Here is a 72,089-nt window from a genome sequence, read left to right as displayed (position 1 = left end):
TATTTTAATCTATAATCGCCAAAACACAGTGAGCTTGCGTGGCAATCAATACTCAAGCTTTCCCTATACGGGAGGTCTGTAACTTGTAGTGAAACGTGTCGTAGGACCTAGTAGTAGCTAAAATCTAATTATCACCAATGTTAGGCGTTCGTCCAGGAACCGTTATTCAGACATATTTTGGGCATTAGCATCCAGATCTTGACCTAGGTATAAAGCATCAAACATCAATTTAGAGTTATCCTACAAAAACAAATGACGTTCACAACACAATTCTTCTCATCCAACAGTTTTGTTAACGAGTTCGTTCGTATTGTTACCATAAAACTGTTGCCGCTGGTCAGCAGTTCGTGATATATGTTTTGCGAACACATTATGTGTGTCTAATTACCCAATAGACCGATATTGATACCATTAATCTCTTCCCAAATGTTCCTATGTGGGACGTGTCTAACTTCCTAATAACGAAATGAACTTCCATCACGAAACGGTTTTTTATAGGTTATGGGTTGTTTTTGAGGTTGTGATGTGGAAATTCAGGATACCGAATGATAAAAATATATATTAAACTATGCTAAAATGTAAATTATACTAGTATTATACTTGTAAAATTTTCATCATCTTTTTTGGCGTCGATAGTTCCGGCTAAGCGCAGAGTTTTTCCCACGTTTTTATAAACTCACTTTCATGTTTGTTTGTTTGTCGTTCCGGTTGGATTTTGGAAATTAAATTTTGAGGCACTTTCCGATAAGCTAGCAGGCTGAAATTTTCAGGGTACTTTCAAACCCGATGACAATGCAATTTACAATAAATGTGTAAAAATTGACTAAATTTGATATTTAAAAATGCTTATATTTCGATTTTTTTAAATCTATTAATTTTACCATACTAAGCTCCTCTACACTTATAAAAGGCTTGAAAATTTATAATTTATTATCCATATCAATTGTTCCAGAGCTTGGAAGAGCGAGAGAAGAGGCACGTGAGTCACAAGGAACAGCTGGCGAGAGAGCAGCGCTACCTGCGGCGGCGGCTGAACCAGCTGTGCGACGCGCCGCGGGACTCGCGCCTCTCCGACAGCGCCATGACACACACGCACGCCACGCGGGCAGACTCCATGTCCTCGCTCGAGTCCTCATCGTCTGGCGTGTCCACGGCGGAGAGGTCGCCCTCCTCAGTCTCTGAGAGTGGTAAGTGTCCTCTCTCCTTTAATATGGTTTGCAATTGGCTAAGGATTATAAGTCGTGACTTTTTGTATTTCGTCAATCGTCTTTGTTGAATCTTCAGCAATTTGAGCTTTCAAATGGATGATTTCAACACCCTGGACAAATTAGCTATTATATCAAGTGGTTTCCGTCAAATTGAGAGTCTGTAAATCTGAATCGATTCTCTTTAACCCAGATTGGGTGACTAGATTTTTCTCGATGGAGAAAATCGTGCGGAAGCTTTACAGTAAAAGCTTAACAGATGCAGCAAACGATGATAACACTCGATCGTAACTCGATCTTTAAATTACCCTTTTACCCGAATCGTAAACCAAATCGAATTCAAATCATAATCAGAAGTGTAACAGTTTTGATAACCGTTCGATTTCTCAAAAAACATTTATTCACATTTTAGCATACATGATATTTAAATCAGCATAAATCGGATTCACATAAAAGGGGTATAAAAATTTAATGAAGTGTTTTAATAAAGTCATTTCAATAAAAGATCGCGAGCTTTTATGAACTTTGTTAGCTCATCCAAGGTTAACTTGACATTCGACTTACGGAAACAATAAAAATCTAATAAACTTATTCGATATTAGCCATAATCTTTCAAGAAACTTGTACGTCATTTCACAGTCAGTTTTGGGGTTACAAAGATTTTCGAGTATATCTTTTCTTCTTATTATTTGTGTGATCATTAATTTGGTCTTAAATAGTTTGCTGACCCTTTTTTTGTGCATTGTAAAGATTAAAAAAATCTTTCAATGGCTTATGGCTTACATTTAAAAAAAAATGCCTTAGTGCCTTCCTTGGTCCTAAATTTATGTCTCTTTTCAAAAGCAGTGCATGTAAAAAAGACTTTTTTATTCAGATGAGTAGCATCCTGATCTCCTAACATCCACACTTACTAACCCTACCTCTTCCTCAAAAATCTCTCGTTATATTTCCTTTATGTCATGAACAGAACATCCACAGACTCAGTGTCTCCTTCCCCGTCGGCTCGCAGGCCTATATTGTTACCTTTTATTTATGCATTAACTTTACCAATTTAACTGTCGCCACCACACTTATTCTCGGGGCGGCAAACCCAGCATAAATTCGTAATCCATTGTCGCTATCACAAAAACTTCCCCTGTGCTCCTTTATTACATATTTATTCGTATCGAATTGGTATGTTAAAGAGCCGAGTTTTATGTGCCGTATAAATAGATAGTTCGCCTTTTAATCGTTTCATTAGGCCGGTATATTCTGGTTTATACTGGTTATATCTCGTTCAGACCAGTTTATGCCGGATCGTACTGGTTTATACCAGTTTATCTCGCATTACGGTTTATAATTCAGTATAAGGATGTATTTGCGATGATCTATGAGAAGTTTCGCGGTGTAACTTGCAGTTTGTATGTTGATAAGGCAGTAAGATAAATATTTATTCACTCGAGTATTGAATTTTTAGGATAAGTAGGCCCGTGTTGTGTTATTGTATGCTCGGTTATGATTTTATCTTAGAATGTAAATGGTTTGATGAATGGAGGAGATAAGATTTATTAATAATTGAGGATTGGATTAACTTACCTAAGTGACATCCAATCGTAATTTTATGAAGGTTGATCTGAAATATAATTGATTAACAGAGTAGTATTCCCATTCGCTACTGTGTGGCATCGCGAATTTTTTCAGAGAATAAAAAAAAAAGTTTTTTAGTCTATGGCAACTCACAACTAAACGTCACTGATTTAGAGCTAACCATGATTTTGTGGGTCCCATTATGCCAGGGTTCAGCTATTGATGCTGGGGTTGGGGTGGGTGATTATATTTCAGATCAACCTTCATAAAATTACGATTGGATGTCACTTAGGTAAGTTAATCCAATCCTCAATTTTATTTCATGTTGATCTGAAATATAATTGATTAACAGAGTAGTTGTTCAGAGATTGAGGCATAATGGGTACATCTTATAAGCCTGGATATGATGAATAACGGTTAAGGCTTTATAATTATTAAGATATCTATTTATAGTGGCATATTATCCTAATATTAGTATCTATATTTGTTTTTATCCATATATTCTGTCATACACATTGATTATTGATCAACTATTAATTTTCATTTTTTATAAAATTAGTCTGTAGTAATTAACAAATTTTTCTAAATGCCAAATTTGTAAGCCAAAAGGGCAGAACATGTTGATGCATATATTGTCCTTATATTTTCACCACATCAAAAAATGTTTAATACATATATTCTGTCATACACATTGATTATTGATCAACTATTAATTTTCATTTTTTATAAAATTAGTCTGTAATAATTAACAATTTTTTCTAAATGCCAAATTTGTAAGCCAAAAGGGCAGAACATGTTGATGCATATATTGTCCTTATATTTTCACCACATCAAAAAATGTTTAATACATGTTTTAGGCAAATAAATACTTCTTTATCTTTGTTCTATTACTGAGATTAATGTAATATGAGTTTTTAAGTGGAACAATGAACAAATTTTATGTTATGTTACACATGTTTATGCAAATAAATATATCTTTATCAATTGTTCCACATATTGTGGAGACTGTGTCCACCAATTTCATGATTGACTATTAATTACCAATTTGTGCTCTTTTTGACATCAATGTAACTATGACTTTTTTTAAGTCATACAAATTTCCTGCACCTTTAGCAACCATTAGCTTTTAACAATGTAACTATGGATTTTGAGTAAGACACATTTCCAATACATAGTGATATTGTGTACAGTTTGATAATTAATTATTCATTATTAACAATGTAACAATAAATTTTTAGTAACAAATTTTCTACACATTGTGTTAATTGTGTCAAACAATTTGATAATTATTTTTAATTATTTACAATGTAATTATGATTTTTTTAGTAATACAGATTTTCTTCATATTGTTTTAATTTTGCCATAAAATTAGATAATTAGTTACTAATTTTTGCTCTTTTTTAGCGCAGTAATAATAAGAGTATTTAGAAAACCTCACCTGTTGGCCCCCCTCTTTGAGGTTATGGGTCAGTGTTCCATCGTTTATATTCCGTAATTTGGGGTTCCATCCCACGGCGATGAACCTAGGGCAAGGGCTGCGTACACGCATCCTGCATTAACTCCGCAGCGCCTTTATAGTCTCGAAGATCACTTTTAAACATCTTGGCCAGTATTTTCAAGGCTTTTGTATCACTTGGCAATACTTTTTCGACTTGAAATATGCCAAAAACTATTTAAATAACGTAATTAAAGTGTAATTAACAAAATCACCACGATGCCGTTAAGTCGCGAAAAAAGAAAGTGACGTTTAGTTGTGAGTTGCCATAGACTAAAAAACTTTTTTTTTTATTCTCTGAAAAAATTCGCGATGCCACACAGTAGCGAATGGGAATACTACTCTGTTAATCAATTGTATTTCAGATTTTTATGTGCCGTATAAATAGATAGTTCGATAATCGTTTCATTAGGCCGGTATATTCTGGTTTATACTGGTTATATCTCGTTCAGACCAGTTTATGCCGGATCGTACTGGTTTATACCAGTTTATCTCGCATTACGGTTTATAATTCAGTATAAGGATGTATTTGCGATGATCTATGAGAAGTTTCGCGGTGTAACTTGCAGTTTGTATGTTGATAAGGCAGTAAGATAAATATTTATTCACTCAAGCAAATTTTTGCACCTTGCTTACGCCTCCGAGACTTCAAATGCATTAAACATATTAATGTAAATTATAATGGCACGATAAAAAAATACTTTTGCTAGTAATGAAAATACAACAACGAATACCCACAGTTATAATATACGATGCCATCAAATGTGATTTGGCGATCAAATAATTAACTCTGCCTTCGATGAAACTATTGCTCGAAAACGCCCACGGGAAATTAAACCTTATATTCATATTGTAGAGTTTAAATTGGTTTGTTGATACACACGTGGGCAGCTTCGCTAATTAAGGGCGAGCGCGCACTGCCGACGGCGAAGCGCAATCGCATTACGGTAATCGCGTATGTGAAGTGACGCGAATCGACCGCCCGTAATATGTACTGCGTCAAGTCACGTGTACACTTGCGAACTTTTGGCAAACAATATTATTTATTGGAACTTTCAAAATGATCTTTTCGATTGGATGTTACTTATTTACCTCTTTTTTTTTTAAATGACTCTCAGTAAGGAATTTAATTCTGCACAAAGACACCAAGACTCAGAACAAGCATTAGTGGATCACATATTATTTATAGAATTCATCATAGAATTAAATCAGTCGAATTATTAGCATACATTGTAACGGTCTAATGGCGGTCTTATCGCTAGTAGCAATATCTTCCAGACAAAAGGTTGGATGGACAGGAAAAATGGCAAAATACTTATAGCGGTAGTTACATACTAGTAGCCTATTATATACATAAGGATATTTAGAAGACCAACGAAAACGCTCCATCGAAACGTCAAGAAGAAAAAACATAACCTCTGCCTATTCATGACTTTCAAGTTAACTCCTAGGTTTAACCTTAAAAGCATAACTGATAAATGCAAAATCATTCAGCATATAAATATTTGATGGTAATAATGATCTACTACTTAAAATTAAGTATCTAGTAACGAAAACGTACATTCGCTGCCGCCATCTTTGTCAGGTGATTGTCAGATGTTATTCATCTTAAAGTGAATGGTGTATGTGTGTGTGGTTTGTTTGCGTGTACGTAGGGTAACGCAAATATAGAATTTGTTGGGAAATATTGAGGGAGCCCTCCCCTGCAAGGCTTCTGGCTGTTCGGGTGACCGTCGTGAATTGATTTTTATATATTGAACGGTAAAAATAATATTCGGCGAAAATCTTTTGAAGAAACCTTATATTATTATGATGGAATGATGTTTTAAAATTCCTTCTCGTAATTATTATTTTCGCTTAAAATTTTCTTTGGTGCTTTAAAAACCATTTTTCAAATTGACATAAAGCAAAATGATGTAAGCAAACCCTAAATTAAAACAATGACCAAATTAACAGCTTTTTTTCTATGAAATCTTTGCTTAAAAACCATTGTAATCAAATACAAATCCTACCTACTCATCTCTAATTATTTAAAAGACAGTTTAAAAACCAATTAACTTGAACGTCTACGTTACAATTATACTAAAACGATTTTTAAATACCCTCACACTCCACCCACACATAGAAAATCTTTCATAAATAAAACACTCTTTATGAAAGATTGTGTGTGTGTGTCAAGTGTTGTTTGTTTACGAGTTTCAAGATTCCGTGTTGAGAACAGACACGTGTGTACAGGAAATAGAAGAGACTTACCTCTTAATATGTGTAACTCTATCTACTTAAATATACGCAAATAATGTATGCGTGATTCTAGTTTAGTATATATTACTAGTTTTTACATTATTTTAACTTTCGAAATCAAATGGCCTGACATTATCTTTTTGACTTTAAACGTTTCAATCGTGTAAGCGAAATGCCCACTGCAAGGCTGAGACCACTTCCAGTATAGGGTACGATTGAGCATTGATCACCACGCTAACTCATTGCAGGTTGGTGTTTTCAGATTCCAATATTTGGAATCCAGGTTTCCTCACGATGTTTTCCATCACCCTATATTAGTGGTGTCCTAGAAACATGAAGAAAGTACATAATGATAAAGTCACATTGATAGTTTGCCTGTGTTGGGATCGCACTTTCTCCTCATGCATACAAATCCTTACATAAAATCACAAGGCCACCACGACGATTCTAATATTAGACCTCCAATAATTAGACTTCAACATTTCTGAAGCGCTATAACTATGTCTATTGGAAACCAAATCATTATTTTTACCCCACAATCATTTCTAGTTATACCGAACCCAGCATCCGTGGCGCACGTCATTAGCGCGGGTGATTTACGAATGGCTCTTGGCTTATCGCTCTCTCTCGGCTCTCTCCGCTTATTAATTACACGCAACACACCCTTTTTGGGTAACGTATGAATATTGGTGATATTATAAATGTGTGACGCCTACTTGCTAAATGAATTTGTAAATGAAGACAGCTGTGGCTTGGCAATATTTTGTGATGTGCCTACAAACTAATTAATTATAGTTAAAGATTACGCAGTAGTGAATCTACACTAATTATAAATCAAATGCATAAAAGGCGAGCATTACTGTAGTACACATATTAGGGTTAAAAAGCAAAAAAATAAATAAAACACTCAAATGTCAAAAAACAAGAAAAACTGGTCGAGTATAAGAAATATCGCCGCCTTATCATCATTTAAGGAAAAATTCCCGGATTATCTGTATCTAAGGCGAAATTATCAGATCCTGCCCGTCCATGGCGGACCGGGAAAAAAATTACACCAATATCTCAGACAAAGAGCAACATAGATTATAACTATGAGGATATCGACGAAAGAAAGGGATGCCAACACACCTTATCGCCAAACAAAAAGAGACAAACGATGGCAGTAAACGGGAAATTGGTTTATACCCTGTTTTTATGAACATAATATATCAAATACAATAAAAACTACGAGCCCTTTTGTTTTGAATAAACAAATTCAAAGAATTTATGATCTGTGCACTTTATATTATGTAACATGATTCAATTTTAGCGGCCATTTTGAATTCCGTTTTTTATCGTTTGAATTATTAAATGGCGCTGAAAATAGGTGAGCTTCATAACGTTTTCATCCCATATCAACGTCTGGTCTAATTCATTCTAATTCCTCGGTTGAATAAAGCTATTTTTGTACTGTTGCTGGGCAGAAATGATATTCGTTCACGAAGCGAAATGGAAGCTAAGGAGGAAATAAAACGTCTCATTCAATTCCATGTGGAACTCGGTTCATAAATTTAAAATTAGACATGTCAAATATGCATATGTATTGCGTGCAGAGTTAACTAATTAAGAATATTCATTATATTAAATTCGTTTGAAAATAGAAAATGATGAAATGAGTAGCTACAGATTTCGTTGACAATTATTTAAGAAAGATTCTAAGTTCACCCAATTCTAAGTTTTAGAAAGAGTACTACTTTATAAAACAGGACCATTCATTAACCAACACCAACCGAAATCTAAACCCGAATCTCAATTATTCATCGCCACATCCTCAAGACCCCCAACTTGTATAAAAACGCAATAGAACCAAGATAACTTCAAAAACGGAGGCTAACTTCGCACTTCGCGTGTCTAAATATCATGTAGCCGACGAAGCACCCTTGGTCTGATAAGCCTTCCGTGTTCCGGTATTATCAGGCCCCCAGGGGAGAGAACGAGGAAGGGGTTCAAGGGGCCAAGTGGAGGTAGTCGCTAATTACCCCAACTATCTAACTTTAATTAGGTCGCAACATTCTTGTTTACTCTTGACACTTGTGCACTCAATTTGATGTGTGGATAGAGGGATGAAATTTTAATGTCGCTGTGTAAACATATTTCGTTTGGTTGATATTGTTTCGCATACCCACAAATATTACTGCGGTAAAACGTAAAATAGCGAATTTTTTTGTCTGTTATAATGTATGTATTTTAAAAACTAGCTTCGTATGTCTATAGAATTGTGTTTCCTAACTTTTAATTAAAGTAAATTTGATCCTGCAAAAGGAAGAGAAGGTATAATAATTTACAGGATTATAAAATGTAAATTCAACTCAACAAACCCGAACACAGCGTACAGATAAATCTTTAATAAATTCTATTGGTGCTTAACTAACAATAGGCAAGAATTTGAATTAACGTTTATTAGCTATTCAGGCACGACAATTAATGAACTAAGTTTTCGTTGGGAACTAATTTAAGTGAAAGGGCAATCTCTTATATTGCCGTTCTTAGAAATCAGTATACAATTCAAGAGTCAAATTAACCTAATTGACTGGTACGATTTTCTGTTTTAGTGTCTACCCACTTTTCATGCGAACGCAACCTGAATAAGATCTAATTCGCCCTTCAAATTTGAATGGAATCCAATTTTCTTTCGCGTCAAATGTCTTACGAGATCCTAATTTCGCGAAAATAGCTTGTTGTATATTTTTTTCGCTTATACCTGATTTTCTGATGGAAATTGACGTGAATTTTTATGTATCGAAGGTGTTTTCATGAATAGAATATATTGGCAATAATGTTAACTTATTGGAAACGGTATAAAATAATTTATTGTATACCAAAGACTTCGTTAATACCTAAAATATAGTAAACAGTAATGCAGAACTCGGAACAAGAACTATAAAATGAAAATTAATGGCGCCCAACTTGGGACCACGAGACGATAAATATTTTATTTCAATTTGATCATTTACTCGCCTATCTTTAGATGTTTCCTATAACACTCGTCTGCCATCACTCGGCAGTAAACTAGGAACTCCTTACGCGATCCTCCCGATAAATTCCCGAAACAAAACAAATAAATAACTGGAAGTTGCAAAGGTGCAAACGCCAGTCTCTGACGTCACACTCAGATTTATGTCCCGGGACAAACAATCAGTAAATTATCGGGCCGAGATTTATCCCCTCGTAGAGGACAGGTGTCGCCCTCGTATAATATACCTATAAATAATTCATTCATTAAATCTTGTGTATGCTGTTGACGTGTCTGATCGTGCCCTATTAATTCTGAGACTTGGGCCTTCATTTCCTGTTTTTGATTGTGTTTGTTTATCGGTGTTATGAAGACTCGTGACTTTCTTTTGCGTAAAGATATTTTTTGTCTCAATCTAAAGCAATAATTTTGTACCGCATTGCACAGACTCATCATCTCTCATAACTTTGAACAAAAAGTTGCATGTGTCAATCTAGCAAATTTTGATACAATTGGTCCCGTTGTTGGAGCGTGAAAGAGGAACAAAAAGGCTCCCAAACTTTGACCCTTCCAATATAAATGTTACAACATACAAGAACAGCTACTGCTGCATTATTTTCGTTATACTCTAACGCCCTGGCGACTCAGCTCAGAGCATTAGCCATGATAAGCACTAAGGCAGTTTAACATTTACAAAGACAGCACTTACAGATTAATAGTCTCTAGGGTTTGGCTAAACCTAAGTGCGTATGTAATATCAAAGAGCTTTAGGTAGTAAAGCCATTCCATTAGGCAGGCATCGAACCCCAGACCCCTGGGGTTTGGCAGACGGTCCGTCTAAAGTTTGGGATACTTAGGTCCAGTTTTGTTAGTAATGTATGTGAGATAATAATGTCATGTCTAGATTGATAAGTATTTGACTGGATTTTCTTTTTTGGTAGTAGAATTCTGATATAGTGTCCTCTTTGCGTTTGAATGTGTCTAAATCAATGACTCGCTTTGTTGTAAAGTAAAGGTTAGAAAGTTTTAAAATCAAATTAATAGTTTTAGAATGCCATGTCCCCGTTTTTGTAACATATAATTGCTGCTCTGTTCCTATTAATCATAGAGTGAAGCTATATATACTGCAGCCTTTCTTATTTCTCATATTGAATCAGTCTATTCCCAGATTATCGCGTTCAATGATGTTTGCTCGGTGGTGTTAGTAAAAAAAAAGGTATTTACTTCCATTTAAATCTGATCAGTTGCTTGTATTGAAATGTTGTAAACAAGCTTCGAAGATAATCAATTTAAAATACGACAGTCAACCTTCACCATTGAATATAAAATACCTATCACATAGCGCATATAATTCATATTTTCGTACGAATATAAACGTGAATGTCAAACCCTAATGGGTTAATTACGCATTAACGTGTTAGAACTAATTTTGTTTTGAGTAATGGTGCTGAAACTTGATATAAAATATATTCAGTCCACTGACACTGATTAATTAGGATTAGTCATTTATTACCTCATGGTCCCACGTTGGGCGCCATTACCTTTTTTACTAACACTCATTTGTTATTATAATTTAGTAGGCTAGATAAAGCAACGTTGTTTATGTAATTGAATGTTTTTAATTACACGTGAAAATGTAAACTAAACCTCATAACTCTCTGTAGAGCGGCTTATTACTTTAACGTCGCTAACTACCCTCAAAACTGTATGTTTATAACAAATGGCTTGGTTTAGAGCTCGGAGTTCCGCACCTGAGACTTTGATAGTTCTATCATCAGTAACATAGTTGCATTTTGGAGACTAAACTGAACTTGCTCGTAATCTAATTTGTGACCAAAACTTCAACTTGGCTTACGTTTTTTTATCAACTTACTTAATCAGCACACATTAGTTGCCTATCACAAGTTAATGTACTTTTATTTCTGGCCTTGTTGGGGATAATTTCCAATCCTCAAGGTAAAAGCATAAAGATTTCCAATCTTTTAAATCTCAGGGTTCAGCTAAACATGAACCGACTTCAACATCTTCATCTACCATTTCTCACCAATTCAATACATCCAACATAAAATACCACAACATAACTATGAATCGCTACGAAACTGCTTCATTATTGAGTGTGAACAGACTAGCAGAGCCTCAAACAAACGGCTAGCTCTCCCAGCTTACATCACATTAAACATAGCACTGTTTGGTCGCTCTATTCAATTTCTGGTTGAAATAAATCCTCGTGGCGGTATATTGCAGGCTTGCTTTGTATGCGTGGATTGTGGTGATTCATGCTCTCTGTGTTGGTAATAACTTGCGACGAATTTATTTTGCGCTCTATTGAGGTGGCCCTTGCAGATGGATAGGTGAAGGTTTTTTTGTAAATGCTTTCAAAACGTTTTGAAGTCTAAAGCTTCGTGTATGAGAGCATGATCTTTTTTTTCTTATTTACAACACTGCACAGTAAGATACTTAGCTAGTATTTGTTTTGGTAGATATATGAATCTGAAGTGATTTTGCTAACGTAAATTAAAAATTAAATACATTTTTCTATCATGCATTTTGCAGGCCGGCTTTTTTAAGTCCTTTGTTCGTGTTTGAAGTTTATTCGATGTAAAGGTTTACATTGTTTTAAGTATTTTTTAATAGCACCCGCCAAGCCAGCAAGCTCCTATATGACGTGAGAATAAATATCAGTGCTTGTCGTCGAGCTGCGGACACGTGAGGCTTGCCGGCCCCTATCGTGTGCTCGCTGTGTTACACAATACACCCATCAATATATTCATGCATCGATGCAATTCAATCAGTTAGTTTCCGCTTTGTGCCTTAAAATTGGTGCAATTTTCAATATACCCACAGTTTTACGGTTCCCGATCAAAGCTTGCGGTACACAAGAATCCCTGTCGTATTCGAGCTCCATTCATTGCGCTGTAACTAGCGGGCACGTTCAGAGTTCATATTGATTACGTATTAAGTCTACAATCCTGTATTATGAAGTCAGACTGCGGCCCGCGTTGGGCGCCATTAGCGTTTCCGACCCTTTGTGTTTTGGTGTATAATTAAAACTGTATTATCGGATTTACATTAATAATAGCTTCGGATATTAAACTATGTTTAGCGAAATTGAAAATCTAATTTTAGTTTGTTTATTAAAATGTCATTGTTTGAGGATTAATAAATACTCTTTTCGTGATCATTTATCATTATATATCTGCGTTGTTTTAGTCAGTAATAATAAAAGATGGCGGCGCGTGCCAACATTGATGATAGTAAAAAATGATCGCCTGACACTTGATCAAATTATTTCTTAAGAAAATTCCCTGGAGATCTCTGATATATGAAATACCTGATCTCATAAAGTGAAAACATTAATTAATTCCGCAGGCATAAATAAATTCTCTAAAATCCTATGTAATAAGAATCCGTAAAACTATCTACAAACTAAACATCCAGTGAGGTTGTATATTCAAGTGGCTGTCTCCCGGAAGGGGCGTGCGGCGCGGCCGGCGGGCGGCGCGCGATTGCCCGCTATTTAACATGTATTGCAGGAAATTGGCGCGCGCCGCCATTGCGATCCGCTCGCTTGGTGCCGTTTGTGTTATAATTAGTCTCTACAAACTTGTGCTGGGACCTTGCAGTCATGTTACGTGGAATTCGCAAGTTTGAATTAAATATTTGTGGGATGACAAATTTACGAGTAAACTGTTCCCGTTTGATATTCTGCTTTGAAGCGTATTTGCTGTGATTTTGGTAGTTTCTTACCGCATTTCTTGAGTTATAAAGTGAGATCTAGCAGTAAATGAATATGAAGCTATCATCTGTGTATCTGTGTAGGGAAATTATTGATTTGAATCATTTCTTGTTACTGACCATATAGTTCTTTCTCATATAATAAGAGACTATAAATAACTGCCATGTAAGGTATACATTCCCATAAATTACCTAACACAGAAAGTTGCTTCAAAAATACGTCAAGATATACAAATTGTAGCGTCTCTATCAGACTATCTGAGCTGTCGACAAAAATGTTCGCCCCATGAAACATAAATTATATCCCTTTAGAAAGATCAAAGGTCAGCGAGCAAAGAAAAAGTTAGAGCGTTATACCTGGTTTTTCTTCAGTCTTAGTAACAGCGCTCTCAAGTTTCTCTTTAAATATATCTTTTTATACAACCTTGATAGATAGTTGAAAGTTGGTATAACGGTAAATATGTTCTCTTGCCCTAGGAAACGAAGATAAATAATTACGGGACCTCTTTTTATGGATGCCTCAATACCTTGATCAGACTTAAATATCTTGAAAATAACAAACGAAGTACAAAAAACATTCAAAAAGATTATAGATTTTGCCTCGGCATAATTTTCCCAGATAAAAGGGAAAAATCTTAAACCAAATACTAAAATATAATTTCGTAACTTCATATTACTCTATTAGCAAACTAATTTGTTGTAAGTACTGTACGTCAGCTCAACCCTTTTCACACTGCAATGTCAAGAGGAAATATAAAGCGAAGCCAGCGCTTTGTCACAAAATGTTCAAAGAGAAAATTTGACTGCAATATTGTTTGTAGATTCTTTGAGACTTAACATTGAAAATATCCCGAGATAGAAGAAAACTCTTGAATAAAGTGGAAATACTAGTCTAACATTTCCTTTACAAAATATTTCCTCCTGAAACTAAAATAAATATAGCAGAGGAAATTAAGACTATGATATGGACTGAAAATACTTATATAAATGTATGGACTCAAATTACTATTTCGTAGAAACCTTTTGACCCCACTAAAGCTACGGAATTCGACGAAAATACTGTATCTGTAGCAGAAAGTGGAAAAACGCTTTTGTGAATAGGATATTCTAGAAAGTCTTAATAAATGACTGTAAACGGTAGACTTGTTTGGGATTTGTTAGCCTACAATATTTTATTTATTTATATTTACAATTAATCTATAATTGTAGTTATAAATAATTAAGAGAACTCGAAATCGAACCAATCGCACGTTTTAATTAAAGGCGTAATTCAAAAGTGGTGTAATGCATCGGTTTTTGTATTTTCGGCGAGCGGGGTGGACGCCGTGAGCGGTAACAAGAGCGCCTGAAATGGGACACCTGCCAAGCTGAACCGCTCCGGTCTCCGTACAACTGCGGTTTTATTGTACCCTTAGCCCGATCATTTGGACGTATAGTATCGTAAATACGTCAGGGTTTAAATTGAAAGTACTGCATAACTATAAACGTGGAACACTTTTATTTTATACAGATTTAACAGATGGAGAGACTGATGGATATATCAGAATGTTTAATGATATATTTTCGATATCTGTTTTTTAATTATTGAAAGCGTTGATATTATGTGAATAGTGAATGGTTTTCGTAGTTTTATACTACATTTTACAGAATATTGCATACACATGTATGGCACTTAATGAAAGAGCTTTGCATTGATCGGCAAAAAATCTTCCCGTTTATTTTTCAAACAATATATCAATGAAACACCATATATGTATATACCAAGGTCTTTTTTTCAAAACTAACGTTCACCTATTCTTAATCTTAACCATTTTCTTCTTGTGTTTCCAGATGAGGTAGACGTGATTGGCTACACGTCGAACCAGAGCGATAGCGAGTCTCTGGTGTCGGGTCACAGCGGCGACAGCGGCGTGGGAGTGGGTGCGAGCGCGCGGCGGCGGGCGCGCACGCCGCTGTCGCGCGCCGCCGACACGCCCCGGACGAGGCGCCAGGCGCGCTCCCAGAAACACGTCTAGGTGGGTCATATACCACACAAAAAATATCACTTAATGCAATCAAAGCTGGCACTTAAAGAAAAGAATCTACTCTTCAAGATGGTTCAGTTATTGTGGCGAAAAACTGGGGTTCGGTCACCCGCAGCCGAAATAGATATTATAGCTTAACATCCAGGCACAGTTAATACCTGTGCTTTCATTAAATTCCACAGCATAATTTTTTTAAAGAAAAGAAGTTACTAACCTTCGAGTTGGTTAAACTTTTAGCGAAAATCTGGGAGTCTATCGGTCAAAGTAATTTTATTGTATTTTTCATCACAGATTGAGCATTTAATTATATGCATAGGATTGCCACTTTAAATTGTAATCGCCAATGTGTCTGTTGCAGGTGGAGGGTGCGCGGCGCGGGGCGAGCTGGGCCGACATCGGCTCGCGGCTAACGTTATCACTTCATAACGTAAACAAACGTAGGACATTTTGTTGATACATGTACTAAGGCGACTGTTGTTGATGTGACTGAACTTAACGCCGGCGACATCGCGACCGTTCCCCGCGACTGTGACTCGGCGACGACACCTACGCCCGCGCCGCACACACACCGACACACACACGGACACACATACATACACACAACACACACATACACACACACACATAACACTGTACACGTGAACACACTACACACCTCTGCGAACCATCACTAAGTACAAAATTGCCAAAAATTTATATTCAAAGTTTATTTTTCACATTTCAGACGAATTTGTATTGTTTTTTTTTTCTTATTCTTTCTATTTAATACCGAGCTTGGCTCGTTTGGATGAGTTGCAATATTGTGTAGTCTCGTGGCGCGATGTGTATTCCATACATTAACGATTTTACATCGACGTCACATATTCCACTGTGTTGAAAACACGCAATGTGTGCAAATCTTTATCTACCTACATAATGTCACTATAATTTTAATATATTATATTTTATATCATACATTTATTGTAATATGTATGCCTCGGGGGCCGATCATCGCGTTTTCCAAACACCTCGTACAAATGTATACCTACAGGGCCCCGTTCGCCCACATTTTCAAATTACCATGTTATTTTTGTATTTATTATTAAATTTTTCATAATCGAATATAAATTTTAAAGGTCTTAGAAAAAATCGTTTTTGAAAACATTAGGTACTTATTGTTATTGATTTCCACAAAACTTGCTATTATAGTGTATGTTGTATAGATATATCAATTTTATATTTTGTATATAATTATTTTTCTTGTAAAAATTAATCAAATAGAATTAGATCTGCGTAAGCGCCGATTTGGTAAAAACTTTTTATAATTGGGTCTAACACAAAACAAAAGGAGCCCACCAAAAATTATTTTGTTTTATTTTTAAGTCAAATAACTGTCTAACAAAGATTTCTATACAAATTCAGGTACTGACACGTTCGGCTATGAGAATTAGTTTTATAATCGCGTTGGTCGCCATTTTCTTTCATATTCAATAAAATCGTTTTTTTTATACACTGACAATGATTTCGCGAACCGAAGTATACAATTATTATTAATTTGAGTAAAACATGTCTTGTTGTAGCCTATGTGATTAGACGCGTTGTTTAGATTGCGCCGATGAGGTTATGTTACGCCATATTTCTCGTCCTTACGCTAGAAACAAATCTCATTCGCACGGTCTAAACGAACGCTGAGACCGTATTCTGATGACTTCGAACTATGCTACACTTGCTCTGTTGAAGTATAGATGGCGCTAGCTGTGCAGATAGCATCATTTCTGCTTCACAACGGAACCAAGACTGCTTGAAACATTCAGAATATGGCCTCAAATCATTCGGGTGAACACACGCTCGTGTTAATCACCCCATACGTTCACTCATATGTAATTTTTATTTTTTAATAAAATACGCAGTTGTTGTACACAACACGATATTATGTTCTGTTATTTTAGACTTTATTTCTCAGTGGCATACAGTCCAAAATCGCATGACAACCAACTGCTCGTAATACATCACCCACTAACCATCGTATTGTTAAGTATTAATATTGAATTATAATTAATGATCTCACTTTTGTCACACACGATCGGCTAAGTAAATGTGTCATACACCAACTGCTAACGATACATTTTGAGAAATATACTTTACAATGGGTCAAGATCTTCCCATGCAATATATACTAAAATAATACTTCCATATTTTATATACCTAATCTCTTTTATCACTTGACTTGCATAACATGCTCCGAGTTAAACAAATATTGATTGCACACTTTGCCTTACCACTATTGCCATCTTTATCACACAAGCGCCAACCTGCGATTGCGAGAGAGAGATGGGAATAATATTGAGTATAAGTGTGCAATGAAAATTGTGTTTAAGTCGGTATTTCTTTTTATTTAGTTGACTTCGCGCCTCCCCGCGGCATATGACGTCACTCGTCGGGCGTGATGACACAGTTATTTGGTAGCGATTCTAATTTATGTGGACATTCATGTACCAAAAAAGTAATATATTATACACGACTAAACCTGGACAATACATTGTGTTACAAAATTTTCACGAGATGACATCTAATGAGTACACATATATTTTTGTTATGACTATATCTTGTAATAAATTGTTGATTCATTTCTGAAATGAACGACTGAACTTTCATTGTATTATATTAATTTCAGTAAATATCTATCGGCATTCGGTGGGGCTTTGTTCGAGTCAATCTCATAACTTCCTCTTTGCCCGACTGAATGAGTTACGTCTAAATATAATTTGCATAAAATATTATTGTAAATTGTTTTAGGTATGGATGTTTATAATAAGGATAGTTGTAAACGTATTATCATTTGTAAGTATAATGTTTGTTTTAATGACAGTTTGATCTCTTACGGTAATGTACGCGACGAGGGCGCGGGGCGTGACGTCACGCCCGGCCCGCGCATGCGCGCTCGCTCGCCCTCTCATATGTTTTACATCACATTTGTTGACACGTTTACTGTTATAAGGACTTCCTCGACTTCTCGACTGACTGACTGTTGTATTGAACGATTCCATCCATCCGTTAGTTCAAATATTCAACTTTATTGTTAATGTTACAATTGTTTGGTCGCGCGGCGAGCGAGCGCCGCCGGGCCCGATGTTAACTCAGTCTGGGCGCTCAGACTAACGCCTCTGTCAGAATATTTAGATCCACAACAAATTATTTATCTTTCGGTTATTATTTATGTATCACAAAAATATTTAATTTATTGTTAGAACAGTGCTTTGTCGTTTTGAATCGTACCAGTGTTTCGCTTCGACCACGTGGCGCGGACACGAGTGTAGTGTGGAACTGTTGCATACTTGGGTGCAAGCGGCGACGGGACGCTTTAAGAGTACAAATTCTGTATAAGCCCCCTTGTGTGTTAATTATAAATATTAATTTTAAACCACGAAACAGGGAGAAGGTATCGTCAGAATACGAATGTAGTTAGCGCGGGTGACGTCACGGCGTCAGTGGCCAGCGGAGCAGAGCGCTCTGCCTTCGATGTTGTCTCTTCAATATTACGTTAGGTCCGGGCCGGGCCGGACGCGCACTGTACGCGCGCACTCTTATTAGATAAGAAATGTCTTATTAGAAATGAATTGCAATAAATCTCGTCGAAGCCGCCCGCCGGCTCGCCTCCGCGACCCTTTACCCAACTTAGTCGCTGTAAAATTAGTCCGGCGTTGTAAAAAAATATCAGTGCATTTGTAAATATTGGAGCCAAAATTTTTATACAAATTATTTCATAAATATATTCTTGGACCAAGTTGTGCGCTGAGGCGAGTCGCGGCCGGCTGCTGCCGCGCTCCTCGCTCCCGACACCCACACGGGGGCTGCTATTAGTAGAAACCTGACCAGGGTGCCACTACAAAATATACCTGTCCCAACAAGCCACGAGATCTGATAAAATAATATAGGTAGGTAACATGCAACATATTTATAAAATACTCAACAGAACTATGATCAATTCCTCGTATAACGTTCAGATCACATGGTTTGTTGGGGTTATTTTGCTGTTGCATTTCCATGGGCCAAAGCTCACAGCATGGTTTCTGCTACTAATAACGGCCCCCACGGCCGGTATAGGGTCTTATGGTCTCTGTCGGGAGCGTCGATTTTCCCGAAGCTATGTGTTGTCGCGAGCAGCCATATTGTCTGATCGTAGAGGCAAACATTAGGTACTATGTGACTATGCTGATGAGACTTGGCAGCATTATTCAATGTAATTGACGAAACGTGGCACATATAATTTACTTTATGTAAAAAGTTATAGAAATAATTAATTTAATAAAAATTATAAATAAATGGTATTTTGTTTTATTCTCGTCTGGTTTTCTGGAGTTACCGATGTCTATTACACAATAAATTATGAAAATTGACCTTATTGCCCTTGTCATAAAGGCACAATTACAACAAAGAAATATGGATCACACAGCTTTTGAGTCATAATATCAAAGTTTGCTTGAACAAAATTCCTTTTCCTTCCTTTCTGTCATTACAAGGGTAAATCAAACAAAACCATGTATTAGAATCAAATATTCCTTTATTAATCTATCGACAATCTGGATATATCGACCAGCGAATGACCAGAATAATTACATTAATATACAAAACATAAACACACAAATATAAACATTGGCCTACTCTTTGGTTTAGGTATTAATACCTATAAAGTGATAAAACACAGCGATTGGGAATTTTCATTGAAGAATCGAATTGAAAAAAAAAACTTTTCCATGTACAGCGTTTATATAGGATATTGGAAGCATTGATGCGGAGTATAATAATATTCCACAACTTTCACACAACGCCATCTAGTCGCAAACAAAGCAGAGCTTGTACTATGAGTACTAGACAACTGATAAACATACTGATATATTTCTAAATATATACATAATATAGATAAATTACGCCCAGCATACGAAGAAACAATAAGATATCTGTGGTGTAAAGAGGTTTTGAATCGGAGAAATATTCACCATGTTCTGCACTACACTTATGCCACCTCATTGGTATATATTTCTCTGTTCCTATGGCCCGTAGCATAGGTTAGGGTAGTAGCCTCTGTATTTCTACCTTGAAAATTAACTAGTCATAATTTCCATTGTAATATTTCAAGGTAAGTAAAAATAACTGTAGAATAAAATTCCAGGAAGACCATTCTGTATTGTAATTTAACCCTTATTGCTTTCAACATAAAATTCACAATCGCTGATATATACAATATATTTACATGTGAAGCTCAAAATACATATATTATATTATCTTATAACATAACTACAGAGAAGCAGTGATCAGTTTAACAGCTTATTAACAAATTAAAAGGGATTTATCAAAACACAACGTCATATTAAAAAAAACAGTTAAAATTATAAAAACTGTCAATTTTCTTAATCGCATAGTTACTTGGTCAAAAACAATCAAAATATAAATTTACAAAATAATATGGAATGTTAACAAATAAAACCTTAGTAAACATACAACCATCAGAATGTATAAATTCATAACAAATGTTGATAATAACCTCATATGCTGAAGTTGGTTAAAATTATTTAGGAAGGAACATCAAATGTGATATCGCTAGTTGACTAAAAGTTTGTATAATTTTCTAATTGGAATCACAATTTAAAAGTGTTACAAATATCACACATTAAATGATTATAAGAAAGAATAATATCAGCAATCAATTCAACTGTTAAATTAAAATACATTACAATACAATCCATTGTCTTATATAACATTTAAAATCGTTTAAAAACTACATAGTAATACGCAATACATAACAAGGAAAATATTTACTAAGAAAAACCTGTATGACCTTAATATCAACGAATTGCAACTAATATCTATTTCCATCTCTATTTATTTACAAGAATATGACAAAGACAGGCTTCTTGACAAGTGACATTATAGGAAAATCGTTAAAACAGGGTCCCACAACACGTGACTCGGGGGCTCTGCCGAAAGTCTACCGTGATTTTTCGAAAATGTTTGTCATTTGCTAGAATCGATCCCGCGGCAAGTCGGCCACAGTGGGTTTGGTGTTATATTGAATCGGCTATCCGTGCAGTAAATATTCTTTTAAACTGTTCACTTGTATGTCACTTGTCTTAAGGCTTGTATGTCTATGGATTTAATTCATTACACCTTACTTAGGGCTGATTTTTCAATCGCCAGATAACTTTTATTTGACGAATATGTTTGACGTTTTGACAGCTTTCCTATAGAAAATATGTCAAACGGCCATATTTACTCCTCAAATAAAAGTTATCTGACGATTGAAAAATCGGGCCTTCGTCAAATAAGAACTATTTATGGACCATTTTTATAAGAAAATATTTAGCCAATCCTTAGGAACTAAAAGTGGCAGTTGATTAAATATCTAACATGGTAATTGAAGAAAAAACCGAATTTGTCAGATAAAAAGATTTCTAAAAAAAATACTGGTTACGAAATATTTTTATCCATAAAAACATACGACGACGAAACGCATCAAAACTGGTGAAACGTCACTTTTGGGTTAAAGTGACGTCACAAAAGATTTCAAATAACTGTATGATAGAAAAAGATATCCAATATATTGTCAAATACCCAATTTCAGTGTTCATACAATATTTTTTAATAAATTTAAAATACAGCCTTAAACATAAAAAGAAACACTTTTCAAACAAGAATAGTAAACTCCAATAAAACTTAACCTTTAAATAAAATCAATTGATCAATGCGTTTTTGTTCACTCTACCACACAGGCAACGAAAATACAATATGTTATGATCTAAAGCCTCCGAATGCCTACAGCAGTAAAAACTTATAGACGCTATCACATTGACAGGGTTCTGTCATGTAAAAAGAACTTTAAAATCATTTATTAACAAACATTCCTTAACACATCTTAAGCTCGATTTTGTGAGCACCAAAAAAAAAACAGTTCATAGTATTTTATAATAAAAAAAACAACTTAAATAAATTTAACAAGAGTTTGGTTACAGAAAACTGACGGGTAACAAGTGTATATTGCATGGTATGTGTACTTATAAGATATAGAAAAAACTATAAATTTCTGTTTATACTAATTTTTGGTCAAACAGACGACACGACCCAATCTTTTGAATTAAAAATAGCTTCAAAAAGCAAATAATATAAATAAAACATTTGTCATAATTTGGATTGTCTTGTCTTTAATAAACTATTTTAAGTCATCTTACAATATTATGTAGTATTAATTAAAAATAATATCAACAGTTCAAATTTATAAAGAATTTTGAATAATAAATTATTTATACCTGAAGTCCGGAATGTCTAAAGTCTTTGGTTTAATAACAATTTAAAGATAAAATCCCTGAATATTAAAATATTCAAAGTCAGGTGGACCTAACGGTAACAACGAAAAACAAGACTAGAATTTAAGACCAGTAGATTTTCAGGGCTGCATTGAAAAATCTTTGTATTTACAAATTCTGTATAAGCCCCCTTGTGTGTTAATTATAAATATTAATTTTAAACCACGAAACAGGGAGAAGGTATCGTCAGAATACGAATGTAGTTAGCGCGGGTGACGTCACGGCGTCAGTGGCCAGCGGAGCAGAGCGCTCTGCCTTCGATGTTGTCTCTTCAATATTACATTAGGTCCGGGCCGGGCCGGACGCGCACTGTACGCGCGCACTCTTATTAGATAAGAAATGTCTTATTAGAAATGAATTGCAATAAATCTCGTCGAAGCCGCCCGCCGGCTCGCCTCCGCGACCCTTTACCCAACTTAGTCGCTGTAAAATTAGTCCGGCGTTGTAAAAAAATATCAGTGCATTTGTAAATATTGGAGCCAAAATTTTTATACAAATTATTTCATAAATATATTCTTGGACCAAGTTGTGCGCTGAGGCGAGTCGCGGCCGGCTGCTGCCGCGCTCCTCGCTCCCGACACCCTCACGGGGGCTGCTATTAGTAGAAACCTGACCAGGATGCCACTACAAAATATATCTGACCCAACAAGCCATGAGATCTGATAAAATAATATAGGTAGGTAACATGCAACATATTTATAAAATACTCAACAGAACTATGATCAATTCCTCGTATAACGTTCAGATCACATGGTTTGTTGGGGTTATTTTGCTGTTGCATTTCCATGGGCCAAAGCTCAATGCATGGTTTCTGCTACTAATAACGGCCCCCACGGCCGGTATAGGGTCTTATGGTCTCTGTCGGGAGCGTCGATTTTCCCGAAGCTATGTGTTGTCGCGAGCAGCCATATTGTCTGATCGTAGAGGCAAACATTAGGTACTATGTGACTATGCTGATGAGACTTGGCAGCATTATTCAATGTAATTGACGAAACGTGGCACATATAATTTACTTTATGTAAAAAGTTATAGAAATAATTAATTTAATAAAAATTATAAATAAATGGTATTTTGTTTTATTCTCGTCTGGTTTTCTGGAGTTACCGATGTCTATTACACAATAAATTATGAAAATTGACCTTATTGCCCTTGTCATAAAGGCACAATTACAACAAAGAAATCTGGATCACACAGCATTTGAGTCATAATATCAAAGTTTGCTTGAACAAAATTCCTTTTCCTTCCTTTCTGTCATTACAAGGGTAAATCAAACAAAACCATGTATTAGAATCAAATATTCCTTTATTAATCTATCGACAATCTGGATATATCGACCAGCGAATGACCAGAATAATTACATTAATATACAAAACATAAACACACAAATATAAACATTGGCCTACTCTTTGGTTTAGGTATTAATACCTATAAAGTGATAAAACACAGCGATTGGGAATTTTCATTGAAGAATCGAATTTAAAAAAAAAACTTTTCCATGAACAGCGTTTATATAGGATATTGGAAGCATTGATGCGGAGTATAATAATATTCCACAACTTTCACACAACGCCATCTAGTCGCAAACTAAGCAGAGCTTGTATTATGAGTACTAGACAACTGATATATTTCTAAATATATACATAATATAGATAAATTACACCCAGCATACGAAGAAACAATAAGATATCTGTGGTGTAAAGAGGTTTTGAATCGGAGAAATATTCACCATCTTCTGCACTACACTTATGCCACCTCATTGGTATATATTTCTCTGTTTCTATGGCCCGTAGCATAGGTAAGGGTCGTAGCCAGGGACCGGACAACCCCACTTTAGAGTTAAGCCGTTTGACAGGGTAACCCGTACACGGGGTAACTCATATCGCAGTGTTACCTTTTGTTCGAGTTACATCCTCGAAACCCAGCGAAATGGTTAACACCTTCATTAGGGTAACCACGTGAAGGGGTTAACCCCTTCAATAACTTAACCCTTTGAAGTGGTTACCTTCACGAAAGGCTTTTATTCGTGTTACCCTGAATTACCCACTAAACTTGAGCTGCATACTTGCACCCTAGCGGCCCCTCATTGCTTTACTAAGACTACAGCTGATTTTCTTCTATCGCCGACGCGTCGCGCCGCGACTCGCGCCTCTTGGACAAACTACCTACGCGCGAAACTTCATATAGGTAACTAGCTGTTGCCCGCGACTTCGTCCGCGTGGTTAGAAGATATAAGTTAGGAATTTTTGAACGAAAGCCCTCGAAGATTGATATTTTTCCCGTATTTGCCGCATTTTCCATTAAATCTTCGCTCCTATTAGTTGCAGCGTAATTTTATATACCTAGCCTAAAACCTCAAATCAAATTTTTTAGATGAAATTATTTATAATAATTTAAAAAAAAATCAAGTTTTTTTTCATTTTTTGCATTTTCTGAGAAGATTTGACGGGTGAATTTTCGATTGAAAATTAGAGTGTTTTTTATATTAATTCAAAATAAGGTGAAAAAATAAATATTTTTAATCAAATAAATTACAGCGTATTTGGGACACAAAAAAGTAAGCTTTCACCAAATTTCGTTACAAAAATAAATTTTTGAAAAAGATTAAAATAAAAAACCACAATCTTGATTTTTGGATCTTTCACATAAATTTTGAGGTTATGTGAAAAAAATGTAAACACAAAAGTTTTAGATCCTTTTATTTCCTACAACTTTGCCATTTGACTTTTTTTGATACGAATTTTACTTTTGCCGGAAATCGAGAAAAACCGTTTTTTACTCTTCAAACGTCACTCCCACCCCCTTCCGGACCTCAGATCGCCCGTAAATTATTTTTCCTTTCATTTTTATAATATTCCCCTACTTTTCTAATGGGTTTCATCCTACTATTTTTTTTTTGGTTTTAAAAATTATCGACCCTGGTGTACAAGTATAGACACGAAAAATATATATCACAACGTTTGAAATGTGCGACAAGCAAAATTAAACTGTAAGGTCATATCCACAATGATTTTTATTCCATGTTTACAAGTCGCTCGGTAAATGCAACAATGGCGCCGCTGGGCGGTAAGATGTCACGTGCGCTCGTGGTTATACTATTTTCAAACTAATGTCTATGATAAAGAGTGCATATTACATTGTCTTAGGTTGGAGTGGGTTACCCTGTTACAGTGTTACAGGGTAGTGAAAGGGTAACCTGTTCGGAACAGGGTTCCAGTAATCCGTTCGAAGGTGTAACATATGTCATAGGGTTTTTTCTTGAAGCGCTTAAAAAAACCCCTTCAAAAACCCTTTCAATGAGTATCCGGCCGGTCCCTGGTCGTAGCCTCTATATTTCTACCTTGAGAATTAACTAGTCATAATTTCCATTGTAATATTTCAAGGTAAGTAAAAATAACTGTAGAATAAAATACCAGGAAGACCATTCTGTATTGTAATTTAACCCTTATTGCTTTCAACATAAAATTCACAATCGCTGATATATACAATATATTTACATGTGAAGCTCAAAATACATATATTATATTATCTTATAACATAACTACAGAGAAGCAGTGATCAGTTTAACAGTTTATTAACAAATTAAAAGGGATTTATCAAAACACAACGTCATATTAAAAAAAAACAGTTAAAATTATAAAAACTGTCAATTTTGTTGATCGCATTGTTACTTCGTCAAAAACAATCAAAATATAAATTTACAAAATAATATGGAATGTTAAGAAATAAAACCTTAGTAAACATACAACCATCAGAATGTATAAATTCATAACAAATGTTGATAATAACCTCATATGCTGAAGTTGGTTAAAATTATTTAGGAAGGAACATCAAATGTGATATCGCTAGTTGACTAAAAGTTTGTATAATTTTCTAATTGGAATCACAATTTAAAAGTGTTACAAATATCACACATTAAATGATTATAAGAAAGGATAATATCAGCAATCAATTCAACTGTTAAATTAAAATACATTACAATACAATACATTGTCTTATATTCTACAACAGAGGAAACAGTTTCCTGAAATAGTTCAAGGGCTAACAAGGCAATATAAGTCTACTTTACCCGACAAGTTTAGGTTTTAAACAACAAGTGCCATAAAATTAAAAAAGACAATATGTTTTAGCAACAAAAACATAAACCGTCATCGAATAAAAAGCTACTGAGCCTAACCTGTCGTATTAATATTATTAATAATTATTATAATGTTTGGAGGTAACAAACATAATAAAATGGATTAATTAAGAACCTTTATAATAACTATCGTGAGACTGATTCATTATTCGCGTTTCGACTCGCGATCCCACTGCGTCTGCTCATGATTAAGGACTCCGGTTGGGTCCGAAACTAGTCGGGCTACCCCGATAAATACGCGTGAGTAAACCGTTACATCATTTAATAATTAAGAACCTCTTCCTTTCGATTTCGGTTGGAAAGATAGTAGACAAAACTTATAGGTCTAAAGTTCGTGAAGTCACCGGGCAACATAGCCTTACAATGCCTCGTCTACGGCCCTTAACATTTAAAATCGTTTAAAAACTACATAGTAATACGCAATACATAACAAGGAAAATATTTACTAAGAAAAACCTGTATGACCTTAATATCAACGAATTGCAACTAATATCTATTTCCATCTCTATTTATTTACAAGAATATGACAAAGACAGCCTACTTGACAAGTGACATTATAGGAAAATCGTTAAAACAGGGTCCCACAACACGTGACTCGGACTGCCAAGGGTCTACCGTGATTTTTTGAAAATGCTTGTCATTTGCTAGAACCAAACCCGCGGCAAGTCGGCCACAGTGGGTTTGGTGTTATATTGACTCGGCTATCCGTGCAGTCAAATATTCTTTTGAACTGTTCATTGTAGGTATGTCACTTGTCTCAAGGCTTATATGTCTATGGATTTAATTCATAATACCTTACTTAGAGCCGATTTTTCAATCGCCAGATAACTTTTATTCGACGAATATGTTTGACGTTTTGATAGCTTTCGTATAGAAAATATGTCAAACGGCCATATTTATTCCTCAAATAAAAGTTATCTGACGATTGAAAAATCGGGCCTTAGTCAAATAAGAACTATTTATGGACCATTTTTATAAGAAAATATTTAGCCAATCCTTAGGAACTAAAAGTGGCAGTTGATTAAATATCTAACATGGTAATTGAAGAAAAACCCGAATTTGTCAGATAAAAAGATTTCTGAAAAAAATACTGTGTACGAAATATTTTTATCCATAAAAACATACGACGACGAAACGCCTAAAAACTGGTGAAACGTCACTTTTCGGATAAAGTGACGTCACACAAGCTTTCAAATGACCGTATGATAGAAAAAGATATCCAATATTTTGTGACGGACTAATCATATATTTGTCAAATACCCAATTTCAGTGTTCATACAATATTTTTAATAAAATAAAATATCGCCTTAAACATGAAAATAAACACTTTTCAAACAAGAATAGTAAACTCCAATAAAACTTAACCTTTAAATAAAATCAATTGATCAATGCGTTTTTGTTCACTCTACCGTACCACATAGGCACAATGAAAATACAATATGTTATGATCTAAAGCCTCCGAATGCCTACAGCATTAAAAACTTATAGACGCTATCACATTGACAGGGTTCTGTCATGTAAAAAGAACTTTAAAATCATTTATTAACAAACATTCCTTAACACATCTTAAGCTCGATTTTGTGAGCACCAAAAAAAACAGTTCATAGTATTTTATAATAAAAAAACAACTAAAATAAAATCAACAAGAGTTTGGTTACAGTAAACTGACGGGCAACAAGTGTATATTGCATGGTATGTGTACTTATAAGATATAGAAAAAAAACTATTTCTTTTTATACTAATTTTTGGTCAAACAGACGACACGACCCACTCTTTTGAATTAAAAAATAGCTTCAAATAGCAAATAATATAAATAAAATATTTGTCATAATTTGGATTGTCTTGTCTTTTATAAACTATTTTAAGTCATCTTACAATATTATGTAGTATTAATTAAAAATAATATCAACAGTTCAAATATATAAAGAATTTTGAATTATAAATTATTTAAACCTGAAATCCGGAATGTCTAAAGTCTTTGGTTTAATAACAATTTAAAGATAAAATCCCTGAATATTAAAATATTCAAAGTCAGGTGGACCTAACTGTAACAACGAAAAACAAGACTAGAATTTAAGACCAGTAGATTTTCAGGGCTGCATTGAAAAATCAGTTTTTCCCATAATGTCACTCAATTATATACTTTATTTCGAACTGGTAAGTTCGAAAATCCCTTATTTATAACCTTCCTTGCATTGGCTTATCAAATAAAATATTTATAATTTTATATTTGCTAATAAAAATCATAATTATATTAACCTTTACCACGAAAGCAGTAATTAAATCAAACTAAGATAATTCAATCAACACCATTAACAAATATTTTTCTAATAAACATTTAAAATAATTATTAATCTTAGATTCACTAAAACAATAATAACGAAGTTATTAGCTTGAAAATATACAATCATGTTTCATAATTGGTAAGCGTCTCCACCAATTCAATACCATGATGTTCTTATCCACATAATTCTTAGGTAATTTGACTTCGGGAAATAGCCTTTTAAGTACTCTCAAAAATACTACTGCGATAGATGCCGCTACTGTTGTGTTTGCAGAATTTGATTACTCATTGCATTTTACTCACTTTTTATCATCTATACTAATATATAAAGCTGAAGAGTTTGTTTGTTTGTTTGTTTGAACACGCTAATCTCAGGAACTACTGGTTCAAATTGAAAAAATCTTTTTGTGTTGAATAGATCATTCATCGAGGAAGGTTTTAGGCTATAAACCATCACGCTGCGACTAATAGGAGCGAAGACACAATGGAAAATGTGGAAAAAACAGGGCAGATATAAACTTATATCTTCTAACCACGCGGACGAAGTCGCGGGCAACAGCTAGTATACTATATGATGCTGACTGTACTATTAATTGGACTAAAAATAATGGTGGGATATATTTGAACTATTATAATAATTCGGTAACTCAACATCTAGCCTACGTAGGGTTTATTTTTAAATACTAAAACATGCAATATATACAATTTTATAACAAAATATTTAATGGAAAAAATAAGTACTTATCATAAATAAATTTTAACATTAATAAACCATATTTTTTTCTCATTTCATCTACATCAGCAATTAGGACTAATCTATAATTTACCTAATAAAGCTTATTTAATTTTAGGGTACCTTCCCACACACTCCTTTTACTAGCAACACAGGACCTCAGTGCTGCCTATGTTGTCAGTAAACTGACGTCCGTGTGCAAAAGGCCTTAGACGTAATTAAACTATAAACTTCACATAGAAAAATATTTAAGAGTGGAATATCAACAGATGCTATCTCTGTCACTCAACTAACGTAAGCAGTGTATTCGATAGAGACAGACATACGTTTCTTAACTATTATTTAAATATTTTTTTATGTAGAAGACATATCTAATTCCTACATTGGTTAGGACTGAGAATTATGACTACAGTGAGCATTTTATAGGAATTTGTAAGTCCGAGTACCTTAGGCGGCTAGATCGGCTATAATAAGTCACTTGGCAATGTATCGCGGAGAAACGATAATAAACCACAAAAATATAATACTAAAATGTTATTCTAAAAAAATCTGATTTGCTCTAGTAATTGGATAGAGTCTAGTCTAGAATGAACGTTACAGGGTTGCCAGCAAACCCTTTAAAAATTTAAGAAGTCCAGCCTGAAATAATGGCACCACAGATTATGCATTGTTTCACTCATTTTAGTTTTAAATTAAATTCACTTATGTTATAGATTTTTTTTTACCTACATACCTGGAGAATTCTTCCCAGTTGAATGTTTTTTCGTGGAAACATTTCAACTAGTTGGTTGAGATAAAGCCGTGTTTAGCACTAGCCTATGTACACTACAAGTGCAAGTTAAAGATGGATACTCAATAGACGTTCTAGCATAGGGCGCGCAAATACGAATCTTCATAACCCCGAAGCTTTCAAATATATGCAAGGAGTTTGGGGAGTATGAAAACAAACATTAGGTTTGTTAAAATCCTTTAAACCATTTAAAATTTTTGTTAGTTATATTTGTATTTATTTCTCTACTCAGTTCGAACTCCGGCGTTGGGGGGGGGGGGCGTGATGGGGCGATGGCCCAGGGCGACAAATCCTGGGGGGCGCCAAGGTCTGAAGTTGGAGGCTCTTGCCTCTTCTGGTGCAAACCCTCAGAACTGTGCTCTACGCTCTGTGCATATGCATATTTTTTAATGAGACTTTTGCTTCCCTCAAGTGGGCGCCACAATATTTTCGCCCGGGGTGTCAGCGGCCCTTACGCTGGCACTGTCTCTACTCCTATCTCCTTTTAATTTTGCTATACATGTTTTATGTTATGTTACTGTAAAGAGCGGGGCCTCGTAGCACAGGTCATAACTTACTTTTACATACAACTATTTTGCATATACATATGTCAAAATAAATGTCTAGATCCCATATGATGGTCATCCTAAAATGATGTCCAATTTTTTTTTTCTTAAACTTCTTTCAAACTCGTTAAACAATGTAACGACGCAAACCTTCAATACAGTCGGAAACCAAAAACTACATCTGAATTAAGTCTTAAAGGGCTCATTCGATTTTCTACGACCCATGCTAGAATCTTGTGGGTCTAAGAACGTGCTAAACATTGCTTTTTCTAGTTTAATTTAAGTGTCTTTGCTAAATAATTAAAGTGCTTATTTATTTTTCTGACATAACAATGCCTCTTTTAACATTTTTTCTTAACTATAAAATTAATACTTTCCAATTTAATACAATTTGCAACATATCGTTGCTACAATTAAATAACATTTACTTTTCGTATTAAACTCGAAGTTTTTGTAAATTTCGATATTTTTATAAAGACCACTTTTACAAGACTTTTTTAGAATAGTATAATTTAAATAAAGGTAAATAAATGTCTAACGAGTTGACATTACATTCATAACATAAAATCGTCACAATGTCGCCTTTTTTTTTTGTTTTCTTAAAGTTGCAAAAAAAATCTGTATCTACCCACGACACCGGTAGCAAATCAATTATTCCGCCATAGAATGTTCTATTTTTCCAACAGTACATAACCGAAAACATCCGTAAAACCGTTACTTTTCAAATCAATTCCGTACATTTCCGCGACACTAATAACTTCATCCTTACCTTCTAACATTACAAGGTTTTCATACATTTCATATCTTTATAATATCATTCTTCAAATACGTTAAATACATAATTGAATTTCGAACGCGACCTTCCCAGCTCAGGGTCAAGGTCGAAAAATATGACAATTTGAATTACACCATTTTTGTTCAATGTTTTTCTTAATTGAATTTCGAACGCGACCTTCCGAATTCAGGGTCAAGGTCGAAAAATATGACAATTTGAATTCCAGCACTTTTTTTATTGCGTTTGTTAGTATGTTTTACTTATCGTATTCCTGTACGAGCTGCACGCTGTCCTCGCCGCGCCGCTGTGAGTGCGGCCTCCGCAGCGGCCGCGGGTGCTGGAGGAGGGAGAACCTCTCGCTTTGGTTGCCTCCTTGCTTTTTGCTGAGCGCGTTCCGTAGGTGGCTTTCACCTGTAATTTAAAATGGTCACTTTTTTGTTGTTTGATCTTCAGTGACGTCAAGTTTCTGTAAGAGTTTTTTTTATGTAAGGTGAATTGTATGTTAAAGAACTGGTTTACAGGATTATCCATAGGCCAAAACAGGTTTAGGCTAAATTAAACTTGAATATTCAAATAGAAGTTTATTAAAAAAAACCCTGATTCAGTGAAGCAACTTTTACAAATAAGTTATTTTTCGAAAACTATTAACGCAGGAATATCATATTTTAAAATTTATTTATTTTGAATTCAGTGTATAATTATTTTATAAGAAAGGACTAAGAAGGCTTAGTTTGTTTCCAGATTAGTTTTAGATTAGCCCAGCTAATGGACACATCGAGTCTTGAGAGTTCAAAAGGGATTGTTCCTGTCTTACTGGAGTTGCAATGCAGGTAATGTGTGGTGGTCTAGCACCACTTACCTGGCAGTGACAGCGGCCGGCCACAGAGCGTGAGGTCATGCGAGCGGGGCGAGGCGGAGCGCGAGGAGCGCGGGCGGCTGGCGGCCGCCGGGTTGTTGTTGCGCGAGTCGCCGCTGCGGGCCCCGCGGCGGGGGGAGCGCCCGCCTAGCAACTCCTGCGGGGGGTAGGGGTTATAGACTACAATGGTGACTTAGGTATTTTATGTCACGATCAAGGTCGATGATTTATAAGAATGAAAAAAAAACAGCTATAAAAGTCCCAATAGTACAGTCCCGGGGGACTTGGGACTTTTATAGCTGGTTATTTTTATAAGGAGTCGAAACTGAAAGTTGTGGATACATTTCGGACAATATTGATTAATTCGACTAATATTTAGTGCTTGCTACTTAAATATTAAAAAATATATCGGCTATTAAAACACAAATTATATAGGTGTATGCAACAGTGCACCTAATTTTCAACTCATATTTTACTGTAATCACAAAAAGAAATTCATGAAAACTAAAGTGCAAACATTGAGAGAACAAAAAAATCACATTTTCCTTCTATCATTGAATACGCAGAAAGCGCTGCGAAGCGGATAATATTATATTATTTTCTTAATTTTTCCGCCATAAGACGAGACACGATACAATGGACAAATTTGAATTCCTGGTCATTGAACTCAATAGCTTAGTTGCTGAAGTGCATTTATCGTAACATTAACATTCAAATCTGAGAATCAAATTTTCCATTATATTTCAACACAGTTACTTACACAATGATAATCAACCTTTTACACTCAAAACCAACACAACTACATAAACTTAAGTAACATATATAAAGGACAGCACTTATATATTATGTTAGTAACCTTTTCCTGTGAATGTACCGAGTAGGCACTGTACGACACCGGGCTCTCCGCCGTGAAGTCGAACGCGCTGGACGCGCGGTACGACAGAGTGTCTGAAGGCGGGAAAACGCAGACATGTTATAATTTGAGGTTAGTTTGGAGCCAGGGATATGTAATATATAATGTAAGCTAGAAATGTAAGTTAATATGTATTTTGTTTAGATAGTAACCTTGTACCCGGGGCACATTTAATATTCCACAACGCCATCTAGTGTCAAACAAAGTTAAGCTTCTATTATGAGTACTGCACAACTGATAAACATACTTATATATTTCTAAATATACTATATTTCTTTTGATAAATTACACAATCCAGACACAGATCAAATGATCGTGCTCGACACAAAAACGTTTGTCCTGGGTGGGAATCGAACCCACGACCTCCGGTATAGCAGTTCGAGTATAAAATTGCAGTATTTATTACGTTGCCTAATAGATACATAGATATATTATGTACAAATATACAACATGTATATAAACTGACTTAGACAATTTAGTACCTTTTATGTGAGAAGGTAAAAAACGTTCGCCAAGTATATTGCTATCTATTTCAGCTAATCAAGTTTAATAATTTTAATAATTATATGACAGGGCTATATTTTTGTGTTCAACCCTGTTTGATTACATCGGGGGTCTCAAAAGCAAAGTTTGCATACACAGAATTGGTATTAAAAATATAACTGCGACCTGGAATGCTGCATTTTTTAAAGATATATTAAGATATGAAGTATTTTCGTAGCGCAAAATACATTATGTATTTTCTTCAAGTTCCATCAAGTAACTGAATAATCAGAACAATAACTCCTATCAGGATTAAATACCTAATTAACATGAAGTGATTAGTAAAGTTAAACACACTTGTCTGTCTTCAACATTACCTTAAATGTAATTAGGATCTAATCTGTTTAATTGTAGGTCTTCACTGAACAAATACCTACCAAGCTTTGTTCACGTGTGCAAAAAGATTACAATTTCATGTAGAAAAATTATTTTATGACTGCGATGTTCAAGACATTTGTTCAAATAAGGCTCTAGAAAGTCTGACCGTATTTCAACTGCAATCCAACCGCAAATTCCATATCAAGTGCAGTGGGCATACAACCGGCCTGCACGTTTGGTTGGCAGTTCGCAAACGTCTGAAGCTATATGCTACTATGTAACACTTTTTGATCGATAAAAATGCCATCCATTATGGAACTAAGTTCTTATTCGTTCGTCTATTGTATTCCACTTTCTTTAACTCCCAACTTTAATCCCAAGCAACGTAATATTTTTCATGAACATGACGAACTTAATAATATATTTGACATTACCCCATTCATTAATTTCGATAAGCTCCAAGGTACCTTGACTAAAGTTCACTGTACTTTCAACTGAATTGTAACACCTCAAAGTACATTTTCCAAAAACTTTAACTCTTTAACATCCAGACGATGCAATCTAGACATATTAAGTCCACGTGATAAACCCACGCCAACATTCGTGTGAATGTGATTATCGCTAATCAGTCGTTGACCTCACGCCCTACATCACTAAGATACGAATCTGATTACTTTATATTATAAAAAATTGTCTCTAAAGATAACATACTTTGAATCCAGTTCAATCTAAATACTGAAAAGAAAATTACGGGAAACTGATCGATTTTGTATATTTTTTTTTTTTTGAAAAGTACAACTTGATATAAAAAGGGAGTTAAGATGCAATATAAAATAAATAATATGAATTCGATATCTTTGAAGTCGGCAATTTTTGCCGTTTCTGACCTCATAGCACAATAACTATTTTTTTATTTGTATATATTAGACAAATATGAGTGACATGTGTAGAAAACGTTTTAACAATCAGTATTTTATTCAAAATATTTATATGTTTGCATCAGTTTCATGTTTTAATCATTGTGCTATGAATTTAATATTAAACTGTTAATTTAAATAGCTTTATGGTTATTAATGAGCTTAGAAATTGTTAGCACTATATTTTTAAATATATGCATAGAGATAGCTATAACTTTGTTCTTGAGTTTAATTCGTTTTTTAATCTTTAAATGAGGTTTGTTACCATGTGGCCAGCAACTAGTCGGTGGTGGTGACCTTATCATATGTTCGTGAACCTCTTTTAAGGTCAAGGGATCATCTTCTATGAAGTCTAAGGCAGTGCTTCCAAATTCCTGGAAAAAGGAAACACAAACATGCTTAAATTGCTTATTGATTACATAAGACAGTTCATTTTCATTATAGTAGTTGGTTATTAACATTTTTAACAGCCTCAGAATTGGAAATAGTCTTATCTTCTCTAATATAGTTATATAAACGAGAGTCATTTAGTCCAAATGCATTTTCAAAACGACCATATATAATCAAATTTAATAAGCTGTTGTTGTACTATTAAATAACAAATTGTTATAACACCTAATAACCATTTTTCGGTGTCTTGTAGAAATGAGTTCGTATTTTGAACAAATTTCTACAAGACACTGAGAAATACGGCACTTTACAAATCAGACTATTAAACCAACCAGTTTTGTCGTTCACTGTACCTGTCAGGCAAGTAATCCAAACAGCATAGTTGATAATAAAATGACATGCACGAACACTTGCCTTGACCTCAAAATGAGGGTAATATAAAAACATTTTGTCTCACTTTACTCTCAAGACTTTTATAGCTTAGCTAGTTAGATAAGCGGTACAATTTTATAGCATTCTTGAACAAAAATATTCATCATTGATAAGCATCATAAATATTGTGATATAAAACCTGCAATCAAAACTACTTTGACTGTTTGCAGATTGATTGTATTGTGAAAGGAATGGATTCATTTTATTGAGTGTGTCTTCTGAGGTTTTCCTGTCCTATTGATTTTTGGATACTTGAATAAAGAGAAGTATTTCCTATTATCCTATATTGATCAGTCAAATTAAAATTTTTGACTTATTTCTTACATCCGAGTTAACTCAAATTCATTCTTAGAACTTTTTAAATATTGGTTTGCCTGACTGCTAAGCAAAAGTGTAATAATAGGAAGCATTCCCATTGTTTTTGCAAACTTTATGTTTGCACTTACTGTAGGTCAAATAAATCTTCCTCCAAATCTCTGCCTCTTGGTAAACTGCTAAAATAGTTTTAATATATTCAAGGCATAAAGTGTAATATAATAACTATAAATTACCTGTGACATTAGTATTGTGTCATCTGATTCACATTCCTCAGCATGACTTTCAATCAGACTCTCTCTGCTTGCCATCACTTGCTAGAAATTAAAGAATATACAATTGAGCAAACTGACAATATTTTATTTAACAGAAAAGCAAAAGAAATGCTGAAAGTTTTTAAGCTGCAGGTCATTAAAAACAAAGTAGTTTTATTTATAATATAAATTTATTTGCCCCAAGAAGCTTAATTAAATGTTTAGTTTAGGTTTAATCAGATTGTGTATATCTCAATTTGAAAGCTACTTTAAACTTGCAGTATTAAGTTTTAATATCCAACATTATGCATGCATTATACCTTGAAATTTAATAACTTAGGCCTTCAAAACATGATTGTTATCACACCTGGTAAAACAATACTGTGAATAATAGAAAACATAAATCATAAACACTTCCTTGTGCCCATAAAGTAATGTTTACATGTAATCCACGCGGAAAACGCATCTCATTACAAATGCTTCCGCGTAAATACGCAATTATCTTTTTTCTTATTATATAAGGCTTACCTGCAGATAAGGGTTGTCTTGCCGCGACAGTCTTAAGGCTTCCATGTCCTGTGCGATGTTTCTCGTCCGCCCAGGAGTCAAGAGAACCGCTGGAGACCCGCTCATAGGAGGAGGCAACACTAAATTACATCAAAACACGCGATTTTATATCACTCGCTTTATATAACAATTTCCAGCTCATGTTCACTACATACCTGACAAAGAATCACTGCTTCCTTCCATTTTAAAACTAAATCTACTTTTCATTAAGCTTTTATTCCACCTGTTTCAAGAGAACTCCATCAAAGACGTTCTATGAATGAATATTTAAACAAGAATGTTAGAGCGTTCAACAAACGATATTATTAACAAACTACAACAAACCATGAATAGAGATAAAATTTAATCCAATTCTTAAAGGGTTTTTGGTGGTTGTTTCCAATATTTGTACATTATAGACGATTTTAAGAAAAGTAATGGAAAACTGATAACGATTGACAACTTGACAGATAAGTAAACTGTTCAGAAACGTCAAGACATCAAGTCGGTTTCCTTCGTTTTCGTTTGGAAATCAAAGATATTCAGTTTTGTTATTGCTTTTAAGACTACGGATTTTAGTTGATTTTATATGTCGTGCACTACGACATCGATAACATTGTGTTTACAATATAGTAAACAATTAAATGAGTTGCTCTTTATGATAAGAGTGAAAGACAAATAATGTAATCAGTAGACAAATATTTTCATAAAATATTCAGACGTTTACATTGCAAGACTGAGAAATCGTTTATTGAGATTACATCATGTCGGTGCCAGTCTTACTTGGACAAGGGGTAGACCTTTAGAAAGGAAAGGTCCTTTTAGGAATCAGACACAAAATTTAACTACATGTACAATTTCTTGTTTGTTTTTATTCGTACAAGTAACTGTCTATAATGCTGCTGTTGGTCGACTTGAGTCAAACTAAATAGTTACTAGCTGTACGAGTCTACACCGATTTTTTAAGAATAAAAATCACATAGAAAAGCACATAAAAAGTAAAATCAACTTTATACTTGACAAATAATAACATTCATCCTGCAGAGGTCTTTGATCGCTACCTGATCTAAATTGCTGAACATAATTTAATAAAACTTGAAACATGCTGTGGTTGGTAGTTTTGGATCCCGAGAGGATATTCTATATTATACTGAGATAACTCGCAGCCGAACAAATTTATAATTTTGTACCCATAGTGACCGTTTCTTACCAATGCAAATAGGTGTCCTGAAGTACTGTTTTGAGAGTACCGCCAGTCAATTTTTTATAATCTACAGCAGCAGAGTTGAAGCAGTTCCTTGTTGCAGGTGGCAATAAGTACTGGACCATTGTGAAATACTCGTTAAATAAAACAACAAGTTTCGGAACACAATATATGAATTTATTAATGTGAACAAAGGCACTACCTTATCTATAAAGGCACCTTTATACTGTTCTAATAATGCGACAACATTGTAAATAACTCTTTTAGCGTCTATCATTTCATCGAATTTACCAAAGCAAACTTTATTTACATTATTATAATTTATGCGATTCATTTTCATGTCAGATTTATAGCAATAGCAGCAGTTTATTAAAACCATTGTTAAGACTAGTTTGAATTAATTTACACATCAAATTGTTTTGTATATTATCATAATTTGTTCGTTATATTTCGTTGTCTGTAAGCACAAAAAGCGCAGCACTGCCGTAGTCAAGTATTCTGCTCTTGATTCCCTTCAGCTTGTCAATGTAGTGCTTGTGAATCTTAGTGTTTGTCCTCTTGTAGCGGAGGGACGTTATCATTTTATCAACAGTGTAATGTAGCCACAGGATGTTCGTGTAAGGCTCGAAGTTTTTCCAATCATTTCTGTAAAGAAAAAAAATAAATATTAGACGACAAATACATCAGTGTTGTATAGAAAAAATATTATGTAAGAGGTTAACTTTATGGACAATCTTTGCATATGATTAGAGCAAATCATTACAATACAGTGATGTCAATGTAATGTTGAAGACATAGTTCATTGATTTCTCCGTCGGCTGGTACAATTTAAAAAAACCAAGATAGGCTTTCAATAGTCCTCGCTTTTAGTGTAATAATATTAGTCGAGCTCACCCCAACTTATCTCTCATGAGGCGGTAGACCTCGAACTGGTAGTCGCCGACTGCGTCGAAGAGCGAGTCGTCGGCAGCCAGGTCGTTGTAGAGCGCGGCGCACTCGCCGGCCGCCAGCGGCAGCGACACGCGCGACAGCGAGTAGTCGATCACCGTGCCCGCCACGCCGCAGCGGGCCACGCGCAGCGCGCGACCGCGCAGGACGAACGTCGCGTACTGGGGACAAACGGCACTCTTAGATGGCTATGTTGGCGACTAGCTTAATTACGACAGTCGTTGCATTAAGTACATATGGATGGCAATGTAGAATACAGGTGTTCAGTAGTAGACCCAAACCGTTGAGGAGAAGCAATTTGTAATATGAGACGACATTACTGCTTATTGATCAATTATCTTAAAGCTTATGCCCATGGCACTTCAGTTTATTCTATTACATGTACTATCGATGTTAGAAACCTACCCTTGCGACTCAGTCATAATAAGTACTTTTTATTGCTTCAGTAGTGTAAACGACGTAAATTAAGATTATTTTATTTTCTATCATTGTATTTTTTTTTTTATTACCTTAAAATACCTAATTGTAAAGGACGTGCGACGTGCGCGCCGGCAGATGCGGGCGGGGGTAGCGGGGAACACGGGCGGCCGCTTGCCGCGAGCGCATTCGAAAAAAGTAGTGACCTTGCGGGCCCCGCGCACATCGCACGCGCCTAGCTTTCTTTATTGTACCTACTTATACGTAAATACACTAATTCGGACAACACCAGAGTTTGTTTTACGGTGAGCCCATGCCCTCAACAGCAACAAAGTGGTCCTTCGAGCCGGATAATATTTCTTTAGGTATCCTTTCTAGTGATAAGTTGAAGCCAAAGGTATCAGTATTTGGGTACCACAATAACCCGAGAGTACGCTCGTACACGTCGTTCACTTCGCCTTTAAAGTTAACAATGGCCGGACTCAAAGTATCAGTAGGCATGTCGTGACACACGGACATTTTGTTCGACGTCCAATTTCTTATTTCAAACCCTCCTTGCTGGTGCGCTCGCGGCAAGCGGCCGCCCGTGTTCCCCGCTACCCCCGCCCGCATCTGCCGGCGCGCACGTCGCACGTCCTTTACAATTAGGTATTTTAAGGTAATAAAAAAAAAAATACAATGATAGAAAATAAAATAATCTTAATTTACGTCGTTTACAATATCTCCGCCCAGTGTCAATACCTACTATTGACACTATTATGCAACTGGAAGTAGTGCCAATCTAGCGGCCGGACGAGTTAATACACCAGTTTTAGTTTTGATGTCTACCGTTCGAATTCGTCCGTCTTTCCCTGGATAGACGTTGACGACCACTCCTTTTGGCCAGGTATTTCTACATGACCTAGGGTCGACAACTACAACCACATCGCCGACTTTTAGGGCGTCATTTTCTAAGTACCACTTTTGTCGCGGGATCAAGGTAGGCAGCACCTCCTTGATCCATCGCTGCCAGAACATGTCGGCGAGTCGCTGGGCAGCACGCCACATCTTACGTAGGTACATGTCGCTGTCGTCGAAGACTCCGGGCACCGGTAAGTTTGACGAAGTACCAATCAAAAAATGATTCGGTGTTAGAGCTTCTGCACATTCAGGGTCTACTGATACATGCGTGAGCGGCCTACTGTTAACCGTGTGTTCTATTTCGGTAAGTAAAGTCGTGAGAACTTCTTCCCGCGGTGCTCTTTCTTTTAAAGTTATTTTCAGGGCGGTTTTCACACTTCTGATGAGGCGCTCCCAGGCTCCACCTTTATGCGGACTGACAGGTGAGTTAAAGTTCCATATTATGCCAATATTTGCTAATTGATCGTTGACCTTGCTCTCAGATTCCAGGAACGAATTTCTGAGTTCAACTTCTGCTCCACGCAGATTCGTACCATTATCGGAGTACATATATTGCGGCCAACCACGTCGGGACGCCATCCTTCTTAGCGCCATTATAAATGAGTCAGCTGTCAGTGATGGGACTGTTTCAATATGTACTGCGCGCACAGTCATGCAGGTAAATAACACTCCGTACCGCTGCTCTCTGCGACGCCCCACCGTAACTTCAATTGGCCCAAATAAATCAACGCCGCAATGAGTAAACGGCCTATTATGATGCGCCAATCTACTGTCAGGTAAGTCGGCCATGCGCGGCGCGCAAGGCTTAGCCTTTCTTATACGACACACTAAACAGCGGGAAGCGACAGTACGTACCGTGGGTCGTAGGTTCAATATCCAATATTTTTGTCTGAGTTCATTGACCACTGTTTCGTTATTTCCGTGTGCACTTCTTATATGTAATTCTTTAGTTATAAGTCTAGCAATCACGTTTCTTCCGTCTAATATTATTGGGTTTTTCATTTCAGGTGATATGTGCGAGGCAGCTTCGACTCGCCCTCCTGCTCGCAGTAGACCTTCTCTATCGATGAACGGAGTTAACATACGCAGTCTGCTGTTAACTTGAATAGGTTTTTTATTTTTCAGTAATAGAATTTCCGAAGCAAACGCTTCCATTTGACTATAGCGTAATAACAATATCTCTGCACGTTTCATAATTTCCGTGTCAATCGCCTTTGTGATATTTTTCTTACATTTTTCAATAAACAATAACATGGTTGCAGTCGACCTTTTTAAACGGAGCCACGATGATGCATTTTCAGGATTAGCAACAGGTATGGTACTTTCTGTTTGACAAACATGCATGACGTCACATATTTCTTCATTCTGTATTTTTTCTGTTTCAGGTGCTGATGAACGCTGTTGAAACCAATCACTCTCGTACAGGAACTTCGGGCCGCGGAACCACTCGCATTCCGGGCGCAACTCGTATTTATTTATCTTTGTTGCTACGTCTGCTATATTTTTCTCTGTAGGTATATAGTGCCACTCGTGCGTACTGCTTAATTCATCCAATTCACCAAGTCTGTTGGCTACAAACACATTGTAGTTTCGATTTTCGTTTTTAATCCAATGCAATACGGTCGTCGAGTCTGTCCATAAGTATCTTTTTATTGGTCGAAGTCTATGTTCCTTTTGTATTGTATCAGCGAGACGGCATCCAAGTACAGCAGCCTGTAACTCCAGCCTCGGGATGGTTACTGGTTTTAGCGGTGCAACTCTGCTTTTACTGGCTATAAATGACACGCACACATTGTTGTTGCTATGCACGCGCCAATATGCAACCGCGGCATACGCTGTCGGCGAAGCGTCACAAAATACGTGTAATTGTAACGTCTCACTCGCACACACCTTATTTATCTTGCAATACGAATCGTTTTCGTTTGTGTTATCTTTATCAGTAGAAATACGGAAGTACCATCTTGGTATTCTAATTTCTTTCAATCTTTGTAATTGAACAATCCATTTATTAAATATCTCGAATTCTGTACTTTTTATTTCTTCATCCCATTGGAGATTTGTCTTCCATGAAGTTTGCATTATTATTTTAGCATTCACAGTAAAAGGCGCTAGAAGGCCATAGATATCAAATATAGACATAACTATTCGTAATAATTCTCGTTTCGTAGGTATCTTCTCGCCTGATAATATTTCTTTAGGTATCCTTTCTAGTGATAAGTTGAAGCCAAAGGTATCAGTATTTGGGTACCACAATAACCCGAGAGTACGCTCGTACACGTCGTTCACTTCGCCTTTAAAGTTAACAATGGCCGGACTCAAAGTATCAGTAGGCATGTCGTGACACACGGACATTTTGTTCGACGTCCAATTTCTTATTTCAAACCCTCCTTGCTGGTGAATATACGATACTTGTTTCATAGTTTTTATTGCTGTATCGGCATCATCAAAGCAGTCAATGTAATCATCCATAAAATGATTTTTTACTATCGCTTGAACTGCCTCCGGCATTGCGTTTGAGTACCGCTGAGCGTTTAAATTCTTCACGTGTTGAGCGATGAACGGTGAACAGTTAGCCCCAAATATAAGTGATGTCATAACGTACTTTTTTATGTCTTCATCTGGGTTGTCGCGCCACAAAAATCTTAAGGCGTGTTGATCTTCTGGGCGTACTTTTATGCGAAGAAACATATCCTTTATATCGCCCGTGAGACCGATAGGCTTCTCTCGAAAACGCAACATAATACCGAGAAGTGACTCCAACAAGTTCGGTCCAGGCAGCAAATAGTCATTCAGTGACTGACCACAAGATTTTGCAGCAGCGTCGTATACAAGCCTTAGCTTTTTCTTATTTGGATTGTCAACTCCAAAGTGAGGTAAGTACCATATTTTTTTTACATTGCTTAAGTCTTCATTAGGCTCTAGAACGCGAGCATAATTGTTGGAAAATAAATGATCTATTCTTTCCTTGTATCTCAAATTATAATCTTTATCGCTCATCATTTTTCTTTCAGCTGTTTTCAATCTTCTATACGCGTTGGGATAGGAATCCACCATTTTAACATTTTCATCTTTCCAGGGTAAACCAATTTCCCATCTTCCTTCTATGAGTCTAGCGGATTTATTCACTAATTCTATTGCAGTTAAATCGCTTTTATTTTGTCTTGATTTATTGTGAACACCGATGCTCTCAAACATAAACGACTTGCGAACCAGTTCGTGAAGTTGTGCGTCAGTCTTGAGGTCCGTGTGTATCGCAGTGCAACTTTCGGCGGGAATTTGAATGTGATTGCGCGGAGAGTTCGCGCTCGTGGGTACATCCTGTGTGTGCGTAGCTGTCGTCGTAGTGGTAACAGCGACGCCACCGCCTATGCTATCGGCGGCGGGAGGACTACAGGCGACGAGCGCAGCGTTGTTTGCTTGTTGTTCCGTCGCCGTTATCATTACGCATTCGGGTGATAATAGTTGACTTTGGTTGCGGTACACGCCATGTATGCACCACCCTAATGGGGTTAAAGTCGCACAGGGTTCACTTTTCTTATTATGGCCCATTATTATTTTTATTGGGGATATTAAATGATAATTATCTTGTCCAATTAATAATGTTGGTTTCACGTCCTTAAGACACGTTAATTTAGCACTTATTTGATATAAATGTTTATAGTTTTTCATGTTAATGTCCGATAATTTTTGTAACGGTAGATTTAGTTCACTTATTTTTCTTGCACATAGTTCATATGACTCATTGTTTTGATTAATAATTTTACATTTTATTATTTCACTGTTACATGTTAATTTGGAGTCCCATGCTCCTCGGACGGACAATGTCTGTTTCTCGCCCCGTAAGCCTACGCGATTGGCAACTTCACTAGATATTAACGATATCGTCGCACCGTCATCTAACAGCGCGTAGGTATTTAACATGCCGCGTGGACCGTACACTTTTACAGGAACTACTTTTAGACACACTGAGGCATTGTTCATATTGTTCGTGTATGTCACAGTTTCTGAGTAGTCGCTAGTCACGGAACGCACTATATTGTTTTGGTTTACGGTTTTATCACTTTCTGTTATCGGTCTATTTTCACTGGATTTTGTATCACTGTTTTTTGATGAACACTCAGTTTTTGTTTTCCAGTGTAGGTAACGATGATGCGGTAGCGAACACTCGCCTATGCCGCATGCGGGCTCTGAGCAGGTGTCGCGGTTGTGTGATGCCAGTAGACACTTGTGGCATAGATGGTTGGCGCGCACAAATCGCCATCGATCCTTAGTCATAGCGCGTTTGAACCGCGTGCACTCGGTTAGTTTGTGATTACCGCTACGACAAAATTTGCACTTGTAGGAAGATTCTTGTTTCTCAGTCAACAATAACGCATGATGTTTTCTGTCTTCGGGCTTCTTTTTATTTTCATATTGACTGTGAATGTGAGTCAATCCGGCGGTGGATATTTTACTGGCTTCTTCATATAGAAAATTGGCGAGTATTTCCAACTTTGGGGTTTCTGTTTTCAAATGTACGTTGTAATAATCAGCCCACTTGTTGATAAGAGCGCTGGGACACTTTATCAATACTGACGATATGAGTTCCGGACTTCTTAAATAATCGATTTGATTCACTGCTTGCGCTGCGGCTACAAAATTTCTAATTTTAATTGCGAAAGAAACTATATCTTGATGGTAATTTTGTGATAAAGGAGTCATTTTCCGTAACTGATATGTTATTTTATTTATTATTACTTCGGGCCTGCCGAAACGAAGTTCTAGTGCTTCTATGACGGTTTTCGGGCACGTGTTTCCGTTGAGAAGTGATAACACTGTTTCTTTTGCTTCTCCACGAAGAGCTTTGCGTAACCTCCACATGTTTTCTGCGTCACTATATTTGCAAAATTCCGTTGACTCGTCGTAAGCCTGTTTAAAGCCGAGCCACTCGAGTGCATCGCCGTAGAACTGCGGTAAATCTTTCGAAGTAGCGAATCGGGACATCAACTGTTGATTTTGTGAGGTAGCCTGGTGTAAGGCACTAACCAACGTCTTCATTTCGATTTCACCACTATGGCCGACCTCTTTTTCAGGTTGTTGATTTTGACTGGTAAAGTTCCTATCAGACACATGACTACGTTCGAGCCACTCTTGCACTTTGTCCAATGTCCGCACCGAGTGACCATCACTGGGCTGATGTCGAGAACTCTGGCGACTGCTGTGCTGGTCCTCGAGAGCAGCTAATTCGGCGGCTAGCTTCATCTCTACGAGTTGCTTCTGAGTTTCAGCTTCCTTTTTCACTATTTCTGCTTTCTCTTTCGCTGCTTCGTATAATAATTGTTTTTTACGGGCTTCGATAGAACTTTTATTGGAGACTGAGGAAACTCTGGTATGTATACTTTTCTTCGAACTTCCGATGTCAGTCTGTGGTCTTTTTGCAACTTCGCATACTTCAGCTTTTCCTTGCAACACTTCGGACTGCACGTCGTGTGACGGTTCTCCCTTCATTGTGACCGCATGTTCTTTTTTCCAGGCGCTACGAGTGCGTACCGTATTTTCAGGGCGGTGCGTGCGTGACGGCGGAGGAGTGCTGAACATCGTCGTGTGGTTAAGAGTCGTCGTGGGTGACGCGTAGGTAAGTAATTATTTCACGGTAAGTACAAATCCTGCTCGAAGGACCACTTTGTTGCTGTTGAGGGCATGGGCTCACCGTAAAACAAACTCTGGTGTTGTCCGAATTAGTGTATTTACGTATAAGTAGGTACAATAAAGAAAGCTAGGCGCGTGCGATGTGCGCGGGGCCCGCAAGGTCACTACTTTTTTCGAATGCGCTCGCGGCAAGCGGCCGCCCGTGTTCCCCGCTACCCCCGCCCGCATCTGCCGGCGCGCACGTCGCACGTCCTTTACAATTAGGTATTTTAAGGTAATAAAAAAAAAAATACAATGATAGAAAATAAAATAATCTTAATTTACGTCGTTTACAATATTTCGAGCAGTCGCCAGAGTTCTCGACATCAGCCCAGTGATGGTCACTCGGTGCGGACATTGGACAAAGTGCAAGAGTGGCTCGAACGTAGTCATGTGTCTGATAGGAACTTTACCAGTCAAAATCAACAACCTGAAAAAGAGGTCGGCCATAGTGGTGAAATCGAAATGAAGACGTTGGTTAGTGCCTTACACCAGGCTACCTCACAAAATCAACAGTTGATGTCCCGATTCGCTACTTCGAAAGATTTACCGCAGTTCTACGGCGATGCACTCGAGTGGCTCGGCTTTAAACAGGCTTACGACGAGTCAACGGAATTTTGCAAATATAGTGACGCAGAAAACATGTGGAGGTTACGCAAAGCTCTTCGTGGAGAAGCAAAAGAAACAGTGTTATCACTTCTCAACGGAAACACGTGCCCGAAAACCGTCATAGAAGCACTAGAACTTCGTTTCGGCAGGCCCGAAGTAATAATAAATAAAATAACATATCAGTTACGGAAAATGACTCCTTTATCACAAAATTACCATCAAGATATAGTTTCTTTCGCAATTAAAATTAGAAATTTTGTAGCCGCAGCGCAAGCAGTGAATCAAATCGATTATTTAAGAAGTCCGGAACTCATATCGTCAGTATTGATAAAGTGTCCCAGCGCTCTTATCAACAAGTGGGCTGATTATTACAACGTACATTTGAAAACAGAAACCCCAAAGTTGGAAATACTCGCCAATTTTCTATATGAAGAAGCCAGTAAAATATCCACCGCCGGATTGACTCACATTCACAGTCAATATGAAAATAAAAAGAAGCCCGAAGACAGAAAACATCATGCGTTATTGTTGACTGAGAAACAAGAATCTTCCTACAAGTGCAAATTTTGTCGTAGCGGTAATCACAAACTAACCGAGTGCACGCGGTTCAAACGCGCTATGACTAAGGATCGATGGCGATTTGTGCGCGCCAACCATCTATGCCACAAGTGTCTACTGGCATCACACAACCGCGACACCTGCTCAGAGCCCGCATGCGGCATAGGCGAGTGTTCGCTACCGCATCATCGTTACCTACACTGGAAAACAAAAACTGAGTGTTCATCAAAAAACAGTGATACAAAATCCAGTGAAAATAGACCGATAACAGAAAGTGATAAAACCGTAAACCAAAACAATATAGTGCGTTCCGTGACTAGCGACTACTCAGAAACTGTGACATACACGAACAATATGAACAATGCCTCAGTGTGTCTAAAAGTAGTTCCTGTAAAAGTGTACGGTCCACGCGGCATGTTAAATACCTACGCGCTGTTAGATGACGGTGCGACGATATCGTTAATATCTAGTGAAGTTGCCAATCGCGTAGGCTTACGGGGCGAGAAACAGACATTGTCCGTCCGAGGAGCATGGGACTCCAAATTAACATGTAACAGTGAAATAATAAAATGTAAAATTATTAATCAAAACAATGAGTCATATGAACTATGTGCAAGAAAAATAAGTGAACTAAATCTACCGTTACAAAAATTATCGGACATTAACATGAAAAACTATAAACATTTATATCAAATAAGTGCTAAATTAACGTGTCTTAAGGACGTGAAACCAACATTATTAATTGGACAAGATAATTATCATTTAATATCCCCAATAAAAATAATAATGGGCCATAATAAGAAAAGTGAACCCTGTGCGACTTTAACCCCATTAGGGTGGTGCATACATGGCGTGTACCGCAACCAAAGTCAACTATTATCACCCGAATGCGTAATGATAACGGCGACGGAACAACAAGCAAACAACGCTGCGCTCGTCGCCTGTAGTCCTCCCGCCGCCGATAGCATAGGCGGTGGCGTCGCTGTTACCACTACGACGACAGCTACGCACACACAGGATGTACCCACGAGCGCGAACTCTCCGCGCAATCACATTCAAATTCCCGCCGAAAGTTGCACTGCGATACACACGGACCTCAAGACTGACGCACAACTTCACGAACTGGTTCGCAAGTCGTTTATGTTTGAGAGCATCGGTGTTCACAATAAATCAAGACAAAATAAAAGCGATTTAACTGCAATAGAATTAGTGAATAAATCCGCTAGACTCATAGAAGGAAGATGGGAAATTGGTTTACCCTGGAAAGATGAAAATGTTAAAATGGTGGATTCCTATCCCAACGCGTATAGAAGATTGAAAACAGCTGAAAGAAAAATGATGAGCGATAAAGATTATAATTTGAGATACAAGGAAAGAATAGATCATTTATTTTCCAACAATTATGCTCGCGTTCTAGAGCCTAATGAAGACTTAAGCAATGTAAAAAAAATATGGTACTTACCTCACTTTGGAGTTGACAATCCAAATAAGAAAAAGCTAAGGCTTGTATACGACGCTGCTGCAAAATCTTGTGGTCAGTCACTGAATGACTATTTGCTGCCTGGACCGAACTTGTTGGAGTCACTTCTCGGTATTATGTTGCGTTTTCGAGAGAAGCCTATCGGTCTCACGGGCGATATAAAGGATATGTTTCTTCGCATAAAAGTACGCCCAGAAGATCAACACGCCTTAAGATTTTTGTGGCGCGACAACCCAGATGAAGACATAAAAAAGTACGTTATGACATCACTTATATTTGGGGCTAACTGTTCACCGTTCATCGCTCAACACGTGAAGAATTTAAACGCTCAGCGGTACTCAAACGCAATGCCGGAGGCAGTTCAAGCGATAGTAAAAAATCATTTTATGGATGATTACATTGACTGCTTTGATGATGCCGATACAGCAATAAAAACTATGAAACAAGTATCGTATATTCACCAGCAAGGAGGGTTTGAAATAAGAAATTGGACGTCGAACAAAATGTCCGTGTGTCACGACATGCCTACTGATACTTTGAGTCCGGCCATTGTTAACTTTAAAGGCGAAGTGAACGACGTGTACGAGCGTACTCTCGGGTTATTGTGGTACCCAAATACTGATACCTTTGGCTTCAACTTATCACTAGAAAGGATACCTAAAGAAATATTATCAGGCGAGAAGATACCTACGAAACGAGAATTATTACGAATAGTTATGTCTATATTTGATATCTATGGCCTTCTAGCGCCTTTTACTGTGAATGCTAAAATAATAATGCAAACTTCATGGAAGACAAATCTCCAATGGGATGAAGAAATAAAAAGTACAGAATTCGAGATATTTAATAAATGGATTGTTCAATTACAAAGATTGAAAGAAATTAGAATACCAAGATGGTACTTCCGTATTTCTACTGATAAAGATAACACAAACGAAAACGATTCGTATTGCAAGATAAATAAGGTGTGTGCGAGTGAGACGTTACAATTACACGTATTTTGTGACGCTTCGCCGACAGCGTATGCCGCGGTTGCATATTGGCGCGTGCATAGCAACAACAATGTGTGCGTGTCATTTATAGCCAGTAAAAGCAGAGTTGCACCGCTAAAACCAGTAACCATCCCGAGGCTGGAGTTACAGGCTGCTGTACTTGGATGCCGTCTCGCTGATACAATACAAAAGGAACATAGACTTCGACCAATAAAAAGATACTTATGGACAGACTCGACGACCGTATTGCATTGGATTAAAAACGAAAATCGAAACTACAATGTGTTTGTAGCCAACAGACTTGGTGAATTGGATGAATTAAGCAGTACGCACGAGTGGCACTATATACCTACAGAGAAAAATATAGCAGACGTAGCAACAAAGATAAATAAATACGAGTTGCGCCCGGAATGCGAGTGGTTCCGCGGCCCGAAGTTCCTGTACGAGAGTGATTGGTTTCAACAGCGTTCATCAGCACCTGAAACAGAAAAAATACAGAATGAAGAAATATGTGACGTCATGCATGTTTGTCAAACAGAAAGTACCATACCTGTTGCTAATCCTGAAAATGCATCATCGTGGCTCCGTTTAAAAAGGTCGACTGCAACCATGTTATTGTTTATTGAAAAATGTAAGAAAAATATCACAAAGGCGATTGACACGGAAATTATGAAACGTGCAGAGATATTGTTATTACGCTATAGTCAAATGGAAGCGTTTGCTTCGGAAATTCTATTACTGAAAAATAAAAAACCTATTCAAGTTAACAGCAGACTGCGTATGTTAACTCCGTTCATCGATAGAGAAGGTCTACTGCGAGCAGGAGGGCGAGTCGAAGCTGCCTCGCACATATCACCTGAAATGAAAAACCCAATAATATTAGACGGAAGAAACGTGATTGCTAGACTTATAACTAAAGAATTACATATAAGAAGTGCACACGGAAATAACGAAACAGTGGTCAATGAACTCAGACAAAAATATTGGATATTGAACCTACGACCCACGGTACGTACTGTCGCTTCCCGCTGTTTAGTGTGTCGTATAAGAAAGGCTAAGCCTTGCGCGCCGCGCATGGCCGACTTACCTGACAGTAGATTGGCGCATCATAATAGGCCGTTTACTCATTGCGGCGTTGATTTATTTGGGCCAATTGAAGTTACGGTGGGGCGTCGCAGAGAGCAGCGGTACGGAGTGTTATTTACCTGCATGACTGTGCGCGCAGTACATATTGAAACAGTCCCATCACTGACAGCTGACTCATTTATAATGGCGCTAAGAAGGATGGCGTCCCGACGTGGTTGGCCGCAATATATGTACTCCGATAATGGTACGAATCTGCGTGGAGCAGAAGTTGAACTCAGAAATTCGTTCCTGGAATCTGAGAGCAAGGTCAACGATCAATTAGCAAATATTGGCATAATATGGAACTTTAACTCACCTGTCAGTCCGCATAAAGGTGGAGCCTGGGAGCGCCTCATCAGAAGTGTGAAAACCGCCCTGAAAATAACTTTAAAAGAAAGAGCACCGCGGGAAGAAGTTCTCACGACTTTACTTACCGAAATAGAACACACGGTTAACAGTAGGCCGCTCACGCATGTATCAGTAGACCCTGAATGTGCAGAAGCTCTAACACCGAATCATTTTTTGATTGGTACTTCGTCAAACTTACCGGTGCCCGGAGTCTTCGACGACAGCGACATGTACCTACGTAAGATGTGGCGTGCTGCCCAGCGACTCGCCGACATGTTCTGGCAGCGATGGATCAAGGAGGTGCTGCCTACCTTGATCCCGCGACAAAAGTGGTACTTAGAAAATGACGCCCTAAAAGTCGGCGATGTGGTTGTAGTTGTCGACCCTAGGTCATGTAGAAATACCTGGCCAAAAGGAGTGGTCGTCAACGTCTATCCAGGGAAAGACGGACGAATTCGAACGGTAGACATCAAAACTAAAACTGGTGTATTAACTCGTCCGGCCGCTAGATTGGCACTACTTCCAGTTGCATAATAGTGTCAATAGTAGGTATTGACACTGGGCGGAGATATTGTAAACGACGTAAATTAAGATTATTTTATTTTCTATCATTGTATTTTTTTTTTATTACCTTAAAATACCTAATTGTAAAGGACGTGCGACGTGCGCGCCGGCAGATGCGGGCGGGGGTAGCGGGGAACACGGGCGGCCGCTTGCCGCGAGCGCATTCGAAAAAAGTAGTGACCTTGCGGGCCCCGCGCACATCGCACGCGCCTAGCTTTCTTTATTGTACCTACTTATACGTAAATACACTAATTCGGACAACACCAGAGTTTGTTTTACGGTGAGCCCATGCCCTCAACAGCAACAAGTAGTTTCTTAGATCATATTTCTCGTACAAAACCAACAGATTTTAGTTACCATCATAATTCATGTTTTTTTGTTTATCATCTCTGTATGTTGATTTGAAGTGACTTCTACTTTATATTTTAAATTTATGATACATATAATTTTATCATGTAAAATATGAATGCGGTTCAATCAAATTTATAAGCAACTGTATGGGCAGCACGTACATCAATCTGACAAGGGAAATCAACGAACGTGATACAAATAAGAATTAATTAACACGTGCGAGTCCAACTTATTGTCTCTATAGATAATACCATCACGTGACAACATTTCACGCAAAACGCTTCTTCAGATAACAGAATTAAGACTCATCAAATTCAGTTTATTCCTAGAACAGATAAATTCTATAGATAGGAAAAATCTGATTCCCGGGATTTGAGGTTGTGCCAAATACATAGCAAAAGTCACCTCAGCATTTCAGAGAAATAAATGAAACTGGTCGTCAAAAAGCCCAATACATTACGAGAACCCAGGAATTGAAGGAATTAAATTGAATTTCTTTGAATCATCAAAGACATTTTTTTTTAGGAATGAATCCAAGAAGGTAACATAATGATCTGAAGTACCTGCTAAAATGAATTATAAAATATTTTCAATGAACGGCAAAGTCGAATTGAATACGGAAATACCTAAGGTGGAAACAGACGTCACGATCAAGAGCACGAAACGGTTTTGGCAGTTGGCCAAATAACAATTTATTAAACGTAGTTCTGGGAACGAAATTGAAGAGAAAACGCTTAAACAGTTTTGTGACAAAGAATATGTTTATAACTAAAAGTACTGTATGGAAAAATTGTCTGAACCAGCAACAACTAAGCTAGCAGAGAAAATATTGATTTCCCAAATTTGCCAACTTAATATTATTGCGCAATATTTTCTTTCAAACTGGCCACGGCAAACTGCTATCTCAAAAGGATATTAGTCATCCTATATCGCTGAATAATTTAAATAACAGACTAGAAGATCATTAAGAAACTAATTATTGCGTTAGACAGGCGTCAGTGTGGTTTAACAAAAAAGTGGTTTATCAGCTATCAGGCCGGTCTATCAGAGTTCGTTCACCCGTCACCCCAGACGGGACGACTGCCCTCCATGTCATACACCTTAAGGTGACTGGTATTTGGCAAGGTTAAAATACTCTGTAATTATGTAGTAGGTACAAAGTACAATAGCGGCAAGTTTCTAGACAAAGTTGATAGTATTCTAGTTATATTGTAGACCTATCTGTGTCTTAGAGATAGACTTTGACCTCGGTTGTCGTACTTTGTAATTTGAGTTGGTTTTATTCTAACAAGCTAATATATTGCTTTAACCCTCAGTATATGATGAAAGGTCTAATGAACAGTCGTTCCAAGAAGAATCGGTAGATAGAAAGTATGTGTAGATAAACAAATACAACGTGTGCACGTATTATTTTAGCGCGCAAATTGCAATTCATTAAAAACGTACAAAAAGGATTTGTTCAATTTATCATTTTGTTCAGTTCGTCGAGCCTAGGCACTGGACTATTGACACTAATTCCTTGTCAACTTGTCAATTAATTAATCCTAAACCTATACATTAATGAATTCGAATTGTTTCGTTATGTATTTAATTAAATAAACTTAAGTAAACTCATTTACTTGCACAATGCTATCAGCTATACTAGTTACCCGAGGTAAAGCTGTTTATTATTGAATTGAATAATTATGTTTTATCAAACGCTGTCAACACTACGCCATAATCTGGCGTGCGTCTCTCGGTGATACGTCAAATTACCATCCATTCGCAGGCGGAAAACACGTTCATTGTCAGGTTTTATTTATCGCGACCTATATCATGTATGTAAGAGTATAACCTTATGATCTTTAATATTATATCTTTAAAGCCAAGATATTTTATTGAATACTCAGAAACTAATGAAAACGAGAAAGAGATGGCACATACTGAATTCATGAACAGTTTATCTTTCGAGAGTACTCTTGCTCATTACTGTGATAAAAGATAACACTAACTAAATTGCAGACAATCCTACAAGTAATAAAAAAGATGCCTTTGCACTACGAATATGTAACGAATTATATACTTAAAGGAAAGAAATCGCTTAAACCCCTTCTAGTAAGGAAGCCTTCCGTTGCCACCCGGATGGGTCTCAGTATATTGTAACATTGTATGGCATATGTGTAATTCTTACCTTCTGATCAGTTGGTGCGATCAGCACGTTACCCCAGTGGAGATCTCTATGCTCAAACTGGAAGGCTTCCTCGGCAACTGCCAGACCATACGCCACCTAACAACACGAGAACATCGTTACAAACTTATTTTAGTGAGATCGAAAACAATGTCCGTTCAAAACAAAACATTTAAATACGAAATTTACACATTGCGATTGTAAACAATATCGTTTAATATTAAACATGTAAAATAATAATAATCATAAGTTACGTACAAAACATACAACATTGAAACACAGATATAAAGTTAAATAAAACACATGCTACGATGTTAAAAATAATAACAAAAACTCCACACACTGGTTGGGTACATGTAAAGCGCGAAAAGCCGACCGCAGATGATAAGTGATAATCTAGTCAAGATACATTACAACTTGAAATAGAATATCACTTATCTTCCGTGGAGGCTCTACTTGTGCATGCAGTTCAGAGCCACTGAAAACAAAAAAAAAAACACAAAAAAAGAAAACAAAACCATAAAATAAATATGCATTAACAAAAGTTTGAAAAAATTATATCTTGCAGAAAAAGCAACGTCGAAGATAAACGTCACTAAGTAAAAATTTGAAGACTTTATTTAATGCCGCAAAAAGTTTAAAATACAGTACAAAATAATGATTATATAACACATTTCGAATCTACAATTTCTTTTGACCAAACGCTAATGGACAGCAAAAAACGCAATTTAGCAACTTTCTACTTACTTTTTAACCATTAATCACTTGTTGAAAGTAAGAATAAAGTTGTGAGACACTTTTGTACATAACACATTAAATAACTGTCTAACTGCACATCGTTTAATTACAAAACAAAAAGAAAAAACTTTACAACAAAAGGTCAGTCATTCGCTGTTTTTCAATTGAACATAATTAGCTACACACAAAACAGAAAACTTTAAAAACAAAAACCATGCCTTTGTTAGGACTAATTTAGATTGAGGAAGTAAGTGACGTCATTATTGAGGCAATTCGTGACCAAAGCAAGTAGTTACACATCACCACAGAAAAGTGTTGAGTAAACTTCATTCGCTAAATCCTCAATGTATATCAGTCTTGAATTTAAAGAATAAGATGAGTCTTACCTGCAGGAACAAAGCATACGCCTGCTCAGCGTTATTGAACTGGTAGCTCTCCAAGTCTTGCCCGGCGTTGGCTAGTTCCAACACTATGAACTGCTGGTCCGCTGGTAGGATGGCTGGGTTGTCGTTCTCAGAGCCTTTGCACTCGTCATAAAGGTCCCACAGGTCGAGCAAGCGAGCTGGGTAGCTGCCGTATACGCACTTCACAGCTAGCACCTATAACCATTATTGTTTATTAGGTATAGCTGGATATATACCTTGTTTGCAGGTCTCAGTTTACGAGGCATGGATGACGCATAAGGTAAATATTTATTATTTTAAAATATAGCATGATTCATTCATAGCACCGCACTGACGAGGAAGATTGGAATATACGTTGCATATAGCAAATACCATTTTTTTACTAAATGCAAGTAGATAAAAACTCGTTTAATTGGAATTCTCATACGACAACTTCCATAAGTTCTTTGACGTCCCTAAACGTTAGATTAAAGGGCAGTTGCCAAGCTCTAAATTAGAATTACGGCAAAAAATAGCGACAGCTGCGTCCATTTGTTGGTAATTTATCGCGGTTTATACATCGGAAACAACATGTGCCATGTAGCAGGCTAGCAACCTGCTGTACGGCGAATTATAAATAGACATCCTCCCTTATTAAGGTAAATGTCATTGTACACACGAGCACAACATTAAAGACGACAGGAAAAGGAAACATAGTTACACATTTCCTCCGAGCGTCCGTCGCAAAATTGCACTCGTTAAAATCAGCAATACTCTGATAAAAATCTATTTACACTCTGGTGTAGGATACCAAAGACAAAAGGTCAACGCTATCGTCTACAGTTGGCTAAATTATAAACAAGCTCAAATCTCAAGGACCGAATCAAATACCCAAAGAATGAAAAACGAAAACAAGTGGGTAGGGTTTTAATGAATGGTATAAACAAACAACCTCCAATTTCTCATGCGGAATCAGATATCAGGCGAGAGATAAACCTCTCAGAGAGCTCCGCATGATAAGCTTCTCTTGTAGCATTACCTACCGCACACATAATGAATGAGAGCTAACAATGACTAATTGTAAAAGAAAGAAATAACTCTGTTTGATCATAATTTATAAATGGTTTAACAAACGCAAATTATGCGCCAGCTGTGCCAAGATAGTGGTGTCTTGTTTCGATAACAGTGCGGCCTAGTTACCTTATCAAACAAACAAACACTGTTCGTTAGTCAATATAATGATTCACCGATGAATTTCGAAAGTCAAATCATAGCTGTTATATTTTTTTATGTATGTTGATTCATTTACCTAGAATCGTGTAATTAAGTGGAATTTCTTATGACTTTATTCCTCGTAATCGCTACGGTTTACGCTAAATTAATAATGACGAATACGCATTACGTAATCTGTTTTTAATCATTATAATAGCGTGAACGTTATCTGTCTAACGTATTATGAATATCCCGATAATTATGAATCGTTATTATCTATCAAAGGTGATTTGTTAAAGATCAATGCTAATAAGACCACCCATTGAAAACCCGATGGAAAACTTACGGAACAATAAAGGAATATCATAACTATTATAAATAATAGTTGTCTTAGATATATATTTCTTTTACCAACTGCCATGAGGAATCAATGCACAAATATTAGGTTTCTAGGTCTTATCGTCTATAATTACGACGGATAAAATTATCTTACTAATCTATTAACATAAAAAATCACGGATAATACCAAATATACCAGATTGGCAGAAAAAGATAATAAATCTTGAAGAGATCGTTACGGAAAAGGACAATGCAGTTGAGAAAGCGTTCTATTAGCAAAGCAGGTAGATGAGTTCAGAATGCATTGTTAACAAGTATTTGGGGCTTGGGGTTAACAGGTAGACAAAAACTATTGTAATAAATGGATGGCGAAACCGTACCGCAGTTACGATGTTGAATTTAATTCCCAAGTTATTCAACCAACATTTTTTATCACATAAATACATGATGTATAGTTGTCATCTTTATAGATATAAAGGTATCGATAGTTGTTGCAACGTAAATAATGTTTGGAAAGCTGATAAAATTCTAGAAACGATCTCATATGTCGTCATACAGATACTAGTACTAATATATTGTATTGGAGATCAACAACAGGAAAGACGTTGTTATTGCCAAAACGTGCTAGAGATTTCGACATATCGAATGGGCACGCGTAGGTAATCAATCTTTTAAGGAATTTGGTGATGATTATTTAATTATATTAAATTCCTACAATGTACTAACTTCTGAATCAGCGATACAATATTATCAATATTAAGAAATTGATGAAATTATGTCTTGCAATTTCATCATGTTTTTATCAAGTTTTTTATAGCGATAGATTTTTCGAGAATTAGTGTGGCTAGACAAAAAACATTCGGTGAATTACCACTCACTTATCACAATCCTAATAATCCTCCTTTAAATCTATTACCTTTTGCATTATAATTTAAGTAATTCAGATTCTAATTGCTGGTTGATAACCAAGATAGGCAAACATATTAACCCTAGAAAGATAGTCTGCGTAAAATTGACGCATGCATTCTTGAAATATTGCTCTCTCTTTCTAAATAGCGCGAATCCGTCGCTGTGCGTTTAGGACATCTCAGTCGCCGCTTGGAGCTCCCGTGAGGCGTGCTTGTCAATGCGGTAAGTGTCACTGATTTTGAACTATAACGACCGCGTGAGTCAAAATGACGCATGATTATCTTTTACGTGACTTTTAAGATTTAACTCATACGATAATTATATTGTTATTTCATGTTCTACTTACGTGATAACTTATTATATATATATTTTCTTGTTATAGATATCGTGACTAATATATAATAAAATGGGTAGTTCTTTAGACGATGAGCATATCCTCTCTGCTCTTCTGCAAAGCGATGACGAGCTTGTTGGTGAGGATTCTGACAGTGAAATATCAGATCACGTAAGTGAAGATGACGTCCAGAGCGATACAGAAGAAGCGTTTATAGATGAGGTACATGAAGTGCAGCCAACGTCAAGCGGTAGTGAAATATTAGACGAACAAAATGTTATTGAACAACCAGGTTCTTCATTGGCTTCTAACAAAATCTTGACCTTGCCACAGAGGACTATTAGAGGTAAGAATAAACATTGTTGGTCAACTTCAAAGTCCACGAGGCGTAGCCGAGTCTCTGCACTGAACATTGTCAGATCTCAAAGAGGTCCGACGCGTATGTGCCGCAATATATATGACCCACTTTTATGCTTCAAACTATTTTTTACTGATGAGATAATTTCGGAAATTGTAAAATGGACAAATGCTGAGATATCATTGAAACGTCGGGAATCTATGACAGGTGCTACATTTCGTGACACGAATGAAGATGAAATCTATGCTTTCTTTGGTATTCTGGTAATGACAGCAGTGAGAAAAGATAACCACATGTCCACAGATGACCTCTTTGATCGATCTTTGTCAATGGTGTACGTCTCTGTAATGAGTCGTGATCGTTTTGATTTTTTGATACGATGTCTTAGAATGGATGACAAAAGTATACGGCCCACACTTCGAGAAAACGATGTATTTACTCCTGTTAGAAAAATATGGGATCTCTTTATCCATCAGTGCATACAAAATTACACTCCAGGGGCTCATTTGACCATAGATGAACAGTTACTTGGTTTTAGAGGACGGTGTCCGTTTAGGATGTATATCCCAAACAAGCCAAGTAAGTATGGAATAAAAATCCTCATGATGTGTGACAGTGGTACAAAGTATATGATAAATGGAATGCCTTATTTGGGAAGAGGAACACAGACCAACGGAGTACCACTCGGTGAATACTACGTGAAGGAGTTATCAAAGCCTGTGCACGGTAGTTGTCGTAATATTACGTGTGACAATTGGTTCACCTCAATCCCTTTGGCAAAAAACTTACTACAAGAACCGTATAAGTTAACCATTGTGGGAACCGTGCGATCAAACAAACGCGAGATACCGGAAGTACTGAAAAACAGTCGCTCCAGGCCAGTGGGAACATCGATGTTTTGTTTTGACGGACCCCTTACTCTCGTCTCATATAAACCGAAGCCAGCTAAGATGGTATACTTATTATCATCTTGTGATGAGGATGCTTCTATCAACGAAAGTACCGGTAAACCGCAAATGGTTATGTATTATAATCAAACTAAAGGCGGAGTGGACACGCTAGACCAAATGTGTTCTGTGATGACCTGCAGTAGGAAGACGAATAGGTGGCCTATGGCATTATTGTACGGAATGATAAACATTGCCTGCATAAATTCTTTTATTATATACAGCCATAATGTCAGTAGCAAGGGAGAAAAGGTTCAAAGTCGCAAAAAATTTATGAGAAACCTTTACATGAGCCTGACGTCATCGTTTATGCGTAAGCGTTTAGAAGCTCCTACTTTGAAGAGATATTTGCGCGATAATATCTCTAATATTTTGCCAAATGAAGTGCCTGGTACATCAGATGACAGTACTGAAGAGCCAGTAACGAAAAAACGTACTTACTGTACTTACTGCCCCTCTAAAATAAGGCGAAAGGCAAATGCATCGTGCAAAAAATGCAAAAAAGTTATTTGTCGAGAGCATAATATTGATATGTGCCAAAGTTGTTTCTGACTGACTAATAAGTATAATTTGTTTCTATTATGTATAAGTTAAGCTAATTACTTATTTTATAATACAACATGACTGTTTTTAAAGTACAAAATAAGTTTATTTTTGTAAAAGAGAGAATGTTTAAAAGTTTTGTTACTTTATAGAAGAAATTTTGAGTTTTTGTTTTTTTTTAATAAATAAATAAACATAAATAAATAGTTTGTTGAATTTATTATTAGTATGTAAGTGTAAATATAATAAAACTTAATATCTATTCAAATTAATAAATAAACCTCGATATACAGACCGATAAAACACATGCGTCAATTTTACGCATGATTATCTTTAACGTACGTCACAATATGATTATCTTTCTAGGGTTAAAGAAAGTCATAGAACAACTATACTTATGTGAGTAAACCGAAGAATACTAAAGATACTATAGATCAATTAGGCATGTTTATATTAGCACGAGTTAGTTCCTACTATCACGATTACTACGCCACATTAACACGCATTTACCAACACGTGGTACTTTAATATAAACGATATTGGTATGTTTTTCATTTAACCTTCAATGTGATTATTTCTTGTCATATAGTAATAAGGAATAATAGCTGTAACTGTTTCTACAATTGCTTAGGATAATTGTTATAATTGGCAGCTATGCATAGTCATTTGAACTGTCGACTTCAATATTTGACTAATAGCGCAGTGACGCGTTGATCTCGTAAGAATTCTTTCGTCGGATAAATATTGCATGCACAGATATTTATTTGGCTCAGAAGTTATTTTGCGTTGGCATACAGATTCAGGATTATCGGAAATATTCGAAAGTTCGTTTTTGGAGAACTCGACATAACAGTTTATGAAATGAATATTAAAATCTCAATAGTGCGAGAACATTAAACCGGAATTAACGTTTTTATGCTTATGAACAGTATTAGTCATCTGTATTTTAACCTTTCGTGTGTTTTAGACGTGGATCCACGTTCGAAAAATCTTTACCCTCGTGTGCCTAAGCGTGGATCCACGTCCAAAACTAACAAACTTTTTAAATGCGATTTTGTTCTCTATTCTTTGGACTTTTGGGTAAATTTTTTTTTGCAACGAAAACGTACTGAATGAATCTGTCACGGGCGGCCATTAGACTGAATGGATTTCGTCATGGGAATGGGATCGACAAGTAAAAACAAGTGCATTCTGGTGACACGTGCGACCGGTGAAATTCCTTTTGTGTGATTCTCACGAAAATAAACAACTGTAAGTATTCTTGTCTATTTTGCTTTTGTTTATATTATGTAGAACATAAAACAATTGAAAATAAATGTATTATTAACTTGATTTGTGATATTTCTACGATCAAATCTCTCGCGATGTTTTTTCTGTCAATGTTTTGATTTTCTTATCGATTTATATTTGCATCTATCTTAAAAAAATGTCGTTATTATATATCATTATAAAGGAAATTTCATTAACTTTCGAATTGCATAAAGGTTTTAGTACATTTTTTATCAGAATATGAAAAATAATTGACATTTTCTAAGGTCATGCAAAATGCACGCACACATTCTCATAATAGGGCTTGCATTTACGTGACGCAGATGACGCAATCGAATGGCGTCATGTTACGTCAGTCTTGATGTTTTTGTACAGTATGTTGTTTTGTTTGAATCCATTGATATATTGAACTATATATTATAATTGCAGTGTAAACTGTATATAGCGACAATGAAATAAATTGCGCATTTTATGGCGTTATTGACACTTGTTATTAAATAAATGGAATGAGATGGAATGGAATGAAACGAGATGAAAAAAAACAATATTATTTTACTATTTCAATATTTTTTACTAATAAACGATACTATACATGCTCATGATATAAAAAAAAAAAAATAACTGGTGTTGTTAATCGATTTCGCTCACGTAAAACTACTAGCGTTTCATATGGTTTCGTCCAAGTTTTCGTAACTATTTTTCTGCACACGGTTTTTCTCGCGTATCTATCTTAACTTTATAATATTATAAAAGCGAAAGCAATAAATATCAGAAAGTATCAATAAGTCATTAGTGGTTTTCTCTTCTTTTTAGGAATTCATCATGGTTGTGGTCCTGGATCTTGACCGGTTTTTGCATAAACGCGACTATATTTCTTGCTATAAAGGAGAGTGTATGTGGCCATGGGAGGAAACCCATTTCTTGCGGGAAAATATTTGTCATATTTGCCACACGGAAGTTAATAACTCCATAAGGCACTTCCGTGTCATCATGAGTAGAAATACAATTCGTCGGCTTCTACTATCAAATTTTTTCTGGTGCAAATGTGGTTATAGTGTATATGATCACTATCCCCCAGACGAATGTTGCTCATAAATTCTTAATTTTAATTTGATTCTTTTTTTAAATTCATTGATCAGATCATTCCAAGAAGAATATGTTTTTATTTTCAAAAATAAAATTGATTTCTTAATCAAATTAACTCATTTTCTCTACGTGGACACAAGAAGGTACTAGGCAAGATCTACGTCGTCCAATAAACTATTAAATGGCATAATTGACTAACTGGTACAGATTTTTTTTTTTATTTCTTTCATTCTGTCATCATTGAAATAAATAAATAAATAAAAAACTAATCTATCCTAAATAACCGTAGGTAATGGAGCCAGACCGAATTATTGACGACGTCGGGCTTCCCGAAGCCAGCACTTCAAAAAGTGTGGTATGCTGCTAATAAATATTTGTATCAAATATTTTTGTTAATCAGGGAATTCTAACAAGTAAATATTTTTTTCAATTTTCATCTTTGTAGGGTACCGGAAGACATTTTCCCGATGACGACGATTATGATTGGCAGCCTAATCAAAGGCCTCATGACCTTGATATGTCTTATTCCGAGGTAGATATTTAACAATTTTTTTTTACTTTTTATTTTTAGAGTTTTGCACGCATTCTCCCTCTGATTAATTATAAATGAATATGATTATATTTGTCACATTATCAAAAAGAATTATCATAAATGGCAATTTACTCTTGTAGATACTCAGTGGGCCATTAGGCGAGGAGCTAAGAGTGGATTCGGGCAGTGAGGAAGAGGAGGAACCTATGTCGCTGGAGGAGCTTCGAGCTATCCTGGAAGAGACAGCCGAAGATGTTGAGGAAGATCCCGAAGAACACGAGAGGCTGTCTGAATCTTTCAATTGGTCAAGCGATTATAGTACATTTAGAGGTCAACCGGAAGTTTATTCCCAGGCAGGCGAGCGAGGTCCCAATATTAAGGAAACAGATCCTCTGAAGCTATTCACTCATGTTTGGGATCACGATATAATGAACAGTATTGTGGCACAGACCAACGAGTATGCCTGGCAAACGATAGCGCAAGCATCCGAGTTACCGGACGGTATCTCGGCGCATTCTCGATTAAATGATTGGGTAGAAACCACTACTGATGAGCTGTACAAGCTCTTTGCGGTGATGATTTTTATGTCGCTGATGGTCGCAGGACGTGTGAGTGAATACTGGAGCACGGGTACCCTGGCCATGCCAGGTTTTCGTAAACTTATGAGTATAAAACGGTACTGGCTACTCATGCGTTTCCTGCACTTTGTCGATAACAATACTATCAGTGTTCATGGTTCCGATCGTAAAGTTGCTAAGATACAACCCATCATTGACCATTGTAATAAAAAGTTTAATAGCATGTACACGCCTCGCAGAGAAATAAGCATTGACGAATCGTTGCTGCTTTTTAAAGGACGCTTGAGTTGGATTCAGTGTATCCGTACAAAAGCAGCACGGTTTGGTATCAAATTTTATGAACTTTGCGAGGCGGTTACAGGCTATTTGCTCAAATTTGAGGTTTACACGGGAAAAAAATATCCACAGACAGGGGACTCTGCGGAGGACTCCTTGTATGGCTTTACGAGCGCAAGTGCGAAAGTGGTGCTAAGGCTCATGCAAAGATTCCTCAACAAAGGTCACTGTCTTGTAATGGATAACTTTTATAATTCAGTTACTTTGACACGATTTTTAAAGTTGAATAAGACCGATGTCATCGGAACTCTGAACAGGCGAAGAATGGGGACACCGAGGGACATACAAATTCTCAACGAAAGGAAACTTCAAAAAGCAGCAGTGGTAAGTAGACACTGTGGTGACGTATCTGTCTTATCCTGGAAAGACGTTAAATTAGTAACCACAGTGTCGACTTACCACAATGCGGACATGTTGCCTGGAAGAAGAGCAGGACAACAAATATTGAAGCCTGTGGTTGTGCACGACTACAATAAGTACATGGGCGGTGTAGATTTAAAAGATCAAATGCTGTCCATGTACTTAATGGAACGCAAAAGGGGGATGAAATGGTACTTGAAAGTGTTCAAACGGCTAATAAATGTTAGCATTTTGAACATTTTTATCATACATCGCGAGAACAGCACAAATCCCCTCAGCCACAGGCAATTCAGATATAAATTGGCGGAGCAACTGGCTCAGAAATACCCAAATTTGACCTTATCTCGGCTAATAAATCCTCCTGCTCTTCTCCGCTTAGATGGTGATAATCACTTTCCAATCTATGCAGATTCTTTAGAAGATCGAGCGGGGAGCAAAAGAAACAAAATTAAAAGAAACCGCTGCGTTCGTTGCTCCTTAAAAAAAATACGGAAAGAAGTTAACACCGTTTGCCAGAAGTGTCAGAAGTTCCTTTGTCTCGGTCAATGTTGGATTGAATACCACACTCTCGAAAATTTATAAAATTTTGTCGCTAATGTAGGTATAACTAACATCGTGCCACAAAAAAACCCGACTACGGAAAAAAGCATCTGAAAAGTATGAAACAAGAATATATTCCAGAATCAACGAAATACGGTATAGTGAGCATCTCCAGGTTATGGCCGTATTCGCATGCCGTTATGATTTATGCGTGCTTATTTAAGTGCTTACAATGGCATGCGACTACGGCCATAACCTGGAGATGCTCACTACCGTATTTCGTTGATTCTGGAATATATTCTTGTTTCATACTTTTCAGATGCTTTTTTCCGTAGTCGGGTTTTAGTTTTTATAACTTTTATTTTTATTTTTCTCTTTTTGGTGGCTTGTGACAATTACTCAAACTTCACGTTCAGGACAAATACCGTGTCTAGAGCATTTCCAAATAATACGGTCAACACACAAGAGATGGCGCTAGCAGGTCGAACAATTTCTAATTATTCAATCTTTGCTATTTTATTTTTTATTTATTTTAAGTAATATTTGTAATGCCAAATGGTATTTCAATACTCATTGAATCAAAACTAATGCAAGTACGTTATTTGTGAAGAAATCAATTTATTTAGTGCAACTTTTTCTGTCTCATCGGCTTTTTTTTTAAAGTAGCCTATTTTTTATAGAAAAAACTAGCCTATGACACTCCTGGTGTTAAGACGAATCAATCGACACCTCATTTGTCAAAATCTGATGAGTACTTTTTGAGCTACGGTCTAACAACCGATTCAGATACATACATACATACATAGGGTGTCAAACTCATTACCCTTCCTTTTTCCGTAAAGTGGTCATTTTTATTCTATGGTTATTGTCATTATTTAGAAAATTATCCTTTTCCTAGAAATTTTTCCTTTATTTTTATTGTCTTTTTAAGTATTTTTGTTTCCATTGCTTCAATTATAAATTTTGCAAGATCAGATTTTGAATAGAAGGAGGCGACGTAAATTATAATTGATCTTGAAAAATTCAGAAGGAATGGAAACGAAAAGATTTAAAAAGACAATAAAAAGAAAAAAGAAAGGAAATTTTTTTAGATTAAAATAAACCAATTAATTTTTTTTTATTTGTAACTAATTATAAGGAACAACTTTTAATGTTTGTTAATAATTTAATAAATAAAAAGATACAATTTTGTACACGTTTTTTATTTCTAATCCAGCATTAAAGATTTTTCAACAATCAAAAATAAACATCCTGTATCACCGGTCTATGTTATGGCGCGAAATTTAAAATGCTTACACACACATACAAAGGAACGCTCGCCGCTTCCTCGCGCCATTTCATTTCGGCCGTGCATACGACGGTAATTATTACGAGCGTGGGTCAATCACACGAAAGGTTAATGAATGATGCGAAAAAGAATGCAATACGTCCTGTTACTAAGCATTTGGTACAGGAGTCGTCTATCATTTTCCAATAATTCACATCACGGACAATCACAACGGCATTACGTAACTACCCATTGTTTCGCGTATCATTTTTCGAAGAGCTTACGTCATCGGTTTGCACTTGTGAACTGTCTAGTGGTATGAACTCGCCTTTGAATGAATGATCTTATTTTTCTTTCTGACTTAGAATATTAACAAAGGAAAAGATGTATAGAATTGGTTTATGCTGAGCAGAAAATTTAGCAAATATTATATACTGACCGGAAAAAAAATGATACATATCAGTGATTTGCATTTCTGAAAGATTATTTGTATTTACATCGAAAGAAATCAATAAACTAAAATATGATCTGGAAAAATATATCAAGCATTGTGTGTACTGACCTCATTGAATACATCAGTTGCATTTTCTATAGCGTGTAGATTGAGTGCCTCGACGTCCTTCCCTTCATCAAAGTGGCGATTTATTTCGGCTATGGGAGCGCGTAGTGCGCTTAATTCCCTGTTAAACAAGAAAAGACAAGGTTATTTTACATGCACACAATTCATAATTACAACTACAGACAATAGACTTCATTAAGCCGTTTAATAATGAAAAATAAATGTAAAAACCGACTAGATTCACAATGGATGTTTCTATTCTATTGTACAAATTGTACATGTATAGAAAAACACATGAAACTGTAACATCGTAAGTAACAAAAACTGTAACTAACTCATCGCTACAGTACGGAAGTGACCTGTTTTGCTCAAGATCGCACGCATATATTAGCTGTGAACAATGTTTATTTTTCAAGGAAATAGGTCACACGAGTAATACAAACATTCATTCACATATCTTGACGTATTAAAGTAATATTTAAACGATAGCAGCTATAAAAGTTTTTTTAGCTGAATCGTTTGCCTCGATAATTTTTTCGTTGGTACATTTTTATTCGGTTATGTAGGGCATAATGCTAAGTTATACTCAGACTTTTTAAAATATCTTCACGATCAAAATATAATTAATTGTATATTTTTATCATGTAGGAAGACATTTATTGCTAATAATATATTTACAAGGACGTAATTATTATGGTCGACAAGTCTAATCGCTAAATTGATTACGCACTACAAAAGTCGGCAGACCAAGATAAGTTTAATGTACAGTCGATAGCATTACACCAATAACTTTTATTTTTCGATATCAATTAATTTTGTAATCATTGTAATAAATATCGGTGTTCAGAAGGACATTGATTTATGTTTTTTTCAAGATGAGTTTCTATTTTTGCATTGCGTCGCAAAGTTTATGATCAAACAGCTGAAATACTTTCTCGCTGACATTGAACTAAAAACCCAAATTTCAACACGAGTCTAAGAGGACCTTGTCGCCCTTATTTGCAAGGTTTTAACGGAGACCTTGAATAAAAAGCTATTCTGTTTCGTCTTGTATCTTCATTTGAATGTTTTAGAAATACATGAAAAATTTTTGCTTTTTTGGTATGACTTAAATTTCTGAGATTGATTTACAACATGAGAAATGTTGTTACATGATCTGAAGATTTTATCACACAGATTGGATGAGTGTTTGCCTGTACCCTTAATCCATATATTATTTTCGAAAACACAGAAAAAGAAAATAATATATGCAACGACATAATAATTTCCATAAAAAATCAAATTAGGCGCAAGCAGTACAAAAATTTAAATAAGACAAAGTTATAACTTTCTAAATACTTACATAGCAATCACAATCTCAGATATGATTTCGTGGAAGTCCTTCTGACTCTCCCCATTGACCTTGAGAGTGCCGGCGATTGGCACTATCTTCAGCACGCGAGCACGGCCATCTCTGGCACGCCACAAAAACACTTCGCCGTACACCCCTTCGCCGATTTTGTGGCAGTTTTTCAACACCCTATAATTAAAAGGAAAGATATAGCTCCTGTTCAAAGTAAGTAGAAATGGAGCAAAGCTTTCAGTGCCTATAGATTTTATTGTCAGGAAATCATAATGTATTTTATGAATATCTTCCTTCAAGTTGAAATATTTTCCTAACAACATGAGTCATACACCTATAGAGACCGAGGTATAATTAAAGCTTAAGCCTTTGGTGCTAATGAAAACATCCAATAAAGTAAAATAACAGTAAACTACAACTTTTATTGTGAGTTGTGACATATGTAATTGTACGAATGTAATTTAACTGCATGCCTAGAAATTATAAAACACATGTGTGGTAGAACTGATGACACACAATACATTTGTCTATTTCCTAGTTAGATAACAATGATATAAAAAAAAAAAAATATAATGTAAATGTATTAACAATTTGGTTTTAAATTTCGCATGAAAATTAGAATTGATGTCAGTAGTGCAATGAGTGCTGTTGATAAAGTAATTATTAATCCATGCAAAAACTTTCGTTATGCAACACTTGTGAAATGGTTAAAGACAGGTTGGTAACAACTTTTTCAAAGCAAAATGTAGAACACAATTATATAATCGAAATTTTGAAAATAAAATAAATTGATACATAGGATTTTCTCTAAAGCTCTTATTCAACATTTCTATGAATGTGCTTTCTATTACAAAGCTACTTATTATTCAAAATGATTGAGTGTGCAACTTTCACTTTGGATTACAATTTACAACACATTGTGCAGAACAAATCTGTTTACAAGTTGAACATGAAAATGTTATTGCAAATTGAACATGACATGATCCTCAATGTCAAATAGGTAATTGGTAAGGTCTTGTCTACAATCAAATCAATAATGGATACCATCTGTGTGTTCAGTTATGTACATACTGTTATTTTAGTTAAACAGGCTACATAAGACTGGTAAGTTATAAATGAAAATAGTATCAGATATAATTTTTCTTTTTCTGCATAGACGTGACTTAATCCTCAAATCGTGAAATAGAATATATGGAAGTTTTTTATTCAAATATTGACACATGAGACAAGGTAAACGGCAAATCTTTAAGAAAAACTGTATTTACCTCACCGGTCCTAATCAAATCCATATTATTCAGTAGTTTATTTTTATATTTTTACATAAAAAACTGAACAAATTAAATGTTTTATTTTTTCTAATGCATTTTTAATATAAAATAAGTAAATAATAAATTAAAAATTATGTTGCAATTAACATGCAATGACTTATATTACATTACATAACTTTTATGGCTATGGTAACAATGCTTACCTTTTTCATAAAATGAGAAGGCATAGAATCATATGAGCTGTTAATTTATAGAACTTGCAAATTATATAGAGGAAAATATTAAATCCATTATTATATTAGTAGGTCTAGGAAATAATATACTAAAAATATACCTGGAATAACCCTTTCTTAAAAATACAACTTCAGAAAGAAAATCTTTTAGTAAAAGCATGTTTCCGTGACTAATAAACATACAACAAACAACATGTTTTTTAAACAAATATTTATAGTACATATCAGGTAAACTTGTGAAATGTAAAGGACAATGTACTTTAGTCTACCTTGAAAAGGTCAAATGGCCAAAACAACATCTGAATCATGATTTTGAGTCTGACTATTTTGTATGAATAATTTAATTATATATTGCAATGCTTCTAAATGAAAGACATATAAAAACAAGGTTTAGTTTGGTTAAACTCAAATCACCCAACTGTGACATGATTATATAAAGCCTTTTTGTGACAACCTCAGATTGTCATTACTTTTTTCAAAGACCAAGTTGTGTAACAGACATATAATTGGTTGATTCACATTAACAGTTCAAAACTAGAGCAGTTGATCAATATAAAACCTAATAGTTGTATAGGAATGTCATTGAATATTTAATGTATTTAAATGTAGGGCACAGCATTTATAAAGTTATCAGTCGCGACGCCTACCCACTGGCTACAGATGTTTAATAACAATGCCACCATCTTGTATATGTATATTTACGTGACCTATTTAACCGCCAATTTCGTTTAGATAGTAAAAAAATATGTAAATGTAGATGGGTCAAAATTTAAGGGTGTACTTACGTGTCCGGATAGCATTCATCAAATAGTATCGCGTCCGCCTGGCCGCATCGACGCAACACGTAATCCCTTGGTGTAGCTAAACGGCTCGAAGTATCATGGAAGGTGTCTAATACAGTGACCTCGTGCGACTGATCAGCGATCGAGAGTTTGGATAATTCGATAATAGTATCATCACACTCCTCGTTCAAAAATCCTGTAAAACACAACGCGTCATTCACCATCTATATGACATTACACATAGTAGGAAGTACTTGAACGTACTTTCCCCCGTGCGTAATCGTCTCGTTGACGCAACGAAATCACGCTACGGCAAAAAAGAAACCATACAAAAAAACGTCACTATTCAAAAACTAACCTGTGTATTGCAGGGAAAGATGCATGCACTTGGCTAATTTAACACTTGTTTAGAACAAAGGGCGTAGAACCAAACTGTTATCCCGTTACGGATAAGTAATGGCAGACACAATTTCGTTGAGCGTTCAAACACAATTTGTCACTATTAAACCAAGTTTAATCTACTATTATCTTGTAATAGTAGAGAATAAAAAGTTCACTTATAAATTTTCAAACACGCTGTTACAAATAAAAAAATAAAATAAAAATTATTTCTGGACAAAGACTACGAAGCGTCTTCTTCCACGAAATGTGCGGAACGACAGATAACCACAGATTATTTAGTGACAAAACTCAGAATAAGTGTTACTAGTCTCAAAGAAAATTAAAACTACCATTGATATTTAAAGCGTAGCGCCAATTTGAATTAACGGACGATTAAGTTGTGTTACTGAATCATTAGATAATGAAAAAAAGAACTAAGCTTACTAAACTACGATCAGCGAAAATAGCATGACATCTAGATTGTTTATATTAAATTAACAAAAATGTAATCAGAATTATGTGGCATATTGCTATGTAATTGGATTTAAATATAAAACAGTTTTACCTTTTAAGTCATCAAATACAGTCGTGTTGCATAAACTAAGTCTTGAAATAATATCAGAATCCTGAGAAAAACAAATGTACATTACTTTTATTCTACTATTTCTTTTTTTACATTTATTACCATTACCATACTTACTTTTACAATTCTGATTGTAGATCGACTCGGCTTTGATACAAATGTACTTCTGCGACTATTGATTGATTCATTATGTAGGGAACCTGAAATAATTCCATATTAATAAATATATTAAACATATACAGTAAATATTCGACACAAATAAATTAAATATTCATTTTTCTTTCAAAAAAAAAACACAAACCTGACATTACACTGAAACTTTGGATGGAAGTGTCAAGTTTGTTCCATTATGTATTGTTTTTTTAATTGTTAGCCTACCAGTATTCAGGAACTTCACAAAAGAGTTTGTAGTTTATTAAAAAAATATATTTATTTACCATTATTACTTACCATTCAACTCCTGCATTTCCATCGTGCATATTACACTTTGTCTGTATTTTCTGCCTTTTTTCTCTATAGGCTCATCTTCTAAGATGGAT

General features: G+C 36.0%; 4 protein-coding genes across 7 annotated transcripts in view; 2 read left to right on the top strand and 2 right to left on the bottom strand.

The window, feature by feature from the left end:
* LOC113499934 (max dimerization protein 1-like) overlaps positions 1–19,562 on the top strand; it is a 280,679-nt gene extending 261,117 nt beyond the window's left edge. For both annotated transcript variants that reach the window (XM_026880539.1, XM_026880538.1), the window contains exons 5-7: positions 953–1,187; positions 15,065–15,249; positions 15,617–19,562. In XM_026880539.1, the coding sequence (XP_026736340.1) occupies positions 953–1,187; positions 15,065–15,249 (420 nt within the window). In that variant the 3' untranslated portion in view covers positions 15,617–19,562. The remainder of the gene's footprint in view (positions 1–952; positions 1,188–15,064; positions 15,250–15,616) is intronic.
* An 11,945-nt stretch (positions 19,563–31,507) lies between these two features.
* On the bottom strand, positions 31,508–37,900 carry LOC113500291. Its single transcript, XM_026881015.1, has 7 exons — positions 37,518–37,900; positions 37,324–37,442; positions 36,778–36,858; positions 35,670–35,778; positions 33,570–33,661; positions 32,717–32,870; positions 31,508–32,268 (listed from the first exon to the last, which is right to left on the bottom strand). Exons 1-7 carry the CDS (start codon positions 37,567–37,569, stop codon positions 32,114–32,116), a joined length of 762 nt encoding a protein of 253 aa, XP_026736816.1. The 5' UTR covers positions 37,570–37,900; the 3' UTR covers positions 31,508–32,113.
* An 800-nt stretch (positions 37,901–38,700) lies between these two features.
* LOC113500289 (putative serine/threonine-protein kinase haspin homolog) lies at positions 38,701–71,198 on the bottom strand. Its single transcript, XM_026881014.1, has 8 exons — positions 70,945–71,198; positions 70,590–70,782; positions 68,304–68,480; positions 66,965–67,082; positions 55,796–56,008; positions 54,675–54,770; positions 39,440–39,654; positions 38,701–39,190 (listed from the first exon to the last, which is right to left on the bottom strand). Exons 1-8 carry the CDS (start codon positions 70,967–70,969, stop codon positions 38,989–38,991), a joined length of 1,239 nt encoding a protein of 412 aa, XP_026736815.1. The 5' UTR covers positions 70,970–71,198; the 3' UTR covers positions 38,701–38,988.
* Positions 61,413–65,233, top strand: LOC113500288 (piggyBac transposable element-derived protein 4-like). Of its 3 annotated transcripts, XM_026881011.1 has the most exons (5): positions 61,413–61,685; positions 62,517–62,990; positions 63,079–63,144; positions 63,235–63,321; positions 63,462–65,233. In XM_026881011.1, the coding sequence occupies exons 3-5, from the start codon at positions 63,082–63,084 to the stop codon at positions 65,175–65,177; spliced, it is 1,866 nt and encodes a 621-aa protein (XP_026736812.1). In that variant the 5' UTR covers positions 61,413–61,685; positions 62,517–62,990; positions 63,079–63,081; the 3' UTR covers positions 65,178–65,233. The 3 variants fall into 3 exon arrangements, with proteins under 3 accessions (XP_026736812.1, XP_026736814.1, XP_026736813.1); XM_026881013.1 differs by lacking the exon at positions 62,517–62,990; XM_026881012.1 differs by lacking the exon at positions 61,413–61,685 and having other exon boundaries at positions 62,482–62,990.
* Positions 71,199–72,089: the final 891 nt, after the last annotated feature.

This window comes from Trichoplusia ni, chromosome 13 (genome assembly GCF_003590095.1).
Source record: "Trichoplusia ni isolate ovarian cell line Hi5 chromosome 13, tn1, whole genome shotgun sequence".
Classification (NCBI taxonomy): Eukaryota; Metazoa; Arthropoda; class Insecta; order Lepidoptera; family Noctuidae; genus Trichoplusia; species Trichoplusia ni.
This window is presented reverse-complemented; position numbering and strand designations above follow the sequence as displayed.

Excerpts from the sequence above, each read along its gene's own strand:
- LOC113500291 (XM_026881015.1), bottom strand. The coding sequence starts at position 37,569 with ATGAAAAGTAGATTTAGTTTTAAAATGGAAGGAAGCAGTGATTCTTTG. Across the intron at positions 33,662-35,669 it reads GACTAGTTGCTGGCCACATG|ACACTCTGTCGTACCGCGCG; the intron begins GTAACAAACCTC and ends TCCCGCCTTCAG. Across the intron at positions 32,871-33,569 it reads CGGTACATTCACAGGAAAAG|GAGTTGCTAGGCGGGCGCTC; the intron begins GTTACTAACATA and ends TACCCCCCGCAG.
- LOC113500289 (XM_026881014.1), bottom strand. The coding sequence starts at position 70,969 with ATGCATCTTTCCCTGCAATACACAG. Across the intron at positions 68,481-70,589 it reads GATGAATGCTATCCGGACAC|GGTGTTGAAAAACTGCCACA; the intron begins GTAAGTACACCC and ends TTTTAATTATAG. Across the intron at positions 56,009-66,964 it reads CAACTGATGTATTCAATGAG|GTGCTAGCTGTGAAGTGCGT; the intron begins GTCAGTACACAC and ends TAATGGTTATAG.
- LOC113500288 (XM_026881013.1), top strand. The coding sequence starts at position 63,082 with ATGGAGCCAGACCGAATTATTGACGACGTCGGGCTTCCCGAAGCCAGC. Across the intron at positions 63,145-63,234 it reads CCAGCACTTCAAAAAGTGTG|GGTACCGGAAGACATTTTCC; the intron begins GTATGCTGCTAA and ends TCATCTTTGTAG. Across the intron at positions 63,322-63,461 it reads TTGATATGTCTTATTCCGAG|ATACTCAGTGGGCCATTAGG; the intron begins GTAGATATTTAA and ends TTACTCTTGTAG.